Here is a 72,089-nt window from a genome sequence, read left to right on the forward strand (position 1 = left end):
ACATCTATACATGATCAAGGCAGTCAATTAATAGGCTTAATTAGCTAGCAATGTCAATGACATGTAAATGCTTCAAGACATACATAAAGTTGGTTTTTATGCACAATAATATCAAAACATAAAGTCAATTAAATAACAAAGTATAGTCGACTCTTGATACACCAATCCATATTTTTGTTACAGCTTTTACACGATTTGTTAGCTATCAGAACATCAAGGACAGGAATAAGCATGATAAGCATATCTCAAAATTGGATATATTTCTTTAATTGGAAATGTTCAATGGCGTAGCCACAATTTCCGTAAAGGTTGTTCAGCCTTCAAAAGAAAAACTAAAATATTGATGAATGAATGCAATCGAAATTAAATCAAACTACACACTCGTATTTAACTAAATCATAAAAATAATTATTATAGAACTAACAATTGTATAAACCAAACTAGGGTATAAGTTGACAAGAAATTATTCTAGCAAAGCATAATTTGAATATGTTATTCCAACCATGCGTGAGAAGGTTTCAAATATTTAAATATTTTAATAATTTTCTTAGTTAGAAATGATATTAGATATGTCTTATTTTACAAAATATACTATGAAATAAAATTTATCATTCATTATCAGATTAATATAAAACTAAAATTATCCAATATTTAAGAAAAATATTTCTCTATTGAAATTTCAAGATACTGTAGTTAGAAAAATATTTACAAGACATAATAGATTACAAAAATATAAAATATAGAGAGACCGATGTGTAATTATCACCAATACCAAAAATTTACAAATAATAAAAAGACACTTTTTAGTTTGCACCTAATTTTGTTATGTCTATAAAATAATATTTTTATGGAAAAGTTAAATAGCAATAGTATGGTTCTCTTAACTTAAATTTTAGAGTCCTTGCTACTATAACTCAATGAGCCTTTAATAAGAATAATGATGTATGAAAAAGTTATTCTATTAAGGAAAATAAAAAAAATGTAAAGGAGGAGAAGATATTTTAATGATAAAATTATTCAATAATTTGATATATTGGCCTTAGGATGTGATAGAATGTTTGTCATTGGTCTGTTGAGCAAGATGGGGTTTATCTTTTTAGTGCTCATCAATGTGTTGTACATTACAATTAGGCATGGGAAATAACTCATTTGTGTTGTCTAAATTAGTGTTATTGTAACAACACTTTCTTCTCTGTATTTAATTGCTTATCAAATTATTCTTTTTTAAACGGAACAGAGCATGAAAGAACTTGGCGGAGCAGGTGGAGAAGGGGAAATTCTTTAAATAATGCTAAATAGGGTAAAGCAAGACGAGTCAAAACTTACTAGGTCAAGACCTGCACCATCCTAACTCGTTCTATTGTCATCCCTAAGCTCAACCTTAGAGTTAATGATTTCCATGGGAACCGAATTCCCGTGCTTTGGAAGCTTTAACGTCTTTAGATCGTTGAGCTAACTCTCTCTATAATGTCAAGGTGTGCAAAATCAATTATTTATCTAACATAAATAATATTTGACCTATATTTACAATATAATTTATGGCGAGGAGTGTTTTACTGACCTTGGCCACATACAAAAGCTTCTTATATTTGTTTTCAAGTATTCTCTTCAACCAATGTGATGGTTGAAGGGCATGAGTTCCATCATGATGTGGTTAAACCATGTGATGTTAATTTCCTTATATCCCACTTTATATTCTAAGGCTCTCTATTAGGATTGATGCAAGTATTGGAGTGGTTGAAAGTATTCTTGTTTCTACAAAGCTAAATATGTCAAAGACCAAAACTTATTCAGAAAAAAGATGCATTACAGATAATTCTAAAACTTTTCTACCAATTATTTGTTGAAAGAAAAATCAAATCGAAAAATAATACAACATATGCACTATACCTAGTTATTATCATCCTAAAACAGCAATTGGACAGAGTAAATCCAATGTATTGGTTCGCATTTGCTAACTTGTATGGTTTCAAAGCCTCTGATAAAAAATTGTATCAACAATCAATAGTATTGCTTAAGGTTCAAGTGACGTGAGTTCATGCTTCTGCATATTTCAACCACTCAGCACTTGTATTTAAAAATGGCTATAGACTAATTGACAGAGTATAATTTGAATAATCTGCTCGTGCAGAGACTAAATGTGTATTGGAAACGTTGAGACTGACAATGACACTAATTTTCCACTTTATGTGGCACTATGTTCATAAGCAACTTCCAATATTTGCAACAATCTAACTTTCAACTTTCTATTTTACCCACTAATGACATGCTTTTATGGCTACGGAAATCTCACTGCATGGTAAAAACGACAAGTTTCTAAAGTTTTCCTTCTTAATCAAACGCCACCACATGAATTGAAAGGGAGAGGAGGGGGTGTATTTCTGAACCAAAATATGCTAACAAGAGATTAGCAGTGCCTCTGTTGACAGAATGTTTCTATTTTTCTAACGAATTTATAACAGCATGAAGAGAGGTGTGTAATCTGATACTAACTGAAATTTGAATCCTGATATCCCTGCTGGTTCTTTTAAATGAAGGCGTCTAAAGCATCAAACTAAACACGCCTTGGAAAGATATAAACTACAGTACAAACCATGTAATTTAGACAGCCAAAAGAAAATAGGGCAGATAGAAAAATAAATGTTATAGGTATAAACAAATTCTATACAATGAGCTCATCTTCAAGAAAATTGTACTCAAATGTGAACTCCTGCTTGATCCTCTGGCACCTGAGCACAAGTACAACGATGAACTCAAAGTCATGAAATCAGTTGAAACCACATTCACGTATGCATTTTACATAAATAGAGGAAATATCAAGTAAACCAAATCGCCTGGTCCCATAAGTATTCTCCTAATCTTTAGGTCATTTTTTTTCCTTCACCAAGGTGCAAGGGAGCGCGGAGCTGGGGGTGAGGGGGTAAATACTCGGATTTTGAGCAAAATGAGTGACCAGCTTCCTTGCGAGTCATGCCGAACTCCTAAATTACTGTGTTGAACTTCCCAAACCAAGCTTGAGGAGTCTGTTTCAAACCATGTTTCAAACCATAGAGTGACCGATGCAATCGACATACCGGGCTACTAGATTCATCTCGAGCAACAAAACCAAGCGATTGCTCTCTATAAACATCCTTCTCAAGGCTAAGTTGCACAAACTCTTCACTTTCGATGCTGCATACGTGTTGGATTCTCCAAAAATACACTACTTTTGGAGAATCCGACAAGCACCCGTTGACATTTTGGAAGAGTCCGAGCAACATAGTCTCAAGGTCACCATGGAGAAAAACATTTGTAACGTCCAATTCATAAAGAGGTCAATGGTCAACAGTAGTCATGGATAGAGAAAGATGGACAACTGTTATTTTAGCCAAGAGAGATAAGGTATCACAGTAATCACACCCAAATATCTTAGAATACCCATTAGCAACAAGGGGAGCCTTAAGCCGTAGCATAGCCTTGTTATATTTCCTTAGTAAATCAAATGGAAAATTTAACACATCTTACCTCCATTAAAACAAACAAACCAAAGATAGACAGTAGCATAGGCTTGTTATTTTTAATTCCCATAAAAGTAGGTCAATTGAATATCAAAACAGAAGCATTTTGGAATACAGTAATCAAATCAAACAAAGTATTATATAGTGGCGTACCATCCATGTTGTTCATCATTGGCAATGTGGAAATCAAAGTAGACATATGTTCCCTGTTCAAAGTCATCAGTGGCAACAGTTGGCTCCTCATGCCGCTGAAACCATGTGTTATACTTTCTGTGATACCTCCAAGACTGTTTCTTCAACTCCTTAGCAGCCAGGTACTGCTGATAAGTATTCTGCAAAGGGTAATCAAAGAACAAGATAAATATGATCTCTAAGATTGAAAAAGGCCATCAAAAACCAACGCCAATTACAGTTGCACCTGTTGGTAGTAAAATGCAAAGAACAGAGTGTCAGTGCCATAGTTATCAGCTCCAAGTCTTTCCCAGAAGCCAGGATTATTGACAATGGGAGCCTGTACTTGGGGATAGCTTGAAGGGGTAACTGCAGGGTGCCTCTGAAGCAACGGCAAAAGATAAGTTCATATTAATTTATTTACCAAGTAGCACAGTGGATGAAGTATTGAAGTTTACCGGTGTATAGCTCTTTGCTCGTTCAGAATCTTTGGCCAGAGGAAGTTTGTGAAAGGCAGATTCAAGCATCTGCAAGTTATATAATTGGTCATGCATTCCTGAAGAATTTGCAGAGGACGCACTCAGGCTATCACCAATTGCTCCAAGGTCAGCAACACTCCTTCGACCAATAACCCCAAGACTTCCAGATGACTGACTGGATTGCAAAGGTTGCCCAGGAGATAGATCTGTATCCCTTGGCCTAGGGGATGCTTCAGCAACAGAGCCAGTGACTCCTCCCTGCATCTAAGAATCTTTTACATGTGACTAACAGACTACTAATTTGGCCTACAGAAAGAAGAAAAAAGTAAAAAAATAAACAAGACGGAAATGGGTGCATCAATGTAATTTAAATAAAGATCAGTTGAGTCGGCGCTCTTTAAAACAACCTAATTAGCATCAAATCCAAGACATACTTCATCCTAGCAATCCTAATTACTTGTCAATCTCATGTCATTAACCATATCCTTTACCATGCCCCCATTGCTTGTCTAATCTCAAGCCAAACACATTGAGGAGAAAAAGGAGAGAGCGAGAGAGAGAGATCAGAATCCTCAACTTCCTATCAATCACTTGAACTCCCTATTCTAAATCCTCAATCATATTCCTCCTTTCATTCCCTCATCCACCCTGAGGAAAGAAGCTTATCTATCTGTTAGGGAACACTCAACCACCTAAATTATACTTTTGGCTTCTAACAATGACCTTTTCACCATGAATTATCCTTTCACAACCATCCAATTAAAAGACGATGGACCCATGGAGCCAAACCAGTTCTACTAGATGTCAATTGAGAGTTCTTGCTGAAAATCCTTAAAAGACATGGGTTCTGGTAACAAATGGGTAAACTGGATAAGATTTTGCATTTCTAATGTTAAATTCTCAGTACTGATTAATGGTGGGCCTAAAGGTATTTTTCAATCTCAAAGGGGGCTTAGACAAGGTGATCCTTTGTCACCTTTTCATTCTTGATAGTCATGGAAGGAATTAATCATATGATTAAGGTCGCACAGTTGAATGGTTGGATCAAAGGCTTTGGATCTCAACCAAGTGCCATTGAAGGAATGGAAATATCTCATATTTTGTATGGCCAATGACTCTAGTATTTTGTGAAGCTGATGTGGTACATATCAGACATCTCAGAGCCATCCTAACTATTTTTGAAGTTTTGACAGGTTTACATGTTAACTGGCAAAAAAGCCTTCTTTATTTGATCAATGATGTTCCAAATTTTCTATCTCTGGCAGGTACCATTGGCTGTCAGGTGGGAGCTCTTCCTACAATTTATTTGGGGATGCCTTTGGGGGCTAAAAACTGTTCTATCGAAATCTGGAATGAGGTTATAGAAAGGTGTGACAAAAAATTGTCAAGGTGGAAATCCCAGTATCCTTCTCTAGGTTGGGGGATTAACTCTCATTAATTCAGTTTTAGATGTTCTTCCTACTTACATAATTCTATCTTTCCATTACTCAAAGGGGTCAAGAAAAATGACAGATTGAGAAGAGACTTTCTTTGGCAAGGCAACAAAGAGAAGAAAAGCAATAATCTAGTTAAATGGGAGGCGATAACCTTGACCAAGAAACATGGTGTTTAGGCATAAAGAACCTGAGTCTGCATAATAGAAGTCTGCTACAAAAATGGCATTGAAGGTTCAATAATGAGGACAGTGCACTGTGGAGGAAATTCATATCCCAGAAATATGGAATGTTGAACCTGTGGACCACAAATGATGTTAATAGTCCCTATGGTAGTAGTGTGTGGAGAACCATCATCAACCAAGGGCAAAATTACTGGAAAATGTGTAGATTATTGTGGGACATGGAAGAAAAACTGATTTTGAGCTGATCACTGGATTGGGTGGAGTAATCTGAAGTCTATGTTTCCAATTTTTTATCCTAGAACTCTCCAACAGCATGTAATGAACAACCAAATGTGGACTCAACTAGGGTGGAATATAATCTTTAGAAGAGCTCTTAATGACTGGGAAGTAGAGAGTTTCGTCACACTACGTCAAATATTGGGAATTTCCGGTGGATGCACTGAATCTACAGACAAACTCAGATGGAAACTAAACAGTAAAGGGGCCTTCTCAGTAAAGTCAGTGTATTGGCAGTTGAAGCAAAGAGGTCCTGTAAAGGAGAAATGGCCTTGGAAACAAGTCTGGAAAGTAAATCCCTATGAAGGTATCATTCTTTGTCTGGTTGGCAATTAGGAAAGCTTGCCTAACTCTAGATAAGCTTCAAAGAAGAGGTCTTCAGATTTGTTCAAGGTGTCTTTTGTGTGAACAAGAGGGTGAAAACAATGAAGACTTAATCCTACACTGCAGGACAGCTATCAATCTGTGGCACATGCTCTTTCGTATTTTGGGAATAACTTGGGTAACCTAGTTCTATTTTGGCACTGCTGAACAATTGGTGCAGTATTGGAAATAGAGGTGGGGAGGACTGGTGGAAGATCATTCCTACTTGCATTTGGTGGACAGTGTGGAAATAAAGAAATGGTAGACATTTTAAAGCCCCAGCAGTTTTATCTAGAAACTTAGAATGAATTATCTTAGCTTGTCCTTTTTTGGTTTAAACAAACTATGTGTATAGGGTTCTGGGCAGGGGGCATTAAGCACTCTTTCGATGCTTGTAAAGTTTCCAACTTAGCACCTTTTTCTGGGGTGGCTAAGCTTCTTCTTCTTTTGGAATTGGTAACTTCATATACTTCCCACAAACAGTACATAGGTTGTACTGAAAACTATATTTACAAAGTTACTTCAAAATCCTGCTAACTCCTACCCAAATTGAATCTAGAACATCAATTATGGATATAGTGTCATTTGAATATGTTTAGTTACACCAAAAACATAGTAACAAAAGGCAGTGTAGCTTAATCTTTTGCATACTATTCTCTATGCTATCAAAACATCTAGCATTCACCAGATACAAGCACAGACAGTTCTCCATCTATCTCTGTTTTTTGCTTGCACACTAGCTTCCTCCCAGCTCTTGATTTTACTGAATACAACTATTACTTGTCTCAAAAAAAAGTTCTACTAACTCATTCCGCACTAAGCTACTTTTGCCTATTGATTCCAAAACATACCACTTCCAGAACTTAAAATTTTACTCGAGCTGCTCAGTCAAACTTGAGTAGTAGACAATTAATATACAGTAAAGGGTCAAATATATCCCTATACTATCAGATATAGTCTAAATATACCCCTCATTTATACTTTCAATTCAAATATACCTCTTGTGTTCTACTTTAGGTTCAAATCTACCCCTCCCATTATACTTTGGCACAAATTTAACTTTAAGGGAGGGACAAGTGTCAAGATGAAGATCAGAATCAAATGACCCGCCCCCAATTTTAAATACCCAATTTTTAAAAAAAAAACCAATCATTAAACCCGATGCATTCTAGTCTCTTTACTTTTCATCTTCTTTTTCTCTTTTCATTACCCAAAGCTTCAACTTAGACAGGGAGACCCTATGTCACCTTTTTTGTTCCTACTAACTATGGAGGGTCTGAACCACATGTTCAGAACAGCAAAGGTAAATGGCTGGATAAAAGGGTTCAGTGCTCAAATAGGGAGAGGTGATGATCTGGAAATCACACATCTTCTCTATGCAGATGATGCCCTGGTTTTTTGTGAAGCAGAAGTGGCACAAATCAGACACTTGAGAGCAATCCTTACAATATTTGAGGGCATTTCAGGGCTTCATGTTAACTGGTCGAAAAGTTTCCTCTTCCCAATTAATCAGGTAGACAATCTACAAAGTCTAGCTGAGAATCTGGGATGTCAGATAGCCTCTCTGCCCACGAAGTACCTGGGTTTGCCTCTGGGGGCCAAAAACAAGGAGTTGGAGGTATGGAATGAGGTGATGGAGAGATGTGAGAAAAGACTCTCAAGATGGAAAAGTCAGTGATAGACCTATCACTGGGGGGTAGGTTGACTCTCATCAAGTGAGTTTTAGATGGGTAACCTACCTACATGATGAGTCTATTTCCAATACCCAAGAGCATTGTGAAGAAAATCAACAGAATGAGAAGATCCTTCATTTGGCAAGGGAAAAAAGAAAAGAAAGGCTACAACCTTGAAATGGGAGACACTCACTTTGAGCAGAAAACAAGGTGGCCTTGGCATGAGAAATCTTAGCATCCAGAATAATTGCTTGCTACAAAAATGGCTATGGAGATTTTGTACTGAAGATGGAGCCCTATGGAGAAGATTCATAGTAGGGAAATATGGCTTGTTTAGCCAATGGACTACTGAGGAGGTGATGGGGTCGTTTGGATGCTGTGTGTGGAAGACCATCAGAAGGTTGTGGCCATAGTTCAATAACAATATTTATATTAGTGTGGGCAATGGTCTGAAAACAGATTTCTGGAATGAAATCTGGAAAGGGGATGATAGTCTGAGGAACTTATTTCTAAACCTCTACACCTTGAGCTTACAAAGATCTGCTACTGTTGCTCAAGTATGGAGCCAACAAGGGTGGAAATTAGTGTTCAGGAGGGCTTTGAATGACTGGGAAATTGAGGATGTGGCCAGGCTACTAGAGGTGCTAAACACCCCTCCAGCCATATCTCAAAGAAAGGATAAACCAATTTGGAAGTTACATAGCAAAGGAATGTTCACAGTCAAATCCTGCTACTGGAGGATAAGTGTTAATCAGTCAGTGACTAAAAAATGGCCTTGGAAGCTAGTGTGGAAGACAAGAAGCCCATTAAAAGTAGCATGTTTTGTCTGGTTGGTCATAAGAAAAGCTTGCCTTACACATGAGGCATTACAAAAAAGGGGGATGCAGTTTTGCTCAAGATGCTTTATGTGTGAGCAGAAAGCAAAAGTAAATAATCATTTGTTCATTCACTGTAAAGCAGCTTCAAAATTGTGGAATATGTTTTTATGTATACTAGGGGTTAGCTGGGTGATGCCAAAGACAACCATGGAGCTCCTTAATAGCTGGACAAGAATTGGCAACAGAGGGAAAAGTGAAGATTGGTGGAAGACTATTCCAGCCTGTATATGGTAGACTCTATGGAAAGAAAGGAATGCTAGGTGTTTTGAAGGAAAAAATGATAGTTTTCAGAAGATAGAAATGAAATGCTCAAGTCTTTTTTTTTTTTTTTGATAAAGTTAACATTTTATAGACAAGATACACCAATAGTGTATTCTAGTAGTAGTTACATGTATCTGGGATTTACAGTAAACAAAACCAAAGAAATCTACCACCTATATCCCTCCTAAACTATATCTAGAAACTGAGTAATATCCTCCACCTTTTTGGGGAGTACATAGTTACACCAAAAAAAAAAGGTTATAAGACAATTCAACTTCAGACTTCGGAAAGGGATGCTCTTGTTTTCAAAACATCTTTGGTTCCTCTCCCTCCATATTGTCCACCAGATGCAAACAGGGACAATCTTCCATCTCTCTTTGTGGTCGGACAAATTTCCTTCTCAATTCCAGCGTGTTAGAGCTTCGGAGGTATGCCTTGGCATGGACCAACTGATACCCCTTAAGTTAAAAAACACCTGCCACAGTTTCTCTGTCACTCTACAATGGATGAAGAGATGGTTTGTTGTCTCTATTTCTCTTTCACAAAAAAAACATCTGGAACATAATTGTCTTCCCCTTTTCATTAGATTGTCCTGAGTTAGTACTGCTTGTCTGGCTACTAACCAGGTGAAACAAGCCACCTTGTGAGGTACTTTAACTTTCCATATCATCTTCCAAGGCCATGGTAAGAGCATTGTAGCTGGCCTATCAAGGGTAAGCAAGAGTTGGTAGGGGAAAGCATAGAGATGGCCGATTTTAAAGGAAACTTGTAATTCTGTATGGCTTTTTGAGGGTGTGCCCACCACCCTGTCGGATGTAAGTTTCCAATTCATCATCCCTTGGATGATGAATTTTTTGTGAATACAAAGTTACCCTTATCTCAAAAAAAAAAAAAACTTGTTCTTTCATGGGTATTTTGACTTTCCTCTTCAACTTGTTGAACTTGTCATCAATAAATAGAAATACAGTCCCCTTAGATGAATATCATTCTTTAATAGGTTCTATGAGGTCTTCTGTTGTGGCACCCCCCACCCCCTTTGTTCTGAACATGTGAATTATATGTATGTGTACCTTTCTTGTAGGCCAATTAATTTAATTTATATGTAGCTTCTTTGGATGTGGCTCATTTTATATTTTTGGGTTTGCAAATTGCTTTCTTATGGCAAGCTGCAAGCAGCTGATAGCTACGGTTTCAGTTATATTTCTGATGTTTTGTTCATTTATTAGTGCTTGAATGTAAATGCTGCCAAATTTTTTTAAAAAATTGAAGAAAAAACTGAAATCCATCAGGAAAGAACAAAATTTGAAGCTTTGGGTATTGAAAAGAGGAAGAAGATGAAAAGAAAAGAAAATAGGGCGGGTCGGGTTAAACGGGTGGGTTTCTTCAAAAAATTGGAATATAAAATTGGGGACGGATCTTTTGATTCTGAGCTTAACATGTGTCCATTAAAGTTAAGGACAAATTTGTGTCAAAGTATAATGGGAGGGGTATATTTTAACCAGAAGTATGACGAGAAAGGGTATATTTGAACCGAAATAGTGAGGGTATATTTGAATTAGTTCTGATAGTATAGGCGTATATTTGACCCTTTTACAATTAATATATTAGACAACCACATTCTCTCAAGTGAATAATAGGCCTCTAAGATATGTTATTCTGAATCACTAATAACAAATTATTTGAAACGATATTAAAAATACAGTAAGTTGGGAATTAACATGTCCATAAACTAAAATTAAATATCCATCTTCCACTCTATCAACAATCACATGGGATAAAGTTAATCAATTTAATATTGGAAGCCAGATCAGTAAAGGATATTTAACTCACTGGGGTATCTAATCCATATGAAGCCTTCATATCATCCTCATTCAAAAGATTTTTCCCGAGCCCAGCATTTACAGAAGAATCGGCAGAAGAATCCTCAGGCAAAATCTGTTGTTGCTGCAACTCTTCAGCTTTTGAGTGGCCTACATCTGCGACCATTGTATTTATAAAAGCATTTTAAGCGTTCATGAATCATGTATCAAAGAACATTATAGAACTATCTTTGCTTCAAATGCCACAGAAGATACAACTTTTTCTTTGATTCTTTTCAGTTGTCCATTAGGTACAGAATATCACCATTACAAGTTGAGCTATTTCCTTTTATTAGTAACCTCACTCCAACTACAATTTTCAAGAAAATAGACCACTTCGATCATCTCCTCCCTCCACACGGTCCCATTCCTAGGGCTCTGCAACTGTCAATCAGTCAATTGATGGTGAAGAAAATACAGTCCGCCTCTCCTACTTCATCCAAAATTAACAATGATTTTATTCTCCTAATTGGCAAAGCAAAAGAATTGGACAACAAATCTAATACTCCCTCCACTTCAATTTGTTTGGCCTAATTTGACTTGGAAAGTAGTTTAAGAAAATAAAGAAGACTTTTGCATCTTGTGGTCTTAGATTAAATATATGTCAAACGTATCAACATGTCCTTTAATCTTGTGGTCATAAACATGTAAGGTGGAAAGTCGGAATTAAAAAGCTGCTAAAAAAGGAAAGAGTCATTCTTTTTTAAACGGACAAAAACGGAAGTATGTCAAACAAAAAGGGAAAGAGACATTCTTTTCTAAACGGACTAAAAAAGGAAGTATATCAAACAAATTGAAACGGAGGGAGTAGTTAAAGGCAAAAGAAGAGAAGAGCCTACGAAAAAAATTATGATCTTAGTTCATTAAACCATCACAAGCAACTAATATTATCTTATTAAAAGTACCATCTCAAGTAACTAGCAAATGCAAACCCTAGCATCCCCATCTTCAAAGAGACATCAAATATCTTCCTAGAAACGAACACAAGAAGCTAGCAAATGCAAGCCCTAGCATTCCCATCTCTTCAGTGACGATAAATATCGCCCTAGAGACCAGCTTTTCCATCTCCTTTCTCCTACCCAACTTCCCCAGCTGACCAACCACTCCTTCCCCTCCCACCCAGAAACAACAAAAAAACATTGGACTGGGATTTAAGAACCAGAGAAAAAAGGAAAAGAAAATAAGCAAATCAATCATCTCAGAGCAAGAGCTAGTGGCATTGTCACCCAATAGGTAAGGTGGAGGTAACAATCATTCTCAAAAAAAAAAAGGTGGAGGTAACAATGTTATCTAATCCACTACACATCGTGCAAGTTGCTTTGATGATATGAAGATCAACTGGTGTTTATCTTGAGAACTTCATGACTCGATCCAAATAGCAGGTGGAATTTGAATTAACTAGTGTTTATCTAGTGAATCCTAATACTTGATATATACGAAAGGTGGAGTATGCCTAATACGGCTGTTATGGGATTTACTCAAGAAAAAGTGAGTTCAAAGCATCTTGATTCCTCTTACTAGTTCCAAACTCTACTCAGGTGCCAGATCTATTATTTGTCAACAAAATGCCTAGTTCTTCAATTAATACAGCAAATGAGATGAATGGATAATGTCAGTGTGGCTAGCAAGAGGACGAGAGGGGATAGCTCCACCCCAAATGGAGATGTATCAAGAGGGAAAGTCTAGCAAGAGCAATCTCTAATCCCTAACTGCCGAATGAATTTTACAGAATTTTCATAATTCCATTACACAGTTACAGTCTCAGGAATTCTTATAATTTCATTCACAGGTAACTCAGGTACCACCACGTACCTAAATATACAAAAGGAAGTAAAAAGGGAAGAAAAGGACACATGATTTCGTGAAATCAAAGGTTCACATAAGTTTTATTGTTAAGACCAACAAATATTAGAGGTTGGGGAGAAACCTTTGCTTCCAAGTACTATTGTTAAGGTCTGCATGATTGTTTAAGTCGGCATCTCACATAAGTTTTATTGTTAAAACCAACAAATAAATATTGGAGGTTGGGAGAAACCTTTGCTTCCAAGTACTATTGTTAAGGTCTGCATGATTGTTGAAGTCGGCATCTCATACAGATATGTATCATTCTGTCACCTCTCATGTACATATACTTGAGTTGAGGACACACTGATATACCTAAAACAAATAATTTATCCATACTTGAAACAAAATTGTGACGCCCTAAATAATTTCTCATGAAATATGTCATTATAATAAAGATTAAACCCAAAAACTGTCCTCAATCTCCTATTACTACCTGTGGTTGGGCTAAATTGATGTTCCCACTACACTCCATATCCCAAAACTTTTAACTGTTATTGCTTATCTTAAGAAAATAGACTTTAGCCCTAACTCAACCTCAATAGACTTCGGGCATAACTCAACCCCAAAGCTAGCACATGAAGGGAAGACAGTCCAAGACCATATAAGAAAAGAACGACCCAAAGCCAGCCCTCACCATACTGTTGGCATTGCTAATTGTTCTGCCACAGAGTAAGCTTTCCCGAATATGACAGATGTGGAAGTGGCTAAAGAAAGGAAGAAAGCTGTTGGACAAGAGTATAAACGAGGGTATTTAGTATTTTGAGAATTGACAATATTGAAAGAAAGGGTCAAGGGTAGTAAACTTTTTTAGGTGTTGCTCTACTAAAGTAATCGACCTAACCATCAATTCCCATAATCAAGGTTTGGTTATCACTCCTTGTGGACTTCATTATCCATACTTTTTTTACTTTATTTTTCTAGTCATGTAAGTCGGGCAAGCAAATCCTTTGGAATGTCCATTAAAGGTGATTCGGGGAGAGGATTTCCAACATTCATCATCAAGAGGGGCACTAAAAACACTCTGCTCTAGGATGGCAAACCTCCACTCCAGAATGGTAGGTTCCATGCCAACAAAACCTCTTCTCTCAGAATCCGCTCATCTCACTCCAGAAGGGTAGGTTTCATTTTATTTACGATCAAAAAATTATTTCATTATCATCCCTCAACCAATGTGGGACACTTAACACCGCGCCAAAGCTGAGGACTGAACATTTGGATCGTGAACAACATAACACGGTATCCCAGCGTTGGATAAACTAAAAATTGAGTTAAGTCTCACACTGATACTATACCATGATCAAAAAATGGGTCATGGGCCTAACTCAACCCCAAAGGTTAGCTAGCTCATGAGGTGAGAAATTCCCTAAACCATATATGGAAAGATAACAACCTCACACTCTCAAATAAGGGGAGTTAACAACCTGCTGATATCTCTCAAGTTTATATCAGTATCCCCCAAAAAGACATTTCATTCACTTTAAATTAAATTTCAGCAATTTATTCAACGTGAACATTGGCTTTTTAACATACGAATATATGCATCAACTTTGACAGATTTTCTAGTATTGATAGTAAGTAATGACACAGCTATTTATATTCATATATCAACTCTTGGCAACTAACCATATAATGAAAATCCAAAGACATGTCAAACTCTATAAATAAGAACCTTCAGGAAAATCAGACTAAAAGCAATCTTCACATGTATTCTCCACATTACTATCATCGGCTCACTTCCCCTTTCTCCAAGGAACATAATTAAGAGGTTTAAACAAAGAAATATGGTTACTATCCAAAGAAGTGTCAAATCTCTATAAATAAGAACCTTCAGGAAAATCAGACTAAAAGCAATCTTCACATGTATTCTCCACATTACTATCATCGGCTCACTTCCCTTTCTCCAAGGAACATAAATAAGAGGTTTAAACAAAGAAATATGGTTACTTGATAAACTAATACTAGTGTGTTTCTTATTATAAAGAAGGTAGGAAAAGATAACAGCAAATATCAAACTGGAAGAAGAAAAGAACAAAATAAAGAATTCAAAATGGAAGGCAGAGAAAAGAAACAGTAGGTACAAAGATGGACTTCCTGCATGACTTTCATCATCTTTGAGACAACTAAAACAAATACAAGATAAAAGATTACTTATCTAAAACCAATTTAAAGAATAGATCAATTTAAATTTACACATAAAAAAAAGGAAAGCCTCTTGTTTTTTATAAAGAAGCAGGAAACGAATGAAACCAACAAACCGGACAAGCCTCGCAAATTAAATTTTATTACAACTCAGCCCAGACCAAACGGGCTCAATACAGAAGGCAATCATATGACAGAAATTGACGCCAAAAGTTGTGCACTCAAACCTGGTTGTTGCTGCAAAGATGCAGATGAGGCAATGTTGTTAATACCAACTGCTTGGGCCGCAACTCCCAGTCCAAGTTGAGGAGTGACAGAGGAGCTTTGAGAATTGAACTGAAACAATAGAATCAGGTAAGAGCACATAAAAAAACCAAGCATCCAGCATACAAGTGTGAAGGAAACCAATGCAACATGAAATAAAGTGTGATAAGCCCAAAAACAGAAGCAGACTCTCGAGTTCGTACCCAACTCACTATATTCCCTTTAATTCTCAAAAAATAAAAATAAAAACTCACTATATTTCCTCTTTCTGGTTAAATGGATTTTATCATCCTCTTACGGTACCAGACCAAGTGGTATCAAAGGCGCGCTTAAGCCCTGAAGCGAGGCTCAAAACATGTTGAGCGCTTCGCCTCGCTTTATGTGCGCTTCAGTGTTGTCATCAAGGTTCTAAGGCAAACTTTTCCTTGCCAATGAGCCTCTTATGAAGAAGTGACACTAAACAATTGATATTTCACTTTATCATTAAAAAAATTCAATTTCTTTGGTCATAAATGTGTCATTCATGTTTATAATTATTAGTCTTGGACTAAACATATATATTTGTATTTTTTTCTCCCTTTGCGTCTTTTTTCATTAAAGCCCACGCTTTATTTGCACTTTGCACTTAAAGCCCCCACAGACCTTAGAGCTTTTTTGCGCTTTTCGCCTTTGATAACACTGTACCAGACTAGAAAATTCTTACAGTGTTAAACAATGCAATAACATTGATATTCTCAACTTATGTAGAACCTATGGAATGAAATCTAGAAGATACCTTTTTCATGTATACAAGGGGTATGACAGTAACAGTACTTCTGTTTTCAACATCAAAGATTTTTTGTCATATATTAACAAGTCCACTGAATCTAAAAGCAATACTTACGCCCCAATTGTTTTCACATTATGGAGGTCTGAATCAAAACAATTCAGACCTTAAACCAATAAGTGCATTTGTTTTATTTAGATTTAACCACTTTAGGGGTCTGAATGTATCGGAATCATTCAAATTCTGAACGTAGTCTTAATATTATTAAGAGGTCATTTAAAGATTTTTTACAGAGATGAGTATTCACCACAAATCTATCCACAACCACCCTCAGGCAGCCACAGACACTGCCAACCAGCTGCCAGTACCAACCACTTCCACCATCACTGCCAACCACAGCCACCGCCTACCACAACTGATCACTACCATACCAACCAGCTCCACCACAACCACCAATACCATTGTCAACCGCCACCACTCGACCAGACAACTATCACCTTACAACAACATACCCAGTGACAGACTGACAGACAACTATCACCTTGCGGCATAATAAATTAATAATTTTAGATATAATATATAAATTATTTATTTGAATTTTATAATTATTATTGTTTTGACAAAAATAAATTACAAACATGTAGTTATTGAGAAAACAAACAGTCCCACTCATTCCGCATACAAATCCAAACACACATCTTACTAATATGCATTCAGATTCAGACGTCATTATCTTAATTAAAACTAACGACCCTTTAACAAAGGAAAAGTTCACAAAAAAGACAAGGGAGTCGACGACAACAGAGGTGCACAGTGAAAAAGGGTGTGCTAAAAGTTTTAAGGAAAATATGGCATTGAAGTAACAAAAGATCATGTAATGAAGGGAAACAAGGTAATCCAACTAACTCAAGAAACAAATATCATGCACAACCATTAAACAATACCTGTGGCAAAAGTGGATTCTGTTGCTGGGACGAGAACTGCTTAAGGTTTCCACCACTAAATGGAGGTACGCCAAGAAGATTACTCTGACCTTGCTGCTGTACTTGCTGAAATTTTTGCAAAAACTTCTCCCTCTGGTCAGGTGCAATTTCAGTTCTTCCACGGAATTGTCCCTGAAATCCCAAGAAATAAATTGAAATGGAACGATACCTGTTGAAGCAGTTGAATACATAGTAGTCTAGGAAAAAAGGTAGAAACCTTAGGAAAAGATTAAATCACAGTAATAGCACACACACCCCAAAGTATGTTATCAAAACAAAAAGGAAACAAAAACTTTAAACACGCTTGAGATCATGCCATGACATATCCTTCTGAATTCTTAAAGCAGTCCATATATTGAGACAGATTGTCTTCGTGACAGGCTGCCACCACCCCGCATCAATTTAGGCAAAAAGAATTATATTTCAATATGGATGAGGTGCTCATAGTTTTTAAAATATAAGTATATAACACTCTCCAATTGCATAAGAATAAAGATATAGAATGAAAGCATGTTTCAACTAGTAAAGAAGATAGCAAGGTCGAACAGTTTTTAAGGATATGTGAGCATTTAAAAACATATTTGAGAGGCTAATTACTTTTATTTTAAACTTGCAGCATGTGATAGTACATAAACAGGTACACAATTAAGTGGTGATCACAGAGCTCGCATAAATGATAACATGGATAGCATACCGCTTCATTTTGATTCTGAAAGGAACTACCAGGCCTCCATTGCATACCAGGACCAACAGAAGGAGAGAAAACTCTACCAGTAATGACCGTAGCATCACCGAGATTTGCCCCATCAGCAACACCAATTCCATCTGTAGCCTTAGCTGCTTGTGACATCATCATTCTGTTAGCCAGAGGCGATACCAAAGGCTGTCCCATGCCGCTACTTCCAAGCCTCTCCTCTGAAACTAAGATATTTCTCTTTGTAACTTCAGAAGCAGAAGGAATAGCTCCTAGACCTCCATTGCCAGTAACTGAACCAGTAGAACCAAGTGCAATACTAGCCACGGGTTGGTTAGATAGAGCACCTCTACTAACACCCCTTAAAGCAGTTTCACTAAGGGCAGGGGAAGGCTTTCGAGCTGGGAAATTTGTCAAATCGTCTTCTTTTATTGCATTTGACATACTAGTTGGAGATAAAGCAGCAGCAGCAGCACCTGCATGTTCCAAGAAACCACATCCAGAAGTTCAGCAGACAAATAAACAAACTAGTTGATGTATCAGAATCTTTTGAGTAGAAGCATGGTTAGTACCCTGGGTTGCATGACTCCCAGCAGGCGTTGTCGGAGCAGAAGTAGCAACTGCATTACTTTTAGGAGGTGGGGTCCTAACAACTGTTTCGGAGCTATTGTCCTGTGATGCTACTTCATCAGACTGATCCTGAACACTAGCAGCTTGCTGTGCTAAAGATGTTACAGCCACCTGGAAAGAAAACCATCAATTAGTTCTCTACATTGGTAAGCAAAGGAACCCTACAAACTTGGCAAGAATGGGTCTTAAACTTGCTGCCTACTAATTAAACAAGAAAATAAACTGTATTGAGTTAACAACAGAAATGTTGGAAAAGGTGAATAATAGTGTTTTCAAGTAATTCAACAGTTGCGTCAAAGAGCTATGGTGAGCAAGGGAAAGAGGGAAAGAGATCCTAGAGGATAATATTTGTGTTGGTGGTTTAGATGGTCAGTTTGAGGAATTGGCATCATAAGAATCAATATACACATGCTACACCTCCCCGCAAAACTTTGAGAAGTAGAAGACTGAGTTGCTCACACTCTTCACCTTCGGTGCCGCACCCCCATCAACACGACGTGGGTGTGAGTATGGGATCAGAATCGGATCTGGTCAACTGATTATGGGTACTTGGACCGAAATTGACTGAGAAAATCAGGATAAAAGCTAAAGGTGAAATGGAAGAAAATGGAATACCTAGCATATAGAAATTGTGAGAAATATAGGAAAAAAATATTATTGAATTGTTGTTGTGTCTACATTATTACATTGAGACCCTATTTATAGACACTAGAATACAATCCTTTACTAAGTAGGATACTATTTAGTATTCCTATTTCTATTTGTATTCCTATTCCTACTCTAAATAGGATTGTATAAACCTATTTCTATTCTAATAAGATTGTATAAACCAATTCCTATTCTAATAGGATTGTAAAAACATATTCATGTTCTAACACTCCCCCTCAAGCTAGTGCATACAATTCATGTATCTAGCTTGTTACAAATGTAATTAATACGAGGACTGATGAGGGACTTGGTGAGATATCTGCAAGTTGATCACTCGACTTCACAAAATTGACAGTCAATGTGTTTGTCTTCTCATTAAATACTGGATTTGATGCATATTGCCGATAAAACACAGAATGATAAAATTACAGTGTTGAACTTCCCAAACCAAACTTGCAAAGACTGTTTCAGACCATAGAGTGACTCACATAATCGACATGACCATAGAGTGACTCACATAATTGACATGAAAGGCTACTAAACTCCCCCTGAGCAACAAAGCGCTCAAAATCTAGTATAAAGTATATGGATCATGTTGGAATCAATAGATGAGTAGATATTTAACAAGAAAGTCACAGAAATATTGGCCAGAACATACTCATACGCCGAAGTATTAGATTTGATGGCTAAAAGTGGTTACAATCTAAGAAATAAAATTATACGGGTAGGGTCAGAATGGTGGCACGACCCAACTAGAAAAATAGAAATTATATGGGAAAGGTCGGATTGATGGCACGACCCTATTGAAAAAGAGAAATAATATGGGTAGGGTCAGAATGATGGCACAACCCTACGTAAATTAGATTTGAGGAGTCACCGGAAAGACGAATGAAACTATGCAAATCAAATCTGAGGAGTCACCAAAAAGACACGGTGCTATGCAACTCAGATATGAGAAGTAGTTCGGAAAAATCCACGGTACTACACAAATTAAATATGAAAAGTAGTCCGGCTACGCAAATAAGATATGCAAAAAAAAGGTAGTCACTAAAAGGATGGCACGGTGCTACACATATAAGATATTAAAAAGTAGTCACGGGAATGATGGCACGGTGCTACACAAATCAGATATGAGAAAGTAGTCACCGGAATGATGGCACAGTACTACAAAAATTAATTATGAAAAAGTAGTCACTGGAATGATGGCACGGTGCTACACAAATTAATTATGAAAAAATAGTCACCGAAAAGATGGCACAGTGCTACACAAATTAAACATGAAAAATAGTCACCGAAAAGATGACACGGTGCTACAAATTTTGATAGCATAATTGTTGGTCAGACGAGTGACATATATGGGTAATAGCCCCCCGCCGGTAGCGGAAACTCTTTGATTCTCTACCAAGATCGTAGAGACTCTGATACCATGTGAGAAATATAGGAAAAGAATATTATTGAATTGTTGTTGTGTCTACATTATTACATTGAGACCCTATTTATAGACACTAGAGTACAATCCTTTACTAAGTAGGATACTATTTAGTATTCCTATTTCTATATGTATTCCTATTTCTATTCTAAATAGGATTGTATAAACCTATTCATATTCTAATAAGATTGTATAAACCAATTCCTATTCTAATAGGATTGTATAAACCTATTCATGTTCTAACAGAAATATTTATCTCAGTCCTTTTCCTTATATCTCCTTCTGGGATTCTCCTCAGAATACCTTGTTAGTTTTCAAAGATAGGGTTTAGGTCTGTGTACATCCTACTACCCTCCCCTGGGTATGTTGTTGTTGTAATACCTTGTTAGTTTCCACATAATGTCTCATAATTTAAATATAAGCTCAATTTTTAGATGCTTGAATTACTTTTAGTCGAATCCCCGCACTCATATCCCTACCTAAATCCATACCCCGAATCTTAAATTTAGATCATCAAGAATTCGACCTCTAAATTCACACCCTTTTCAGACACCCACCCCTTGTCCGAGTAACCTCGGTAGAAGATGTTACAAACACTAGGAAAGCAAAAAATCAATTAGTTCTCTATATTGATAATGCAGGTAAGCAAAAGGAACCTTATAAATTTGGAAAGAACGGGTCTCGAACTTTACTGCCAAACCAAGAAAATAAAGTGTATTGTGTTAACATGAGAAAGGTGAATAATGGTGTCTTCGAAGACAATTTAACAGTTGCATCAAAGAGCTATTGTGAGAAAGGGAAAGAGGGCTAGAGATCCTAGAGCTAAAATATTTGTGTATTGGGGGTTTTGAATGGTCGGTGAGGAATCGTTAAAACCAGTTTCAACCAAAAAAAAAAGGGTCCATTCAAGGAATCGGCATCATAAGAAGCAACATACACATGCTACACCTTCTCACAAAACATTTGAGAAGTTGATGTTCCTCCCTGGGAAATTGTCTCTTAATACACTCCCATACTTAAAACCATATAAATTTTTCCATCTATACTAGCCTTGGTGGACAGTTACCTGGTACTCGTTGTCAGTGAGAGGTGTCAGGTATTCCGTGGAATTAGTCGAGGTGCGCGGTAGCTTTACCCGAACATCACAGTAATAACTATATCAATTTTCCAAAAAACATAAACTTCTTACATTGGGTTTTAGTGTCTTCAGCAATGAATTGGAGGACACACATCTTCATGATATAAAAAGACAGGCCTTATATTTCCTTGAAACGTTTGTCTATTCTCAAAAGTACAAAAGGGAAAAATATTTGTTGTTAGACTTGAGAGTCACTTCAACCATAAATAGTAAGATGTAGGAGGCATATCATTCTCTTTCATAAGGTAAGTAGGATGCGTATCATTAACTGCAATAGTATAAAACAAGATAAGAGCATATATCTTCTGTACCTACGCGAGAATATTTGTCTTTAGGCTTCAGTTTTTCTTCTAACGTGAATGGTTGGAAGAATATCATCACAATATTATAGATGGATGAACTTTTTAGCAAGCTTTTACTTTAGGTGTAACCACAATGTACCCAAGGATATAGGGGATATTACCCTATTTTTAGATAGTTTATAAGGGACATAGGTGATAGTTTTTGTTTCGGCTGTCCCTTCATACTTTTGATGTAACTACATAGGAGCACACTATTGTTGTACTCCTTTTGTTTATAATACCAGTTAACCTTCTCAAAAAAAAATATTAAACGAACGACAAAGGAGCCACTTCTTTGAAAATATTTGCAACCCTTCTCATGGTACAAAAGTAATAATATTTAAATCACATAATTTAGAAATCATGGAGTTTTATAATAAGCGATAAAAGAAATTGAAACTAAAGAACAACCCAGATGAAGGAGATGAATATCATGTGGAGACGCTCGAGAGAAGACATTCACCATTTCACACTGCATTGTCAAGCTGCTACCCAGTTGTGTAAAGTTTTGAGCTGATTAGGCATACAGGTGCACAATGTGAACAATGTGAATGTCAGGAATATAGATGCTAAACAGTTGGGCTACTAGAAGGAGGAGAGGAAACGCAGGACATGGAATGTAGATATATTTTCTCTCGTATGGGTTCTTTGGAAGGAGAGGAACGGGACCTTCTTTGGTAAGGAATAGAAAAGCTTTTGAAGGGGTGGAAAACATTTCATACATTTGAAGTTAACTTCCTATTTTTAGTTAATTTACCTAAGTTGCTTGAACTCGGGTGCAGGTGTCCAATACATGTGCGGGTCCTGCTGAGCTAGAGGTTGGATCCTTCGTGATTTGAACTACAAAATTCGGGTTTACAAATCAAAGTATGGATTCAGCTAAACATAGAGTTATAAAATATGCCTAAATTATGATGGGCTATTTGAGAGGAAAAGAATGCACGAATCTTTGAGAGCAAGACTAAGTATGTATTTATTATTCAGTACAAATGCATCTCCTAATATTTTTTGGTGTAACATGGCTATGGCAAATGATACAGAGAAGTCATGATAGACTTTTTGAGTTCATTGCACATTCAGCAATGATATAGACATGATAATATCTTTAAAGCAGTATTATCAAAAGCAAAAAGCGCAAAAAAGTTCTAAGGTCTATTGAGGTTTTAAGCGCAAAGCGCAAATAAATTGTGAGCTTTAATGGAAAAAGGCCAAAGGGAGAAAAAAAAGTACAAATATATATGTTTATAGTTGAACACTAATAGTTTATAATCATGAATCGGGGTGGCCCAGTGGTTTGGGCTTGGGACTCCCATGTTGGAGGTCTCAAGTTCGAAACCCCTTGCCAGCAAAAGCAAGGGGTTTTGCCTTCTAGGTCGAGTTCGTCGCACCAGGCTTGTCTAGTGCGGGTTACCTCTCCTATGTGGTTTGCGAGCTATTGCATAGGGGCGGGGGTTTTACCCTGTGCGCACCCAAAGGGTAGCGGCTGCGGGTTTCCCTTGTCATCAAAAAAAAAAAAATTGAAATATAATTAGGATAAAGTGAAATATCAATTGTTTATTGTTGTCTCTTCAGAAAAGGTTCATTGGCAAGGAAAAGTATGTCTTAGAACCTTGATGACGATATTGAAGCACACATAGAACGACGTGAAGAGCTCAACATGTGTTGCGCCTCCCTTCCAAGGCTTAAGTGCACTTTAAGCGCGTCTTTGATAACACTACTTTAAAGCACCTTCTAGTTGCATACTGTTTAGTACAAATATGCTTTGACGATAAAAAAACATGGAAATTATGATTTCACCCTAGCCTTTGTTTTGATTTTAGGAATCATTGTATTTTTCTCGAATTAGTCGATCAATTTTGGTCCAAGTATCCAAAGTTGTTTGACCATATCCGGTACGGATCCCACACCCATGTCGTGTCGACATGGATGCAGCACCAAAAGTGAAGAATCCAGGCAACTTAGTTTTATACTACTTGTACATGGAATTCTAACAATAAAATTATTGCTTTCTCAAAATGATCCTCCCTTTAGATGAAAGAGATCAAACTTTTAAAAACTCTATATAAGTTCTTTGACCAAGAAAGAAAACTCTATAAGAGAAGGTACATCAATTGTTGAGCTTCTGAAAAGTTCAATGCATTAGCAGTATGTACCATCTATTTTCAGTTTTTGAATTGAAATATTTGCTAATATGTTATTGTTATTGAGAATCTGATTATTTACATATGCAATTAAATATTTTAACTTTCTCGTATTAATTGGTATCACATTTCAAAAAGGCGAGAGGCGAGGCCGCTCGCCTCGCCTTGTGGCGAGGCAGACCCTTGTCTCCTTTCGCTGTCCAAAACACCGCATTAACTAAGATTTGTGGTGCCAAAAACAAGCAACAAGTTGTACGAATTGATACATCTAATGTTGTGAGTAACTACTTTTCCAGTAGCTACTCGGTGGAGAAAGAGCCTAGATGATGCAAGAAACTTCCATGAAAAAAAGGACGCCATATCTCTTAACAATGGGAAGTGGTTAAGCAGCTTTTCTTTCACGTTGTATTAACCTGAAATAAGCTCTTCAACAGATGCATCATTTTCTTTCGAACCCTTTTTCATGATAAATAAATGACTCATCATATTTTAATTAAACGAACAGAGACAGATAGAATACGAATTATTTTTTGAAAAATCTGTTCTCCACTTACGATTAAAAGATTAATAGAAGAATTGTGCTCATAATTCACCAATTATATTGGAAAATTTTCCAAAGGACATCCATTGCCCTAAGCATCAAACGAAACAACACTTCCAGGCGGTGAATGACAAAATTGGAACAAATGCAGAAGAGCAATATCAATTCAAAAATACATACAAAAACAAAACAATGAGCACCAAGTACACTGCTGTACACGAAAAAAATTATTGTATCAAGCTTTAAGAAAATAGCAACAAGTCAGAACTATATTTCTATCATTCCAAATAAACACCGGCCAGCCTTAGTAGCATTGGAAGAAAAGATGTGCAACAGACTATGGAAAGAGAAGTGAACCATACCGATGCTTGAGCAGGTGGAGAGGCCAGAGAAGTTTTCACACTCAAAACCGCACTGGGAACAGTGACACCCTGGAAAACCAAAAAGAAGTTACAGCTTCTGCAAAGGCTGTATGGCCCATCCCTACATAGATGGGCAAAGAGTTTCTTTCCTCTACTTGAATACCAAAAGATACTAGTAAAAGGAACTGCTACTTGCATAAACCACAATTACGTCTCCAGCCAAATAACTCGTGGCTGCCAAGGTGAATCACCTATATCTATTTCACTCTATTCGGTCTCAACTCATTCCAGTAGTGGTAAAATATTTGTCTTGAAGGTTATCCAAACCTCACACTTATCTATACTCAGACCTAATAACAACAACTAAGCCAAAATCCCAGGTAGTCGGAATAGCTTATATAGAACCTTTGCTTATATTTTTTTTTTTTATGACAAGGGAAACCCGCAGCCGCTACCCTTTGGGTGCGCACAGGGTAAAACCCCCGCCCCTATGCAATAGCTCGCAAACCACATTGGAAAGGTAACCCGCACTAGGCAAGCCTGGTGCGACGAGCTCGACCCAAAAGGCAAACCTTTGCTTATATTGTGTAATGTTCTTAGTTAAGTTCCTATTTATTTCAAGAGATTTAAGGAGACAACTTCCATCCATGTAATTTAGGCCTACCTCGTCACTTCCCTCATTTTTTTTTATTAAAGGTAAAGTGTCTGAAGAACCTAGTCACTTCCCTTTTTAATAATAGAAAAGGTAAGCTTTAGGGATTTAGAGCTCCGACTTGGTCTTAGAGGGTGTTTGGATTGGCTTAAAAGTTGGTCAAACCTACTTTTAAGTCAGTTTTTTACTACTGGAAGTGTTTGGCAAATATAAAAAATAACTTAAAATAAGTCAAAAATGACTTAAAATTAGTTGTGAAGTGTTTGGCAAGCTAAAAAATGACTTAAAATAAGCCAAAAATGACTTAAAAGAAGTCAGAAACCAAAAGTAGGTCTCCCCCTACTTTTTATTTTTTGACTTAAAAGTCATTTCAGTTTGACTTTTTTATTTTTGACTCAAAAGCTACTTTTTTAAGCCAATCCAAACGGGCTCTTAGAGTTTTGATCTATGTTGCCAAATCCTTCAAAATCTTTTCTGAACTCATGTCATCCAACACAATTTGGGTATGGTGTGGGATCTGCACTGGATTTAGTCAACCTATTTGGGTGCTTTTGACTAAACCCATTCCCAAGAAATATAGAATAATTGTGTATTTGGTTTGAATTTGGTTTATATCATATATAGCACATAAAGTACTAGAACACTTTGCTTTTGTACAAGATACCTTATAAATAAAATATTTAAGTGTTTACACCGAATTTAAAGTTTACCACAAATACTCGATACCTTTTGTGCTCAAGTTAGTAAAAACACAATTATTTCTACCACAAATACTTTTTGCTTTTGAGTCACTTACAAAGCTCAAGAAGCATAAGTAGAGAATGATAACCAATTTTTTAAACAAAAAACAATTATTTTTCTCAATTCAAATTTTTTTCTGAGAAATAATTCAAACTATTATATTAGCAATTGGCAATTACGTAGACATTTTTCACTTAACTCAATTAATAGAAATGGATTTAAACCACCTTTTAATAGGAAAAAAAAGTTGTTTTTCAACATTTTTAAATAATTAATAGTATCTTAGCACTGGTATCCACACTCGAATCCATATCCTCAAATCTCAAAATTCACCCGATGGAGAATCCGAACTTCTGATCCACACTTGTATCAGATACAAAACTTTGGTGTATTGTAATATTTATATTTATAAAAAGTGGACAATTTTATTCCAAATCTATAAATATGATAGAAGATGTTGAAGTCTTGTTAAGCTTGACGAATTGATCACGTGAGAAATAAAAAGCATTATTGTTCCATTGAAATCCTCAGCTTGCTATCAACCACAAAACCCTCAACCCATGTAGATCTACATATCACAAACAAAAACCCAATATGCAAAATCTTCACTTGAGCCAATAGAAATTCCTAATATACGTCCACACAAATAGTAAATTTACATACACAGAAAAGGCATTGGGCCTCATAGTGACAAACGGTGGAAATTGGGCAAATTGGTTAAAATTTGGACAGATCATAATGGGTCAAGGCAATAAACGGGTCAAGACCAAACCCAACGCAAATTTGTTTCGGTCAAAATGGGCCAAGACCCAACTCAACCCAATTTTTACTAAGTTTTAATTATTTTATTTGTTCTTTTAAATATTTTAGTACCTAATAAAAAAATATTTATTATGGCCATATATAACATATCAAATTTTTAAAATGAGTCAATTTGGAATACAAATCAACCCAATTTTTAATGGGTTGAAACGGGTTGAGCTAATAAACGGCTTGATTTTGCCACCCTTAGGACCAACCAATGACTAATTCAATTGGGAACTGCCAATAAAAAAGACAGAAAAAATCTTCAGGTTAACAGATTCAAAGCAATTCATGAGTAGGATCACATCATATCCGCTTCTTATACCTATCAATTCACATTCCATGTTTCCCAGAATTTAGCAGATTGGGAATCTCATGCTCACCCTAGAAGTAAACACCCAATCTTCAAAACAAAAATCCAGCAAATCAAGAAAACTCACACGAACAGTATATGCACAGCTGATCAACGTCTTTGATAACCAAGCACAACAATGGTAAATCACCCGACTTTGGACTGATTAAGGGGCTAAAATGCTAGCAATGATACAGAGTTCTCTGTTTCTCACTTCTCTCTATCAGTCTAATTTGAGTGCTTCTTACATTTGTTTTGCTTTTTTTTACCATAACAGGTAACATCTCTTTTGTGGTTTCCTTTAGTTTTAGGGTTTTGGCCTAAATATTAAGAAGAATTGTGTTCAGGAATGGTATGCATTAAAGATCAAAAGGTTCCTACACCCATACATTAGAATTAAGAAAATGACCACAAATTTATTTTGGTATAGCGAAAGAGACAAATATATCAGTCAAAACATAAAAGATGAACAATAAATGAATAATTTAAGTAGAAAAAGAAACTAGAAGAAATGATGATTTGGATGTATATTACCTTGACAAGAGCAGGTGGAACGACGGTAACCAGATCTTCAAGAGACTCCACCTTATCTAGTGGTAAAGTGCTGTAGAGCTCATCAACATCACTGAATTCATCAAAATCCTCCTGCAAAAATACAGCAGTCCAAGCAAATGGTAATATTACATGCCAAAAAGATATCATTACTTCAAGAGCACTCCTAAGAACACATCAGAAGTGAATAAACAGAAACAAGTGAAGAGAAAGAGATAGCAACCTAGCAGCTTCAGAATTCCATTTAAATTAAGAGGTTAGAGTGATAATTATATTTAATTTCTTCACAATAACCTACACAAGACACATGAGGAATAAATTGCACAGAATAGTATACCTGATTTCTTTCCACGTAATCGTCGAGGAAATCCTTGACATCGTTAACTTGCTCAGGACTCAATTCATCATTATCCAGTAATCTTAAAATTAACTCTAACTTCATTATATGAGCCTTGTGCCGAGCAATGGATGTTTCCAAATGTACCTAGAGAAAACATAAAAGAAGTGACCTTTAATCAATCACGACAAGCCAAATGCACAATACACACTTAATTTTACATCCTCTTACCAATCTTGGGGGCCTCTGCTTCCCTTTTTTAACTGAGAGTCCTTCCAATTCAGCCTCGAAATTGTCAATTTGACTTTCAAGCTCCCCAACCTGCCCCAAAACAATTTTGAAAGTTATTAGAGCACCAAGAAAAAACTATCAGAATTCCAAGAAACTAGGAGTTCGAGAAAAGTGCTGGAGGATAGTTAAATGTTAGTTGATGGAGACCATTGAGAAATTCCAAGAAATAAGAGTTCAAGTGCAAGACAAAAAATATGCTCCCAGGCACAGCTCCCAAGGGGAACCTGTCCTAGGTTCTCTCTCTTACTTTGTTTGATCCTTTTCCGGCAACTCCTACCGGAATTAGTTCTTTTATACCATGGGGGACAAAATTATTTACTTTGCGGTGGAATTTTAATCATACGATCTCTTAGTATGGGTGACAGGGTGTGCTTTTTCATTTCCAGTGATAAGTCTTTTGAAATAAATGATATCAGTGAAGGTTCTTTTAGGTGGTTCTTGTTCAAGGAGTTCAGTAGTCGGTTTGTCAGTAAGATTAAGATCGACGAAGTCATTTTAAGATGGGTATGCAGTGTTATGAGATTAGCTTCCAAAGGTGTTGGGGACCTTTATAGAAGATGGGGCGGGCTCAATGAGGGGGTTCTGTTCAGAGTTTATCAGAACTTCAACTCTTATGGGAGATTTCTTCGAGTAGAAACATTGAGGGGCCAAAGAAAATCAGCTATTATCATCCCGGAGATGGATTACAATGTAGGGTGGAGTGATTTAGCTGACAAAATTATCAGATCTTTGGGTGAGCCAGTTAACCCAGCTCTCCGGAAGTTTGTCACCCCAGGGAAATCTTTCATGGATGCTGCAAATATCCAGAAATGGCCAGTTATGAGCTCTCAGTCTCATTCTGAATTGGAGAATCTACAGGAATACTTGCAGTGTTGCTTAGTTGGAACCTTCAATGACCCTTTCAGCTCGAGTCCAAATCCAACAGTCATCCATCAGTGGTTCCTGAAAAGGTGGAAGATGACGGCAGGGTTGCGCGTCTTACAGCTCACACATAACCAGATGATGTTCGAGTTTCCATCTAGGCAAGAAGCGGAGAGGATAATAATGGGGGAATGGTTTTGGAATGGGAGAAGATTATCACTTGAGTGGTGGTCTCCAGAATCAGGGACAGATAACTCTAAAGAAGAATTAGTAGCAAATCAGAGGTGGATTAGGGCTTTTGGCATCCCGCTTCACGCATGGTCGGAAAAGTCTCTGAAATTTATTGGGGACTGTTGTGGTGGTTATATCGGTGCAGATGAGGACACAAAGAAGAGAAATCATATTCTCTGGGCTCGGATTTGTATTCCAGCAGTAGCACGAGAACCTCCACACAAAATTGATTTGAGAGTAGGCGGCAAAATTTATGAAATATCCATTATTGCTGATGCCTTCTCGAAAATCTCAGTTGCCGGTGATTCTGATGAACAGGGTTTTAACCAGCGGTCCAAACAAGTTTGTGTCTCGAAAACTGAGCAGTCTATCAATTCAAATTTGAAATCTGCTGATGTCCCTAGGGTTGGGCCCAAAAATCCTAAGACAACCTTGGGCCAACTTAAAGCAAAGGCCCAATTGCAGCAGAAGACTCCAGACCAAGTTTATGTTTTTCAGAATGAGCAGCCTATTGATTCAAATCTCAAATCAGCTGAGGACCCTAGGGTTGGGCCTAAAAATTCTAAGACAACTTTGGGCCAACTTAAGTCAAAGGCCCAGTTGCAGCAAAAGACTTCAGACCATCTTTATTATTCAAGGAGGAAAAAGGGGAACTTGCATCTCAATAAAAAGAAGGAGATATTAAAGGAGTGGAAGGCTATTAGGCCAGCCCAAGCCCAATCTATAGTGGCAGAGACACAAAAGCTTTCGGAACGACAGTCGAATGCTATGTTGTCTCAAAAGCCATTGTTGGCTCCCCTAACACAAACTGATTCTCTTGATGAGTGGGAGGGAGACGCAGACGACGAAGCCGAATGCATGCGACCTCTATCTCTTCTCTCTCTTCCTCCTATCCACTCTGCTTTCTCTATTGGGTATTCTCAAGATTCAGGTTTCTCTTCCCCAATTAGTAGCGACACTTTGTCACTACCCTGGTCTGGTGACAGCTTGGAGGAACAGGTTATTTCACACCCGACAGTTATTGAAACCTCCCATTGGACCAAGATGGTGATGACTAAAGCTTGTAAAGCCTTTGGGGTCAATTCAGTGGGGTTTGAGCACGAAATCTTCGATACGATAATGCGAATGGAACAAAAGAGGAAGTTACAGTTGCAGAAATCAAAGGGGAAAGAGCAACAGAAGAAAAGATCAAAGGAAAAGGGTGAGATTGTGGCCAAGAAGTTGCAGTGCACAATTAATTATGAGAAAGGAGAAGGGTCAAGTAGGGGCAGGTTCCACAAGGCTTTCTCGGAATGAAAGCAAAAATTATCAGTTGGAATATAAGGAGGCTTAATGATATAAGCAAAAGAAGCACCATCAAGCTATTTATTCAAAAATGGAAGCCTGACATCTTGTGTTTACAGGAAACAAAAACAGAGTGTTGTTCTGTGGCAATAGCAAGACATATTTGGGGATCAAGATGGGTCGAATGGGTTGAATTGAAAGCAAGTGGTACCAGGGGTGGCATTATTATTTTGTGGGACAAAAGACAATGGAAATGCTTAGACTCTTACCAAGGGCAGCATACTCTTTCGGCCATGTGGGAGGGTTTGCAGGTGGACTTCAGATTCTGTTTCTCTGGGGTGTATGGACCTCACTCAACTCCAGAAAGGTTTGACCTATGGGATGAGTCGGCTGCTGTTAGAGGCATTTGGGATGGATGTTGGGTCATAGGTGGTGACTTTAATGTATGTAGATATGAACATGAGAGGCACAATTGTATAAGGAGATCCCAGGACATGAAGGACTTCTCTGAATTTATTCAAGACATGGGTCTTATTGATCTCCCCTTGCATGGTGCAACTTATACATGGACAAGGGGAGAGGACTTTCTGCAGGCTTCCAGAATTGATAGGTTCTTAATTTCCGCTAAATGGAATGAATTCTTTGGAGTTGTGAAGCAGGTGGCCCTACCAAGGGTTCTCTCCGACCACAGTCCCTTAGCCCTAGAGAGTGGCGATTGGACTTCTGATCCTTCCTACTTCAAATTCGAGAACATGTGGCTGCAGCATGAAGGTTTTCATGATATGGTCAAAAAATGGTGGCAAGGTTATATAGTAAATGGCTCTCCAGACTTTATACTCTCCCAGAAATTAAAATTTTTGAAGAAAGACCTTGTTACCTGGAACAAGGAGGTCTTTGGTAAGCTAAATTCCAGAATCAGTAAAGCCATGGATGATCTTCTGCTGACAGAACAAGCAACTGAAGGAAGGGTCCGGTCTCAAGTTGAAAAGAACAAAATATTGCAATTACAACTAGAGATTCAACAATTAGCAAAGGCAGAGGAAACCTCTTGGAGACAAAAATCGCGGTGTCTATGGTTAAAAGAGGGGGATAGGAATACAAAATACTTTCAAAGAATAGCCAACTCCCACAGGAGATACAACCACATTGACAGATTGCAGGTAGGAGATGACCTCATTGAAGGAAAAGAGCAGGTGAAAGAGGTAATTCTTGACTTCTACCAAGAGTTATACTCTGAAAACGAATCATGGAGGCCTACTGCTTCTTTTGAGGGCCTGGGCAGTTTGAGTTCTGAAGAGAAGAATGCTTTGGAGCAGGCCTTTGAAGAAGAAGAAATATTGAATGCAATCAACTCATGTGCCCCAGACAAAAGTCCAGGGCCAGATGGCTTCTCTATGGGGTTTTATCAGAAGTGCTGGGGAATTATCAAGCAAGATATTTTGGGTGCGCTCAATCACTTTCACAACAATTGCCACATGGTGAAATCTTTTAATGCCTCTTTTATTGCACTTGTCCCTAAAAAGAAAGGTGCGATAGAACTTAAGGATTTTAGGCCTATCAGTCTTATTGGTAGTGTGTACAAAATTTTGGCCAAAGTGCTCTCAGAAAGGCTAAAGAAGGTGATTGGGAATCTAGTCTCTGGTTTTCAGAATGCTTTTGTTCAGGGAAGGCAAATCACTGATGCAACACTTATTGCCAATGAAGTTCTAGATTGGAAGCAGAAAAGTGGTACTCCAGGACTGCTTTTTAAACTTGATGTTGAGAAGGCGTTTGATAAATTGAGTTGGTCCTTCCTTATTTCAATCCTAAGGCAAATGGGATTTGGAGAGAGATGGATTCGGTGGATCAAGTATAGCTTTTCCACCATAAAGTATTCTGTACTAGTGAATAGAAGTCCTGTGGGTTTTTTCTCTCCCGGTAGAGGCATCAGACAAGGGGATCCCTTATCACCCTTCCTTTTTATTCTGGCTATGGAGGGTTTGAGTAGGATGTTGGAGAAGGCTAAACAACTTCAATGGATAGAAGGCTTTGAGGTGGGCAATGGTTATGGTCCACCAGTCTCGATCTCACATCTTTTATTTGCTGATGACACCTTGGTTTTCTGTGGAGCTAAGAAATCTCAAGTGCAATATCTTAGCCTCACCCTTATGATCTTTGAAGCATTGTCAGGTCTCCACATCAACATGTCCAAGAGCATTATATACCCTGTAAATGAGGTCCCTGATCTGGAAGATATGGCAGCTATCATGTGTTGCGCTACTGGCTCCTTTCCCACCACTTACTTGGGTATGCCTTTGGGTGCTATGAATAGATCATCTCAAGTCTGGAATGTGATTGTGGAAAAGTTTGAGAGAAGGTTAGCCTCCTGGCAACAACAATACCTCTCTCTAGGGGGGAGATTAACACTCATCAATAGTGTATTGGACAGCATTCCCACCTATTTTATGTCCTTACTCCTTATGCCAGCTAAGGTGAAACAGCGACTTGACAAAATCAGGAGAGACTTTCTCTGGGAAGGCAACAACAAGGACCACAAAATTCACCTTGTTAAATGGGCCAAAGTCACTTTGCCAAAACAATATGGAGGATTGGGGATAAAAAACTTGGCCTTACATAACAAGTGTTTGCTATTGAAGTGGCACTGGAGATACAATCAAGAGGCGGCTGGCTTGTGGAAGGAAGTGATCCAAGCAAAGTATGGTAGTGATAGTCATTGGTGCTCTAATAAAGTCAGTACCTCTTATGGCACGGGGGTCTGGAGAGATATAAGGAAATTGTGGGAAAAATTCTTCAGTGATGCCTCACTTATGGTGGGAAACGGGGAACATATTCAGTTTTGGAAAGATATTTGGCAAGGAGACACTCCTCTAATGAATGTTTTTCCAAGCATTTTCCAGATTGCATCTCATCCAGACTCAACCATCTCGCAGTACAGGGAAGACAATGTGTGGAATCTGATCCCAAGGAGAAATCTTAATGACTGGGAGTTGGAAGAGGTTTTTAGGCTTATGGCCACCATTCAGACTAGTGCAATCAACAGTCAACGCAGGGTCAAACTTATCTGGAGACATAGCAGGGATGGATCCTACACAGTTAAAGCATGCTACCTTCAACAAAGCTCCAAGAAGACCGTAATTGATCAATGGCCATGGAAATTAATCTGGAGAACTAAGTTGCCACCTAAAGTTATTTGTTTCAGCTGGATTACTCTAAAAGACCTCTTGCTTGACTCAGAATAATCTCATGAGGAGGAAATTCCAAATAGTCAACAGATGCTACATGTGCTTGTGCAACTCAGAATCTATTAATCACTTGTTCCTTCATTGCACAGTTGCAACAGGCCTATGGAACATGTTCTTCTCACTTTTTGGACTCACTTGGGTCATGCCAAGATCATTGAGAGAGGCTTTTGTGTGTTAGAGTTCTTGGAAAGTTGGGAAGTCCGTCAAGCAGATCTGGTCTTTGGTTCCAGCCTGTATTTTGTGGTGCTTATGGACGGAGAGGAACAAAAGATGTTTTGATGGCACCCCAACTCCCATCTCTACCTTTAAAGCAAGATGTTTGATTACTCTTTTTGGTTGGGTTAATCTCTCTCCTGTACTTAGTGTCGATTCTTTCCTAGAATTTATCAGCTCCATAGATCTCTGCTGTTAGCTGTTTAGATAGCTTTTTTTGCCTTTTTTGGGAGTTGATATTTCTTTCTTTTGTAATCTGTGGATCTGCTTGATGCTTTGTTAATGACATTCTTCTTACTTCATCAAAAAAAAAGAAAAAAAAGTCATAATGCCTCGTTATGACTGCTATGCAAATGAAGGAAGGAGCAACGAATATAAAGAATTTTAGACCTATTAGTCTGGTAGGAAACATTTTCAAGATTATCTCTAAGCAACATATGATCACATGAATTGAGAATTCTTAGTCATGGAATGTCTTAATAGGATGGTTCAGACTTCGCAACTGGATTGGGTAAAGGGCTTCAATGTAGATGTTAGAGGACAAGGAGCAATGATGATCTATCTCTTGCTTTATGCCACTCTCATTATGGTTGCGGTGTTGGACAAATACTACATTTTTTTTATTTTTACTTTATTTTTTTGGTGAAGTAATTTAATTGTATTAGAAAGGCATCAAAGAGATGCAATGGTTACAACTAAAAACAATCTTATTGCTCTTTGAGGCAATATCAAGTCTAAACATAAATTATGGACTTAGATTTTTTGCAAATGAGGCGTACAACATTCAATAGTTTTCAGATTCACCAGGATGGAAGTAGGCCAATCGCCAACTAAATATTCACCTTAGGTGTCTATCACCATGAATACAGTATTTGGGAAGGGGTAACAGATATGTGTGAAAAGAGACGGGCATATTGGAAATTACTTGCTTTTGGGAGGAAGGCAGGTTCTAAACAATATGTCATGCCTAAATTATGTATCAGTTAACTATACCAAACAAAGTGGTCTAACCAAGGATGGTTCATTCCCTTTAGGAGAAATCTCAGTGATTGTGAAATTGGAGATATCTTGAGCCTGTTGGGTCTTCTTAACTCTCTATCGTCATTGAACTCTCTTCAAGATTCCCTATCTTGGAAACACAAAAATAGTGGAATCTTTTATGTGAAAAATTATTCTACAATCCTGAGAACCAGTACTCCCGCTCTTATCTTTTGGCCATGGAAGTCAATTTAGAAGAATAAAGCTCCTTACAAAGTTAAATATTTTCCTGGATAGTGGCACATAGAAAATGGCTCTCTGGATAATCTTAAAAAGAGAGGCATTACTCTTTGCAACAGATGTGCTCTATGTGAAGAGGAGGCAGAAGATGTCAACCATTTATTTCTCCAATGCAGCTTCTCTCAACAGATTTGGCATTTCTGTTTTAATGTTCTGGGTATCCAATGGTGCATGCCTAAAGATAGAGTGGAATTTTTGCTGTCCTGGCATAGATTGGACCTTACAAAATCTTCCAAAGATGTCTGCAAAATCATTCCTAGGGTGGTAATGGTGGGTCGTATGGAGAGAAAGAAATGTGAAGAGTTTTTGAAAACTACAAGGACAAGTTACTAATCTAAAGATCAAGTGTATAGTTTGCCTAGCCTCTGGTGCAACAATACTACAGCATATGTTTTAGAGCCGGAAGTTATTATTGACTTTCTTAGTTCTTTACACATTGTAAAGTTCTCCTAGAGATGTACTTTTGCCCCAGCATTTCCTTAATGCTGGCTTGCTTCACATCAATATAATTCTTTACGGAGAAGAGAACTGATAAACTAAGGAGGGATCTTTTGTAACAAGGAACAATGATAAGGTTGTTCAAACAGGTTAAGTGGGAAATGGCGATTACCAGTAAGAAGGAAGATGGATTGGGAGTCTGAAATCTAAGGGCACACAGCACCAGTTTCCTTATGATGTAATTATGAAGATTTTGCAAGGAAAAGGCACTACGAGGCAAGTGATTGAGGGAAGTACAGATAGAAGGCATTCAATGTTTTGAAGTAGCAACCCAAGGCAGCTGTACAGAGTTGGCAATTGGAAATAAACCAGAAACTTATGAATTTATGTTAGGAGAACACATTTACACCAAAATAGGTGATACTAAAACTTTATTTTTTTTAAATAAAGATGCTTAGTGCATACACCCCTTAAAGATCAGTTCCATACCATTTTCAGCACAGTAAATAATCATGATGCCTCAGTGAAAGATTATTCGTCGACTCAAGGATGGAACATTCCCCTTACAAGAAGATGTAATGATCCGGAATGGAGGAAATGAGGAGTTTCCTAAAGATGACAGATAGCTTCCAAAGATACCAATTAGAACCAAATAGGATAGTACGAAAGGTACGTAAGGATGGTCTTATCCCAGTTAAGTATGAGTATCAAGTTTTGTCTCAAAGTAGACAACGTGAACAAATATGGCCATGAAAATTGTATGGAGAAACAAAGCACCTTATAAAGTAAAAGTGTTTCTATGGCTAGTGGGCAAGAAAAGCTTGCTTGATCCATCACAGTTTATAAAGAAGAGGTACGACTTTTTGCAACAGAAGTGTAATGTGTGAAGATTATGAAGATGTGAAATTCAACCCAGATCTGGTACATTTTTTATTTTGCTTGAAGTCAAATAGTGCATGCCAGAATCTCCAAAAGGCCTATCACAATGTTGGAATAGAGAAGGGCTTCAAAAAGGTGACAAAATGTTGTGGAACACTTTACTAGCGCCTATATGGTTGACTGTGTGGAAGAAAGAAATCAGAGATACTTGGAAGGCAAAAGAGATATTATTTGTACCTCACAGCATAGATGGTTAACTCTCCTAGACAGTTAGCCTTTTGGCATCAAATAAAAACGTACGGAAGTAGATAGGATGGTTAATTTCCTCAATTCTTTTGACATGTAGCTACTATACGAAGATGCATATTGTTGGGGTTGTACTCACTACTACTCACCCATTGCACCCTGGTGCTATTTTTTAATAAAAAATCTTACTTATTAAATTATGAGTCTTTACCCTTGGAAGACAAACAGGTGAAAAGAGAAGTTGCTCTACGTCTACCCTTGGAAGATAAACACATGGAAAGAGACCCAATTAGGTGTAAATATCTCACAATGATACATGTAAGGGAAAATTTTGACCAATAGAATCTTTGGAAAAAAAATGATTACTCATACCACATTATTCAACCAATCTCTTGTCTCTGACTTAGCCTTCTCCTTTGGATCCTGATAAATTTGGAACAACAAATTGAAACAAAAAGTCAGAACAATACATTTACAACCAAAATGGTCCAATGCCATCAAATGAGAAGCTGACAGCCTGACACTGGACCCATACATGGACTAAAATATATTGGAACAAAGCATATGGTAGAACTAAAATTGCAAGAAGAAGCATCAGTTTGACCTCCGTTTCACTAAGCTCTCATTAATGGATGATAAAAGACATCATTGATGTTAGATGGAAAAATTGATTAACTGTTCTTGAGAATAATAGAAAAATTGATGAACTATTGTGAGAATTGTACAAGCCTAGTCCAGTAAAAGCAGTAATGTTAGGTGGAAGTATTTTTTTTTGACAATAGTACTGTTTATCTTAGGTGGAAGTATTAGGCCTCATTTGTTCTTTGAATCTAAATATCAAGATGTACAGTAAGATTTAGATGTTTGAATCAGAATACTTTAGATGTTTGAATCAGAATACAGATCTGAAAATTAAGATTTGAACACTAAATAATTAAGATTGTTTGTTTTCTCAATATCTAAATATATAATTCAAACAAATTACTAAATTAATTTAATACTATATCAATAAAATATTTTTAAAAAAAATTATATGGCAGTTGGAGGTGGTTATGGCTATGGGTGTTAATTTTTTTTTTGAAACTGGTAAGATTGTATTCTTCAGCATTAAGGGCATGCTGGTCACCACCAAAAAGTGTCAGTTACAAGCTTCCTATCAAATCTACAACCTGGTCTGTATCTACTATACACAACTGTTTACACCAAAAAAGTAAGGATACTATACAATTCCATTTGACCTTGTGAATGGAATTGGATCTATTTTCAAAACATCTACCATTCCTTTCCTTGTGAATGGCTGTGGGTGTTAATTGGGGATTGTGTTAGGTGATGACGATGGTTGTGGGTGGTAGCTAGTGGTGATGGTGGCTGACATTAGTGATTAACAATGGTAGTTGGTGGTGGCAACTAATAATTAAAGTGAATGATAGTGATAGCTAATGGTGGTGGTGAATGATGACGGTGGTTGGCGACACATAGTGGTTGTTGATGGTGATGACTCTTGGTAGTGATTGGTGGTTGTAATGGTGGTTAATTGTGATGATTTTAAACAGTGGCTAATGGTAGTGAAGGACGACTATGGTAATTGGGTTGCGGTGATGGTTGTGACTAAGGATGGTAGTTGTGGGTGGTGGGAAGTGGTAGTTGAAAATGGAGGTCAGCGGTGACAGTTAGTTCTGATAGTGAATAGAGTTGAATTGTCATCTTTGTAGAAATTCTTGAATAAACATCTTAATGATATTAAACTTTGTAATAGATCTTAATTATTTGGATCTTCAGACTGGTTAGCGGTTGTAAAAAAAATTTAAAAAAACTTATCAACTGAGGCCTGAATGATTAACATTCGGACTTTCATTGTGTTCCAAAAATGAGGCCTTAGTCCTCAAATTTCCTCTTTAATGATTAATCCTTTCACTGAGAAAATACCATTTCTATAGATCTTTCTCTAAGAAAAAATTAGTATTAGGCTTTTTTTTTTTGATTTGCACCGGGTGTCCGAGTCTCTTTGAGCCCCGACTAATCCCGGGGGTGCACAGGCCCTCGGCAAGGAGTTTCCCGCAAGTGCACCACGGTTAATTCAGGTTTTACCCAGTCCGATGGCCCTCAGAAATTGTTTGCACCTAGTGGGTTTCGAACTTGAGACCTTGAAAGGGAGCAAACCCCAAGGCTCAAGTCAATTGCCAGCAGGCCAACCCCTGAGGGTTAGTATTAGGCTTTAAAATGTGCATATCTAGGAATGTGGATAATACTCTAAATAGTTAGCCACTTCCTAAGAATTTCTTTCAGATGGTAACTATTAACTTCTAGCAAGGAAACAAAAAAACACAAACCAAAATAAAATATCCAGATCTAGAAACTGGTGACCTCAAAATTGCAGAGCAACGCTTACCGTCTTAGGCTGTTGGCCCAAGCCTTCTTTTGAAAATGCTTTGGTCTTAGTTTCTTTCTCACAGATTTTGAATCGTTCCATTTCACGCTCAATAAGCTTACGAGCATCCATCAATGCTTGCTCATATGAGGCACTTACCTATGTCAATAAGTAAAATCAGAAGAGGTCAAATAAATTTCCATGGTTTTGTTGACGAAAAACAAAAAGAAAAATCTATGATCACACAAAAGGCAAATGAATGCATTGATGCAAAAAGGGTAGCCACCAACTCAAAAGTCAGAACTAAGAAAATTCAACCACTTTCTATTGCCTGGCGGAAAGCCATTACTTTATTCAAACAAATGCCAATAAGTCATTACTAACCTACAAAAAAAAAAGGCATAGCTATATACTATAGTCTATACGATAGTGTATCAGTAGAAGTTCATATCATCAAATAAAACTTTGTTCAAAATATGAATCCATCTTCATCATATATAACTTCAACAGCTCAACTCTAATCTTAAGATCCATACTCAATCATTTAAGGCATCTAATATGGAGAGGAAGTACAACTTGAAAAATAAACACACAGCTAAAACCTCTCTAAGAGTTATTCACATACTAATTATGCCAACATGTCCCAGAAAATTAGTAATAGTTCCATTTCAATTGTCTATACAGAACATTTTCACTTTTGGTAAAAAAAAAAAGAGAGAGGGGAATCTACGAGGGTCTGTGGCCCATGATTCGGAACTAGGCAGTTAATGGGGCTGCCCCTCTACCTTCTCCACTTAAATACCATGCTTTTGTCTGCAACAAGAATGAAACATTTTTACTTTCTTGCTTTCTCCTAAGTCAATCTAGTTCCCTTCAGTGGTAGCATTTTCTCTTCTTGTCCTTCCCCTTTCTCCATCAATTCTCCCTACTATTGTACTACACACCTCTTGCCACTTCCTTCCCACCCAGACAACTGCACCACTCCCCCTATCCTTCTAAAGAGGCAGCATCTAATAGGTTGATTTAATTTGCCCATGAATTTGATTAAACAAACGCCTGTAGAACAATCAACAATTACATGCGACGTGCTCTCTCTAAAACCATCTCTACCAACATAAAAAACTCATGTATCGCTCAAATATGGTAATAAACCAGAAATAAACACCTAATGTCTAACAGGGGCCTCAATTAAATGGGAAGCAATTCCAGTTGGTAGGAAAGAGTAGTGGGCCAGAAGATCCCATGCCAAGGTAGAAACTAAAGGTTGACCCTGTGATGCAGTCCTTGAAATTTTCAAGTAAAAGCAAGTTTAAAGATCACCTAAACTTGGAAACTATAAAGAGGATCACTCAAACTTCAGAGGCTGACAAATAGGATCATAATCGAAACTATTTCTAGAACAGCTGACACGATATACAGTAGTAGGCTATGACCAAGCTTTTCATACAGGCCAGCCTGTGGACAGTATCTTCTCACATGCAGTCAGGCCTTATTCTTTTACTAAGATCAAGAACAGCAAAACTGAATGATCACAACAGTCTAGGTTTCTCAAGTAGCTTATACTTGCTGAACGTTTTAGCTTTAACTTGGTTCTCCTAGACTTTTGTAATCTTATCTGGAGACTTCTATACATTTTTTTCTTTCATTATAGTTCATGTATATCTTTTCCGTAGAACAATAAATAAGTCCGGATCATTCTATTATTTAATTTTTTTTATGACAAGGGAGACCCACAGCCGCTACCCTTTGGGTGCGCACAAGATAAAACCCCCGCTCCTATGCAATAGCTCGCAAACCACATAGGAGAGGTAACCCGCACTACGGGTCATTCTATTATTTTGATGTCAATCAACTTAAATTAAGAAATTTGTAGACACTTGCAGATCTCGATTGGTTGTGACTAAGTTATCATTTTTCTATAACCATGGAGCGCGGTCCATCTTATGCGCACCTCCACTAATTCAATGAGGTACCTCCACTAGCACAGGTAGCCGTAATTCTCTCCACCAAAACTTGGACAGATTCAAAAGAATCACCTAATATTTTTTCTCCGTTCTGGATTTGAACCTGAAGAGCTCATGGTACTCACCTTACTTCAGTGAATTGGATGTGTTGTTACTAAGTACTCTTATCAATGACGAGCTAAATGCTTGACACCATACATGCAGAGAATTGGTTTTTTAACGAGTAAAAGTAATCCAAACATTTCTAGACGAAACACTTTGTTGATCTGGAACTGCACACGTTATAATGCCATGCTATGTGAAAATTGAGAGAACATGAATCACTGACTGGCGATTCTATTAATATGATAGTAAGTCTTACAACCCGGTGTCATGCAATAAGAAATGAATACAGAACATTCTAGTATAGTGTACTACAAGAAAAAAATTGAATTGTCACCAAAACAGCATAATTTAAAACAAGTAAAATTTTACCTTTTTATCTTTGATTTCGCTCGATTGAATCCATGTTTTGATTTGGTCTCTATACCTCTGAAGCTTTTTTATCTCCTTTTTCAAATCCGCTTCAAATTTTTCCTTCTGGTTGGCATTATCCGTATCATAAACCTGAAGAAACAGGGAAACGAATAGTCAATAAAAGAAAAATCCTTCAAATGTAGGCTACAGAAACGGAAAAAGGAACCTTGTTCCATATGCTATCGAAGACATCAACGCCTTCCTGAACTTTCTTCAGAACTCGATCTATTTCACCCTGTAGCTTTCGACTCGCTCCCATTGCAACTCAGTGAAGAAGACACCGATGATTGATCAGATAAAACCCAGTAGGGTTTTCGTTTTATCAAGCACTAGAGATGAGTAAAGTAATTCGATTAGTTATATCTCGTTTTTGGTTTTTAGGGCTTTAGATTTGGGGATTCATGCTCATTGCAGAAATAAAATTCCTTTTTTCACTTATATATTTCTCATTTTAAATAGGCAAGTATAATTTCAGATACCTCCTTATTTAGGCTAGTGTTGTTTGTGATATCATTTTTACCTTTTTAATTTTGATTTTTTTTAACAAAACTTTTAATTTATTTATTGTTTTAATTAATTTATCCTTGCTAATGTATTTTTTAATTAATTTTATAAACCAGGACATTAAAGTTAATACTTAAATTGATAAAATTATGAAAAACATTTTCAATTCTTCACTATATTAAACAAAAAGTAATTATAGGGTAAAATATTTTAAATTGATACAGACCGTTAATATAGAGACTTTGGGAAAGGCGGAATAACTGGGATGACTTTATGAGAAATTGAGACCGGGCACATTCTATAGACCCGTTTAGCAACAATCAAATCACCAATAGGTGTAGAGACTGAGAAAGGTTCTAAAGAATTTCGAGACTGACATCAAACTTTATAGCCACATAAGGAGTCACAAAAGACAATGTTTATCAAGCACCTGGATCAAGCAATGCATAAACATCAAATTGAAAGACGCATAACATACCAATGACCACATCTGGAGAACCTTCATGATCCTGACGAGTCTGAATAGCATAAAACTTGTCCTGACGCTGAATAACACCAGAACCAGAAGAAGCAGCTTGTTGAGTCGGGCGACTAGAAGAAGCACTAGGTTGAGCCTGACGACCATATCCACCATTTCTAGCAAGCGAAGGGCAGTCCCTCAATTTGCTAGTCTTACCACAAACATAACAACCATCGGTACTGGCTAAGCATCTCCCAGATGACTCTTGCCATATTTTTTACAAGTGGAGAATATAGATCCACTAGAACCACCTCATTCAGGCTTAGGGTTAGACACCCTATCCTTGTTGAACCTCTGAACCGGAGCACTAGATGAAGTTGGATCAGAGAACTTCTGTCGAAACTAAGAATAACCACTTCCATCGGACCTCGAGTCAAAGAAATCACAACTATTTATTCTTACCCTCTTGGTCTCTCTAGCCCTCTCCTTAAATTTTTCCATCTCGATTTGTTGAGCATGACTCATCAACCTTGAGATGTCCATCGGTACCGGCTAAGCATCTCCCGGATGACTCTTGCCACACTTTTGACAAGTGGAGAATGTAGATCCATTAGAAACACCTCCTTAAGGCTTAGGGTTAGACACCCTATCCTTGTTGAACCTCTGAACCGGAGCACTAGATGAATTTGGATCAGAGAACTTATGTCAAAACTGAGAATGATCACTTCCATCGGACCTCAAGTGTGAGAGAAATCACAACTATCTATTCTTACCCTCTTTGTCTCTCTAGCTCTCTCCTTAAATATTTCCTCCTCGATTTGTTGAGCATGAGTCATCAACCTTGAGATGTCCATCTCCTTTATCAACATATTGGTTTTACACTTCTTGACCACCATTTTGGAAATATCCAAAACAAACTTACTCATACGAGCTCTATAATTAGCAACCATTGCCGGAGCATACTTGGATAATTAAGTAAACTTCAAAGAGTACTCTTTCACGCTCATATTACCTTGCCTTAGGTTTATAAATTCTTGCACTTTAGCCTCCCTCATCTGAAGGGGAAAGAACCGATTAAGAAATGCCTCTTTGAACTTGTCTTAATCCAATGGACCTGCATCAATAGCGTTTTTATCCTTCCACTAAGTAAATCACACTTGAGAAACCCCTTTCAATTGATAACCAACCAAGTCACCTTTTCCACCGAAGTCACTTCTATAATGTCCACAATCTTTTTGGATCCCCTCAACAAACTCTTATGGATCCTCACCCACTTTCAAACCATAAAATATATTTCAAAGGATTCATCCTTATGAAGTCTTGAAACCTTGTTGTCGGCGTACCCATATTTAGGTTCATGGGAGCTACCACCTCTCTATTAGTTTGTGCGGTCATGACTTAGGCCAACACTTGGAAGTTGTTCTATGCTCGTAATTTTGAACCCTGCCCATCTGAACGTTGGAATTAACTCGTAATTTTGAAATAAAACTAAGACTTCCTAACATATTAGGAATGGTTTTTATGAGATATTTTAATTGCACATAGTTCATATGTTAAGTGTTAAAGTTAAGAAAGTTATGAAATAAATGTCGGCAAAAGATATTGTAAATGTCGTTAAGGAATTCTCTAAACTTTTAGGTTAAATATCTAAGAAACTTTTTCCTAATATATAAGGAGTTGGAATTACCATGACCTATCAAATCTAAGGTCCACGGGTCTAGTTTTCAACGAACTAAACAATTTGTTCACATGACTTCATATAAGAGAGATATGCAGGTTTTTATGAGACTGCATAAGCATGCACCTTGAAGTAAGTCCCCCCTAGCTCTAAGTCAGTGGTCTTTATAAATGATCACCTGTTTTGTATTTTATTCATTAAGAACGGATGAAAACCTAGAAAACTCATAAACCCACCTTCCAAATACACTTTGGGTGCTTAGATTCTCAACTCGAAAGTTCAACGGAAGTTGCTCTACATCGCGAGCTCATTCTTATGGTATAATTTTCTTACCGATTTAGGCTTCATTTGTTTCTTCTGCAAGGAGGCTGATTATTAGTTCTTTTTTTCAAACATTTTGGTTGAGGTAATCTTATTTTATAACCCTCCTTCATTATTCCATGTCCTAAGTGTTGATTTTATAGAATATTCGAGCCATGTGGTGGTGTGTTTGATATTGTGGTTGTGGGAAACTCATTTTATCTTATTTAGTTTGGATATTATTGTTTCTCTTGATGGTTTTAAGGTATTGGGGGGGGGGGGGGTTGGTGTGATTCTTATTGGAGTCACGTACAATGATTGTTGGATTGAACAGTGAGAGTACGCCTAGTTATGTTTCCTCAGAACTCGTCACTCCTTATAGATGTTATTGGAATATCTTCAATGGATTTAGCTGTTATTTATTGTTTTTATTGGCCTCATTTTATCCTTTGAACTTGGATGGTCAAGAGTGCTACATTAACATCTTATCGATTAGTCATGGCTCGTTCTTGCAACCTTGTCGATTTTCATGTAGTTGCATTAATTTTGGTTGGCCAAGCTTCATAAAGACATCTTTTGGACTTTGGTTGAAAGGTATGTTAAGCCGATTATTACAATTCTGGCATGATCTTGATGGCCTAAGCTTGTTATGGCCTATATATAGCTATTGTATGACTTATTGCCTTATCCTATTGAGTTAGCTACCACCATATGATTAATGTCTATCAAGAACACTCTACTCCTTGCTTAATGTCATAGAAAAGCATGTTATAATTGTGTTCTGATCAATTATAATTACATGTTATTGTTGTGATGTTATATCACCTGGTTGTCGCCTATGAGTTTGTTTTAGCCATAGTAAACACTGTCAGAACAAGGTTCTTGAGCAAACAAATTTATTATTATACTGTACCTACGGGTCAGGTAGACTGTGCCTTCAAGCCTGGTAGATCGTACCTATGAGACGAGCATATTGTACCTATGCGGAAATATATATGTATTGTACTATAGAGCCTCATATTTGCATTGATTCATGACACATATATATTTAGACAATTCAAATATAATTATCATTAAGATCCAGGTAAGGGGATAATACGGGTATTTAGTGATTATTTGTGCTCATTAAAACTTATAGTGATTGTGTGATATTTGTACCTGTCGGGCTTATGGGGACAGGCCAGGTTATTGTTTGTAATGTGTTTATATTATCTTATTGTAGGGAGATAAGGTTTTGTACTTATGCTTCACCTCTTCCCCTTTTGTTTAGTACTTATACTTCAGTTTCATATTTCAGTTTGCCTTGCATGCTAGGTACATCATTTTTATATTAACACCCCTTGCTTGGGGGCCACTGTATTCATGCCTACAGATTCTGAGTGATGACCACACAAACCTGTCAAGTAGCACATTTGCCTATCCAAGTGATTAGTTGACTTCTTTTGTCTAGGGGTTGCCAAATTCCTTGAGTTTTGCTTGTTTGGATACTTATAGATTTTGGGTAAGTCAGGGCCCTATCCCATCCAAGTATTGTATTTATAGTCTTGAAAACTAGTGTGTCGGTTTTTTTAGCCACGTTGTTAGTGTTGTTTGCTGGTTTCCTAATGTTTGATAGTTGTTGAGATATTAGTTAGATATATACTTGTTTTTAGATTTTGTATAAAGATCATAGTTGTTTTGATGTCCCAAATAGCGTTTATGCTTTCCTAGATACCATGATGGCCTCGAAGGACCAAACAGGCTATGTGCGAGTTAGTTATTGTTGGGTGTAGTTGTTTTCTTTGTAGAGCTATTGACAGGATTCCTACCGATCAAGGGCGTATTTTTAAGCCAAGATATACTTGTTTGTTTTCTTGACTTTGTGTGTCTTTCATGCGCCATTAACAAGTGGTCAAGGAGGATTGGCTCAGGCCTAAGTTTTGGCATTAGGTGTTAGTTGCACCCCTTAAGTTTGGCATGTGACAAACTTTACTTTTTTTATTCCTATATTATTTATTTTGAGATTTCTCTTATTAGGATGTTTCGAACTCAATTATGCTTAGATTGTGCCCATTTCTTGGGGTACAAGTTCCTTGAGCTTGTTGTAATCTTTTGAATTTTGTAATTCCACGCGCAATTCTCAAGGTCTTAGTTTGACTCGATTTTTATGTCTAAATCTTTTTTATAGCAATTTGGGTATCAATTTGCTTATGTTGATGTCTACATCACTAATTTGTTAGTGTTGCATCGTTTTGAGGTTGCTCGGAAGGTGAAACCTCCCGAATAGTGATTTGAATGTGATTTCGACCTTAAGATGGGTTACTATTTTTTCTTTAAACTTGGCTTAGTTAGACTCTATATAAAATAAGTTGTATGATCGTTAGAAAGGTTGTAGCATTTGAAAGTCATATGCTACAAACCAATTTGATCATTCTGGTAAAGTCAACACCGGAGCGAAGGTAAGTCTATTTTTCAATTCTTGGAAACACTTCTCACACGCTTCAGACCATACACAATTAACTTTCTCTTGGGTCAATGCTATCAATGGATAGGGAATCAAAGACAACCCTTCAACGAACCTTCTATAGTAACAGGCCAAACCTTAGAAACTTTGAATATCCAAAGGGGACAGAGGTCTAAGCCAACTCTTAACTACATCTGTTTTTCTAGGATCTACCTCAATACCCTTAACGGAAATAATGTGACCAAGAAAAGCCACATATCTTAACCAAAATTCACATTTACTAAACTTTGCAGAGAGTTGTTGGTCCTTGAGGGATTGCAACACAAGCCTTAAATGATCGGCATGCTCATCTTCGCTCCTAGAGTAAATCAAGATGTCATCTATAAACACAATCACAAATATGTCAAGGTATTGTCAAAATACCCTATTCAGCAAATTCATAAATGTGGTCAGAGCATTAGTCAAGTAAAACGACATTATCGAAAATTCATAATGACCATACCGAGTTTGAAAATTCGTCTTCGGAATGTCATCTTTCTTCACCTTCAATTGGTGATAACCCGATCGGAGGTCGATCTTAGAAAATTAACTTGCTCCTTGTAGTTAATCAAACAAATCACCTATCCTTAGAAGAGGACATTTTTTCTTAATGGTAACCGTTTTCAATTGCCGGTAGTCAATACACATACGAAGTGAACCATTTTTCTTTCGAAGAAACAAAACTGAAGCACCCCATGGAGAGATACTCGGTTGGATGAAACCTTTTTACAACAAATATTTCTATTTCTCTATAGGTTACATATTTGTGAAGAGGTCATTACCGATCTATTTCCCTTTCGGGAGGAGCACTGGGTAAATCATCGGGAAACACTTTCGAAAACTTATTAACAACGGGGACCAACTTAAGGGTAAGGGTTTCAGAATCCATATCCCTAACCCAAACAAGATAATATATGCAACCCTTAGAAATATTTTCTAGCTTTAAGACAAGAAACAAACTGACCCTTAGGCATATAATTCCCCCTTTTCACTCTACGACTTACTCATTAGGGAATTGGAACTTGACCACTCAGGTCCTAAAATCAACAGAAGCATAACAAAATTAGAGTCAATCCATGCTAAGAATAACATCGAAGTCTAACATATCAAACTCTACAAGATCAACCTGAGTGACTCTATGGGGTAAGGAGGCGGGAAAATCTATGTAGACTCTCTTAGACACAATAGATTCACCAATAGGTGTAGAGAAGGAAAATGGGTTTATTAACACATCCAGAAGAACATCAAACCTCATATCCACATACGGCGTCACAAAAGACAAAGTAGCACAGGGATCAAACAAAGCATAAACATCAATATAAAAGACTTTCAACATACCCATAACCACATCGGGAGAACCCTTTTTCTTATGTCGAGTTTGAAGTGCATAAAATCAGTTTTGATTTTGGGAAATTGAAGCCGAACCACTAGGCAGAGCTTGCCTACCTTCTCTTCCCTTATCAGTAAGTGATGGATAGTCCCTTATCTTGTGAACACTCTTACCGCAACCAAAACAACTATCCATACCGGCTAAGCATTTACCTTCATACTTCCTTTCATATCTAGCACAAACAGTCAATAAAGATCCACCACTGTTTCCTTCTATAGGCTTAGGGTTGGGCACCCTATTTTTGTTGAACTTTGGAGGTGGAGCATTAGAGGAACCTTGACCGGAGAACATTTGTCAGAACATAGAACAACAATGTCCATAGACACTGAATGTGAAAAGTCACCATCACCGGTGTTTGCTCTCTTTGCCTCGCTAGAATTTTCCTTAAGTTTCTCCTTTTCAATTTGTTGAGCATAAATCATTAGACGAGAAATATCCATTTCCTTAGTGATCATGGAGGTACGATATTTCTTAACCACTATTTCAGACTTACCCAAAATGAACTTGGTCATCCTTACCCTAAAGTCGGCAACCATAGTAGGAGCACACTTAGACAATTGTGTGAACTTCAAGGCATACTCCTTCACACTCATATTCCTTTATAAAGATTAATGAATTCAAGTATCTTTGCCTTCCTGATCTCAAGGGGAAATAACTTATCGAGGAAAGCAACCTTGAACTTTTTCCATTCTTAAGTTGATAAGCAGCCAATTCCTCTTTTTCCACCAGCGTCACTCCCATGATCATCAAAACCTCATCAATAAACTCTTGAGGATTTTTCTCAACCTTCGAACCTTGAAACTTCGAGGGATTCATACTAGTGAAGTCTCTTACTCTAGTTGCCATCGTACCTAAATTTTGGTTCACGGGGACCACAAACTCCCTATTGTCTTGGGTCATCATGGCTTGAGCCAATACTTGAAAAGCAGCCCTAAACTCCAAATTAGTCACTTTATCGACCAAAGGGTCGGCCTGAACTTGTCGAGCTTCTTGAGGAGCGTGAGGAGCTTCTTGTTCCACATTCTCATTCAAATTCTTCCTAATGTATGCTTTTTGAGGGGCCATATCCTGAAAAGCATCGAATAAGGATTAGGAGAAAAATATGTAGAGTTAAACTCTATCGCACGAGTTTAGAATAATGACTGAAGTGGAGTTTTCTGAACATTTTATAGCCTCTTATTCATAAATGTGGCGCGCTTCACACTCGTGAACAAGATCTACTGTATGTGGCTTATGAGACATTCTAGGACCTTTCTAAACCTTGTGCTCTGATATCATATTTGTGACGACCCAAAGTAGACCTCAGGAGTAACATGATGTATAAAACCCCGAGAGGCCCTACACAAGTCACTTAGCATACATCATACAAGATAATAGAAGTAAAGAGTTCAAAATATAGCATTTCATACAAAATAGTTTGACAAAATTGGAAGACTAAACATAAGTCTCAAGCCATCTATTACATTACAAGGAAAGTGATTGGGACGTAACCCATACATCACATATAAAGTATGAAAATGGAAATGACTTAAAAGCAATAAAAGGCTCTTGGACCTCGGATCACGAGGACTCACCAATCTTCAAAAGCTCAAAAGGATCAACTAGCCACGAGTATGGGAAACAGGAGCATCAAACCCTACTTTAGTGAAACATCATAGGCACAAGTATGCATTAGTACATGGAATGTACCAAGTATGATAATAATGCATAAGAGTTATGAAATCATGCTAAAATGACTATACATGACATTTAATGACAAAGATAAATCATAATATAACATGTTAGAAATCATAAGTCATAAATGTGGTCAATGCAAGCTAAACATCTTATAAAACACTTGTGAGACACTTTACAGAGTAACCTTAGTTCATTACTGTGGGAAGTTTACCTTTAACAGACATAGATCATGTGAGCTATAACATGGAATTCGGTGTTTATCCCGTACTGAAAAGAGATGTCCTTACTTTCCAAGGTAAGAACTATAAAATTGAGCTAAAGTGGATCCACTAGCTAATGTCTAAGACAAACTATGATGGCACATAGTTATGTGACTGAGAGATTGTTACTAGAAACCCGACCTCAACTAACGAGAGAGCTTCTATCTCAATATCCTCTCGGTGCTAACTGTCAAGTATAAATCCCACGGAATAGTCATTAATCATAGTTTGTCTCATTATCCATAGAAAGACACATTTAGTAACCAATCCAAGCTAGAGTTCATTTAAAGTAACTCCTTAATCCTGATTCAACTTAGGTGAGAAAACCTTTTAACCTTATGAATCCTTTTGTGAGAAAACCCTTTCACAATCATGTTTTAAGTAGTATGTGAGAAATCCTTTCATATAAAAAACAACATCATCGATGCTTTACTCCCAAAGCAACCTTAAATCATTTATATCAATATTATAAAGAAACATGCATGTCTTCATAAATTCATCTTTCATAGGTTATAAGCTTCATCATATGATCATAGTCTAGAAATCATGTATCATGCACGGGTTCATGTGAATTTAACTTAAAAATATGTAATTACTTCAATTCATGCATAAGAAGATAGAAAATAATCAATTGGATCATAATTGAAAAGAACTCATGCAGATTGAATGAAACCCTAACTTTGATTGAATAAATCTAACTTGTAAAATTGTAGAATTTAGGAACCCAATAGAGGAAAGGATTTCATAGATGAATATTATCATACCTTAGCAATCAATGCCCACAATCAATGGTGAATTGTAGCTTTTCAACCCAAACCCTAGATTTCTCCTTCCTTAGTTCTTGAGGGGATTTAGGGATTTTAGAAAAATGTTTTAGAATGGTTAGATTTTAGTCTTAGGGGACTCATATAGGGATTAGACTTAGGATCAAAATGAACCTAGTTTAGGCATTAATCAATTAGGGAAAAAACTTAAAATCCCTTAAAAATAATTGCCGACTCGACCTACGGTTCATACCTACAGACCGTAGAACTTTTGGTCAACCGTAGACAGATTACCGGGACCTTAAAAATCACCTATCTTTGATGGAACCCATGTAAGATTCATATGTCATTCTACGGTCCGTCCATGCCAACCGTAGAACCTAACTTTAAGCTTTAAATTTCACCAAGTCTGGGAGTTACCTACGAGGCCTATCTACGACTCATACATATAATGACAGACCATCTCGGTGAACCGTAAAAAAGGTTCTTGAACTTGTTTTTGAAAACTTTAGTTTCTCCATTCCTACGGTTGCCACCTATGGTCCGTAGATCGGAACCATAGACACAACCTGCAACCCCAAAAATTCATTTTCTCCACTTTCCAAATTCTGAGGTGTTACATTTTGAAGGATGCCTAATATCTTCTCCTCAAAATCACTTGAACCCTCACCTAGAATCTATTGGTTTAGTATAATTTTTTATTAATTAATTAGTTTCTAGTTTTTCCCTTAAATTAGGTGGCGGCTCCCTTAAAATTGTTTCATTTTTAAAATTATTTTAAGAATTGAATTAGTTGAATATTTTTTTGAGTCACAATGACGAAGCACCTTTAGGGATGTCAACACTTGGTTCCTATGATCAATACTTACTGAATATTCTATATTTTGGTACTCATACTTCACTTCAACATATTTTTCTGTTGCAGCTCCTAGTATGAGCCACCCTCGCTGATTCCAGACCTTCCAAGGCCATTGTTGTTGGATCTTGGTGAGCTTTTGGCGTTTAGAGATTTACTGTTTTCCCTCTGTTGTATTGTCTATGTATTTTGTGTATTGATTAGGAAGAACAATTGTATATCATCCTTCTATACTTAGATTCTCTTATAGCGGTGATACTGGGTATGGGGTTAGATTCTTATGTATTGTTTTGTTTTTCTTTATCACTTTCGAGCCTTTCAGTATATTTTGCATCTCTATATACATATCTATGCTATAGGCTCCACTCGTTTATTTTGCTTCCATGTAGTCTTACTTTAAGTTATTTAACTTATCGCTTGTAGTTTGGTTTTTGACTTGCCTATTGGGGGTTTATGGTAGGCACCATCATGGCTTGATTTCAAATCGTGACACCATTTTAATTTAGGGTAGATCAATAATACAGATGAATACATGTGTTTCCCTTGCTCATTCTATTACGATAATATGGATGTGTACTGGTGTTTCCCTTGCTCACTCTATTCTTTTTCCACCTTCCTTTTGCAAATTTTATTCTCAATACTCGCATTTGGTGAGGTATCTTTGAACATTAAGGCAATTAGTTGGAGTTATTGGGATGAGCTACTTGGTTGATCCATATCAACAGATATTACCTTGTTATTTGTGGTTCACACAATGAGGTTAAATATTATAGTTATAAAATAACATTAGCCTAAATATAATTTTTTATCCGACCCCCTCCCAAATAATTCTCTAATACTTATCCACTATATCAGTTAAATTTCAACATAAAAAACAATCATGTTTACTGAAAAGCACCCTTGCCTCTTCACCTCTCATTAGTGTCAGTCCTCCTTTTTCCACCATCGTTAGTCCTCTTTCATAAAAAAAAAATATCCTAGAATCCAATCTATAAATATCTGAAAACAACTAAAAACAGAAAAAATTGGAAAAGAGAAGATCATGAATACATTGATTATACGATGAATTCAAAACTTATGTTCAAACTATAATCGAATATATACTTTGTATAATCAATATATTATAAGTGTGTGTGTCTATATATATATATATATATATTATACATCAAAGATAGACTAGCTGTTGACACCCAATTTTGGTATAATATTTTCAAAATTTGTAACTTTTAAGTTTTATTTATTCAATAGTTCAAAATACATTTTTTATAAGTTTAAATAAGTTTATTGATATTTATCTTTATTTGTCAAAATTTTTAAAAAATTATCAGTTAATTTTAATTACATTATTTTTTGTCACAGCCGATTGACTACGTTCAAATATTTGTTCATTTTGATTAAATAATTATTTCTATTAAATTGCATTTTTTTACATTCCATTGGTTACGTTCATTATATTTTTTTTGTTATTCATTTTATTCATTACATCTGCTAATATTCATTTTGATATTTTGCCAGTCTAGAAATTCAGTTAAAGACGGATAAGATTTAATACATAGATATTTTATTAACCAGTGGTTTTAACCCACAGTTTTAAGATAGTGACATTGACTAAGGCGGTTTTCATTTTTCTATTTAAAGAATTTCTTGATCATTAAGTTAGGGGTGGTGAAATATTTTTAGATTAGGATTGGGAATTTTCAGATTTTATTCACCAAGGGTTTCACTATTTATTGATTTTCCGGTCACCATCACCCTAGATTTCGGCCAAGCTCCGCAAACCCAACCCCCATTTTTGTCTTCCTTTTCCGGTGACAATGTCACTTCACTAGACCCCCCTTTGTCTACTCTCACTTTGCCATTTCGGGCGAACCTCCGGTGAAATCTTACACCACATAAAAGACCGAAACCCAGCTGCCACATGACCCCAAACTTCGACCAAAACAACTCCCATTTGATATCGTTCTTCCAGCCAAATAACATACCCCCACACACATTTTCTTCTTTTCCTTTTGCCATTTCCGGCAAGCTCTACTGTAATAACAAACAAATAGCACCAAGCCACCGCCACTAAAAAAAGCAACCACCGTCGACCACTAATATCACCTGAAACAACTTTGAAATCATCGGAAAATAAGACCCCAACTTCCTCATCCTTTTTTCAGCAGCGAGAGCCACACTCAAATTAGACCCGTTGGAGCATCACCCGAACCCCCCTTTTGTTTTTCTATTCTTTTTCGACAGTAGCTCCGGCGAGGAGCACAAAGCTCTGATGAACCAGAGCTAAATAGTGAAACCAAACCCCTCCCCCTTTATCCTTTTTTTTTTTTAAATTTTCGTTTGTTTAGCAGCGATTTCGGTAACAACAATGCCAACTCCGATGAATAACAGTTCAAATCAGCCTCCAGCGAGCTCCAAAGTTCCGAACAACTGGAGAGCAACTCAGACCCAACAACCGCTCCAAACTCCGGTGAACGACAACCATGAACTCTAGTGAGGTTATGCAAATCGGCAAACCCATTTCTTGATCCAGCGAATGCCATTAAAAAAACAAGCTTCACCTTCTATGTTAGTAAAAATCTAGATCTAACCCATTAGCTTCATTCTTAATTTGGATTATTACTTATAATTTTTTTATTCTTAATCTTAGTTACGGTTGTAATTTCTATAATTTGGTCTTTGCACATGTTAGTCTTTTGCTTATATTGATTTAGTTAGTTTTGTTAACTGTTATAGTATTTTTTGTTCTCTATCGTATCTTGGCTCCAATTAGCCATGTTGTTGCTTTTGATTTTGCTCACTTATAGCTTTTTAAGTTAATTGCGGTGCTACATCGTTATCATTTGGACATTGTTACCATTTTGTTGTTATCATTTGGATGTTATTTGAAACAAATTTGACCATGGTTGTCTTCAATAAATTCTATAATGCTCTTTAATTAGTGTTATCAATTTATTATTGTTGTTAAGTTTTAATTCTTTCCTAGCATGTTAGACTTTAATTGTCATAGTTGTTTTGGTTGAATTTTGAATTTTTTTTCATTAATATTCATATTGATTTATGTACCGTACGTTGTCTCCTAATTGAGAAAATTGGCAAGGTCACTGTTTAGATTATTTTGATTCATTTATAATTATTTTTATTTGATTATTAATTATGGTTGCTCTTAATGTTATTATCTTATTATTTTTATTATTCATTAGGATTGTAGAATATTTTTGTGTTGACTTACATTTTTCCAGTAAACTTTAGTTATTTTGTTTGTTATTAATGTTCATTTTTGGTTGTTTGTTCTTTCAGTAGCCAATTAACATTTGTTGTTGTTGTTTGTCCACTAAAAAAATCTCCCCGTCGATTTTCGAGGCCTCCCCAGTGTTGAAAGACAAAAATTTAGTCTAAGTATATATTTTTATATGTTAAAATGGCCGATGAAGAAATTATTGTTGATTTTTGTATGTACCGTACGTTGCTATTGCATTTTTTCATTTGCCAAGAGGGCCATTGCATTTTTTCATTTGCCAAGAGGGCTATTACCTTTTTCATTTGGCGAGAGGGCCATTGCATTTTTTTTATTTGACGAGAAGGCCATTGCATTTTTAATTTGCCAAGAAGGCCTTTGCACTTTTTCATTTGCTGAGAGGGCCATTGCACTTTTTCATTTCCCAAGAGGGCTATTGTATTTTTTCATTTGCCGAGATGGCCATTGCATTTTTCATTTGCCAAGAGGGTCATTGCACTTTTTCATTGTACCAAGAGGGCTATTACATTTTTTCATTTATCGAGAGGGATATTGCATTTTTTTATTTGCCAAGAGGGTTATTACACTTTTCATTGCTGAGAGGGTCATTGCATTTTTTTATTTGCCGAGAGGGCCATTATTGCCGAGAGGGCTATTACACTTTTTCATTTTCCGAGAGGACCATTGCCCTTTTTCATTTCCCAAGTGGGCTATTGCATTTTTTCATTTACCGAGAGGATCATTGCATTTTTCATTTGCCAAGAGGGTCATTGCTTTTTTCATTTCCCGAGAGGACCATCACATTTTTATTCGCTGAAAAGGCCATTACATTTAATTCGCATCTATACGGAGGTGAAGGATGTGCACCTATCTATTCCACATCGAAGTCAGAGGAGGCTGACATTGAAAGATATTTGCATTTAAGTTGCATCTATTCAGATGTGAAGGATGTACACTCTATCTATTCCACATCGAAGTCGGAGGAGGCTTGCGTTGAATGATATTTGTATTTAAGTCACATTTATTCATAGGTGAATGATGTGCACACTATCTATTCCACGTTAAAGCCGAAGGAAACTTGCATTGAAAAATACTTTTAAGCTGCATCTATTGCACCCTATCTATTCCACTTTGAAGTCAGAGGAGACTTGAGTTGAAAGATATTTTTAAGCCGCATCTATTCGTAGGAGAAGGATGTGCATCATATGTATTCCACGTCAACATTGGAGGAGGCTGGTTGAAAGATATTTGTATTTAAGTTGCATCTATTCAGAGGTGAAGGAGGTGCACCCTATCTATTCCACGTTGAAGTCGGAGGAGACTTTCATTGAAGGATACTTTTAAGCCGCATCTATTTGGAGGTGAAGGATGTGCACCCTATCTATTCCACATTGAAGTCGGAAGCGACTTGCGTTGAAAGATATTTTTAAGCCGTATCTATTCAGAGGTGAAGGATATGCACCATATCTATTCCATATTGAAGTCGAATGAGGCTTGGTTGAAATATATTTTTAAGAGGCTTTTATTCGGAGGTGAAGGATGTGCATCATATCAGTTCCACGTTAAAGTCGGAGGAGACTTACGTTGAAAGATATTTGCATTTTAGTCGCATCTATTTGGAGGTGAAAGATGTGCACCCTATCTATTCCACATTAAAGTAAGAAGAGGTTGATGTTAAAAGATGTTTGCATTTAAGTCGCATCTATTCGGAGGTGAAGGATGTGCACCCTATCTATTCCACATTGAAGTAGGAGAAGACTGACGTTGAAGGATACTCATATTCTATTATCGTCAGTGGTAGTGTTCACATATATCCTACCGATGGACATATATTTATTTTGCCCAAAGATCCTACCGACGGATCATCTTCATTTGTCTTTATTTTGCCCAAAGATCCTACCGACGGATCATCTTCATTTGTCGTACTGATGGACATGCATTCAGATCCTTCCGATGGATCATTCTTATTCGTCCTACTGATGAACATACATTCAGATCCTACCAATGGATCATCCTCATTCATCCTACCGATGGACATTCATTTATATCGTATCGATGGATTATCTTCATTTGTCCTACCAATGGACATGTATTTATATCCTACCGATGAATCATCTTCATTCGTCATATCGTAAGGGATGCTACCTTTTCTTTAATTTTGTCTCTACTAATGAGTTTTATCTTTGTCTTTTCGAGAAAATCAATGTAGATGCATTCTCAATTAGGTCACAGGTGCGGACTACATAAACATTCTGGAAGCAAGTTGAGGATCAACACATTCCAAGCACACTTTTATACGATCAACACATTCTAACCACACTTTTATACGAAGGGCATGTGTTCGGCCAAAATTGGGTTTATCAATTTTCTTTGTCCATGATTTCTTTCATCAATCATATCCAACGAAAGGGACATCTGTTGACAACCAATTTTGGCCTAACATTTTCAAAATTCGTAACTTTTATGTTTTATTTATTCAATAATTCAAAATACATTTTTTTATAATTTTAAATAAGTTTGTCGATATTTATCCTTATTTTTCAAAAGTTCAGGATTTTTTATCAGTACATTATTTTTTGTCACAGCCGATTGACTACGTTCAAATATTTGTTAATTTGATTAAATCATTATTTCTGTTAAATTGTAAATTTTTACATGCCATTGGTTACGTTCATTATATTTATTTATTTGTTACATCTGTTAATATTCATTTTGATATTTTGCCCAGTCTAGAAATTCAGTTAAATACGGGTAAGATTTCATACACGGATATTTTATTAACCAATGGTTTTAGCCCACGGTGTTAAGATAGTGGTATTGTACTAAGGCGGTTTTCATTTTTCTCTTTAAAGAATCTCTTGGTCATTAAGTTAGGGGTGGTGAAATATTTTTAGATTAGGGTTGAGAATTTTAAGATTTTATTCACCAAAGGTTTTGTAACATCTCGCAATTTGAAATAACTAGGAAGAAGCTAATAATTGGAAATAGTCATTTTTGGAAAGAATGAAAATCTGGAAATTTTGTTAAGTTAGAATAAGTTGAGTTTTGGCCAACTTCAAACGGCTATAACTTCTAGCTCAGGATGATTTAGAGGTGCTTCCAAATATGGTAGGTAATTTCTTGGAATGATCTTTCCAACGGCGCTGAGTTTGCGGGATTCCGTGTTCGTATGTATGAGTTATCCCCTTTGGAAGTTGGGTTGTTGGAATAAGAAAAGTTCAATCCGGATTTTTGAAAGGGTAGTTTGGTCTTTTCCTTGCCCAATTATTTTATTTCATTTTTGGTAATTAAGTTAGGATCTAATCAGAATTAGATCAGTTTACAGTTTTACCAAGATATGCTAGGGCTTGGAGAAAAGAGAAAAGAACAGGAGAAAGGAGAAGAGAAGCAAGATTCGTCAAGATCGTCGAGTTTAGCTTGTGGATTTCGTCGGGGGTNGTAGTTTGGTCTTTTCCTTGCCCAATTATTTTATTTCATTTTTGGTAATTAAGTTAGGATCTAATCAGAATTAGATCAGTTTACAGTTTTACCAAGATATGCTAGGGCTTGGAGAAAAGAGAAAAGAACAGGAGAAAGGAGAAGAGAAGCAAGATTCGTCAAGATCGTCGAGTTTAGCTTGTGGATTTCGTCGGGGGTGATCCCTATAAGGTATGTGATATCACATAGAGTTGGGTTAGTTCACCCACGCGCCAATCATGATTCAATTTCAGCGAAGTTATTAGATTTGAAAGTAAATCCTTGAGTTCTTGATGAAATTCGTTGAATTCTTGCGGGTTGTGTTGATTGGAGTTTTTTTGAAGTTGATTCATGTTATTAGTTGTGTTTTTTTAGAGTAGAATCTGATGTATATTGAGGGTATTGATGATTCTAAGTGTTTGGGGAAATAACCAATTGAGTTTAGAGGGTTTAGAGTTGAAAAACGAAGGAGGAAATCCGTAAAAATCTGGGTAAGGGGGTTGGGGCACCACGCCTCTAGCTCCCCCAAAAATAGTCTCTGAAGTTTGAGTCTTGGGGGGCCGCGCCAGCCAGAGAGCCCCACCCAGCTCTTTGAAGTTTCAAGGCTGGCGCCACGCGCCTCTCAGAGCGCCAGGGACACCAGTTCTTCCCATTCGTCCCCCACTTTTTCGTACTAGTTCCTTAGCAATGTACCAATGTTTTCTAGTTGATTCCAACACTCTAAGGTACATTTAAACATCAGTAAATCATCCATAAAATGAGATCATGAACCTTGAATCTATAATCCAATTCAAGGAAAGTTAAGATCGAAGTCAAGAGAAGTAAGAGCCAAGTCAAGAGAAGTTGTTAGAGTTTCCCAAAAGTCTTTTCCAAATGTTTTAACTTTGTTTTAAGACTTAAAGTTCAAGTTGACTAAAGACTAAAGAGTAAAGTTTGAAGTTCATTTCTTCAAAAGTATATGAGGACTATGTATTTCCAAAGGGTTTAAAGTGTTTTCACATTTAAAGAAGAAAGGAAACCTCGATTTCCAAAGAGCCTTCAGGCAAGTTTTCAGAAAAGAGTAATCTCTTTCTAAATGAAGCAAGCGAGGAAACTTTGATTTCCAAGATAGCCTTTGAGTTAAGTTTTTGAGCACTAATCTCAAATCATAGAAAGAAGTATGTTTTAAACATAAGAGCTAATATCATATTTTTCAGAGTAGTATTGAGCACCGATATGAGGGAGAGTTCAGACAACTCATAACCCCCATAAACCATTAGCCATCATGGGTAGAAAAGGGTCATACTTTTTAGATGATTCCTTTAGTGCTTTTTAGCATAGACTAGTGGATTCACTTAGTAGTTCAGGTTCTATACCCTCGACAAGGTATAAGATGGCCCTGGCAGCGTGAGGTAAATGCTGTATCATCACAATAGTTCTTATGTGATGGTTGTCGGTTAGAGAAACTCCCACAGAAGTAATTGTATTCTTAAATACACAGAAGTAATTATATTCTTAAATATATAGTTTCTTGTATTTTTACATACATTTCAGAGTTATATGTATCTTTGTGTACACACAGAGTTCACATTATATTTTAAACAACTTTTCTTTATATTGCACTTGTTTTAAACTACTTTATATTGAAATGAGTTCAATTATGTTGAGTTGAGTAAAGCCAGGTAAGTTCTACAGATTCTTTTCAAGTCTATGTTGTGTTTAGCATTCCAACTCGCATACTCTTACATTCAATGTACAACCAGTTGGCCTGTATCTTATTATTCTGCAGACACAGGTAACTAAGATCGGTATCCAACGCATTGTTGATCCAGTGAGCACTCCGGAGTCAATTGGTGAGCCTCTCTGCATTTCGGAGGACTCATTTTTATTTCTTTCATTTATTTTATTAGTTCATTAGGATGTCATGGTGTTTGTCTCGACATCCATCTCAGTTGTTTTAGAGGTTTCATAGACAGTCATATGTTAGTTCTTTAGTCTTTTCATTGTCATTATCTTATGTTAAGACTTGAGTTGCCATTTTGGCCAAGTTGAATGTTTGACTTTTAAGCATTTTCAGTATTTTACTATTTAAATGAGTATAGTCCTTTTGATCATTATAAATATGCATTGAGTCTTCCGCTGAGTTAAGTAAGCCAGTCCAAGGGTTCCTTTGGGGCCATCAATGGTTCTCGAGTGCCAGCCACGTCCGGGGTGTAGGCTCAGGGCGTGACAAACTTGGTATCAGAGCACAGAGTTCAAGAGTCCTAGGGAGTCTATGAAGCCGTGTCTGTGGAGTTCTAGTTATTGGTGTGAAGCGTGCCACATCTATAATTAGGAGGTTGCAACATTTAGGAAATTCCTTCACTTCTTTCACACTCATTTCGTGCGTTAAAGTTTGATCTCTAAAAAGTTTCCTTCTAATTCGTGCTTGCGCTTGTTTTTAGATAATCATGCCTCTACGAAAAGCTGTCAGGGGTTGTCCTGCTAGACGTAATGTTGAGGAATAAGAGTTACCAAATGCACCTGAAGTGCAACCTCAAGGAAAAGTTACCAATGTTGAGTTTAGGGAAGCAATTAGGATGCTAAGTGAAGTTGTGACCAACCAAGCTGGGAAACAAAGAAGAGCTACACAGGAAGTGGCTGATATTTCTAGGATTCGAGAGTTCTTGAGGATGAATCCTCCATGTTTCAGGGTTCGAGCACTATTGAGGATCCGGAGAATTTTATTGAGGAACTGAAGAAGGTATTTGAGGTCAAGCATGTTGTCGATACTGAGCGAGTTGAACTAGTTGCATATCAACTGAAGAATGTTGCTAGCACTTGGTTTGATTAGTGGAAAGAGGGTAGAGTTGAAGATGCATGACCTGCGAGTTGGGCTTGTTTTGAGGAGGCTTTCTTGGGCGTTTCTTTCCTCGAGAATTAAAAGAGTCTAAGGTACGAGAGTTCCTCACACTAAAGCAAGATTCTTTGAGTGTTCATGACTTTGGGTTGAAGTTCACCCAACTGTCCCGTTATGCTTTGGAAATGGTTGTGGACATGAGGAGTAGAATGAGCTTATTTGTTGCTGTGTTGGCTCGTCTGTTAAGTAAGGAAGGTAGGGCTGCAATGCTGATAGGTGACATGGATATCTCAAGGTTAATGGTATATGTGCAGCAGGTTGAGGAAGAGAAGCTAAGGGATAGAGAAAAGTTTGAGAACAAGAGAGCTAAGATAAGGAACGAGTCCGTACAACAGGAGAGTAATGCCAACCGGTCATCCTTCCAATAAAAACAGAAGCGACATGCTCCATCATCTACTAGTGCACCTGCACCTAAGAACAAAGGTGAGTACAATAGTCCGAATTTCAGAGCTAAACCTGCTTATTCTCAAGGTAGCATGGCAGAAGGGGGTAGTAAGCCTCCTGCATGCGCCAAGTGTGGTAGGAACCACTCAGGTAGTTATCGTGAGGGCTCCACTAGTTGTTTCAAGTGTGGTCAGAATGGTCATTTCATGCGAGAATGTCCAAAGAACAAGTAGGGTAATGGTAATGGGGGCAATAAAGCCCAGTCTTCTTCAGTTGCTCCACCGGACAGAGCTACACCTAAAGGGGATACTTCTGGTACTGGCAGAGGAACAAACCGCTTGCATGCTATCAATAGTCACCATGAGCAAGAAGATTCTCCAGATGTTGTCACTGGTATGATCCACGTCTTTCACTTTACTGTTTATGATTTGCTTGACCCAAGAGCGAGTTTATCTTTTGTAACTCCATATATTGCTATGAATTTTGATGTTATTCCTGAGCAAGTTAGTGAACCATTCAGTGTTTCTACACCTGTTGGTGAATCCATTCTAGTAGAGAGAGTATCGTGATTATCCCATTTTCGTAAATCACAAGAGTACCATGGCTGATCTAGTTGAGTTAGACATGGTAGATTTTGATGTCATTCTTGGTATGGACTGGCTTCATGCCTGTTATTCCTCAGTTGATTGTAAAACTCGAGTTGTCAAGTTTTAGTGTCCAAATAAGCCAGTCTTAGAGTGGAAAAGTAGTTCAACAGTGCCTAAGGGTCGTTTCATTTCATGTCTTAAGGAAAGGAATTTAGTTTCTAAGGGGTGTGTCTATCACTTAGTCCAAGTTAATGACTCGAGTGTTGAGATACCTCCTATTCAGTCAGTTTCAGTAGTACAAGAGTTTCCAGAAGTCTTTCCAGATGTTCTGCCCGGAGTCCCTCCTGAGAGAGAGATAGACTTCGGTATAGATACTCTCCCAGATACTTGTCCTATATCTATTCCGCCATATAGGATGGCACCAACAGAAATGAAAGAGTTAAAAGAGCAGTTGAAAGATCTTTTAGAGAAAGGGTTTATTCAACCAAGTGTCTCTCCTTGGGGCGCTCCGGTCTTATTTGTTGGGAAGAAGGTTGGTTCCCTTAGAATGCGTATAGATTATCGCTAGTTAAACAAGGTTACCATATCCTCTTCTGAGAATTAATGATCTTTTCGATCAGCTTTAGCGTGCTTCTTGTTTTTCAAAAATAGACCTTAGATCTGGCTACCATAAGTTGAAAGTAAGAGAATGTTATATTCCAATGACAGCTTTCAGAACCCGTTATGGTCATTATGAGTTTTTTGTCATGTCCTTTGGTTTGACCAATGCACCTGCAACCTTCATGGACCTTATGAATAGAGTTTTCAAACTTTATTTAGATATGTTTGTTATAGTCTTCATTGATGACATACTAATATTTTCAAGGAATGAAGAAGATCATGCTAGCCATCTCAGAATAGTTTTTCAGACTTTGAAAGATAAAGAGTTATATGCTAAGTTTTCTAAATGTGAGTTTTGGGTTGAGTCTGTGGCGTTCTTGGGCCACATAGTTTTCGGTGATGGAATTAGAGTTGATACCCAAAAGATTGAGGCAGTGTAGAATTGGCCTAGACCCACATCTCCAACTGATATTAGGAGTTTCTTAGGTTTGGATGGCTATTATAGAAGGTTTGTAGAGGGGTTCTCATCCATTTCGTCTCCTTTAACCAAGTTGACTCAGAAAACAGTGAAGTTTCAAGGTCTGAAGCTTGTGAGAAAAGCTTTCAAGAATTGAAAAAAAGAGAGGTTGACTATTGCCCCAGTATTGACCTTACCAGAAGGTACTCAAGGATTTGTGGTGTATTACGATGCATCTAGAGTTGGTTTGGGTTGCGTGCTAAATGCAGAATATCAAAGTTATAGCTTGTGCCTCTAGACAGTTGAAAGTTCATGAGAAGAATTACCCAACCCATGACTTAGAGTTGGCTGCCGTAGTATTTGGTTTAAAAATATGGCACCATCATCTTTATGGTGTTTATGTGGATGTGTTCACTGATCACAAGAGCCTTCAGTATATGTTTACTCATAAAGAGCTTAATCTCAGACAAAGGAGGTTTAGAATTAATCAATGATTATGACATGAGTATTCTTTATCACCCCAGGTAAGGTTAATTTGTTGCTGATGCCTTGAGCAGGTTGTTTATGGGTAGTACTGCCCATTTTGAGGAAGATAAGAAAGAGTCGACAAAAGAGGTGCATAGACTTGTAAGGCTAGGAGTTCGACTAATAAATTCCACAAAAGGAGGAGTAGTGGTGATGAATGGGGCTGAATCATCATTAGTGTCAGAAGTAAAAGATAAGCAAGACCAAGATCCTTTATTGCTTGAATTAAAGACAAGTGTTCATAAGCAAAAAGTGATGGATTTTGAACAAGGGGAGATAGTGTTTTGAGGTATCAAGGTGGATTATGTGACTGATTTCAAGGGTAATTGGTATGATCACCTACCTCTCATTGAGTTGCTTACAACAATAGTTACCATTCTAGCATCCAGATGGCTCTTTACGAAGCTTTTTATGGGAAAAGATGCAGATCTCCTATTGGATGGTTTGAAGTTGGTGAAGCAAGGTTGATAGGACCAGATTTGGTTTATCAAGTTATGGAGAAGGTGAAAGTGATTCAAGAGAGGTTGAAAATGACGTAGAGTCGTCAGAAATCCTACACTGATGTTAGGAGAAGGGAGTTAGAGTTTGAAGTAGATGATTGGGTATATCTTAAAGTTTCACCCATGAAAGGTGTTATGAGGTTCGGTAAGAAGGGGAAGCTTAGTCCCCGATATATTGGACCTTATCGAATATCCTAGAGGACTGACTATGTAACTTATGAGTTGGAGCTACCCCAAGAGTTAGCAGAGGTTCATCCGGTATTTCACGTTTCCATGTTGAAGAGGTTCATGGGCGATCCTTCATTTATCATACCAACTGATTATATTGGAATCAAAGATAGTTTATCTTATGAGGAGATTCCTGTTCAGATTCTAGATCGCTAATGTTGCATGTTACACGCTTAGCCTAGTAAGAGTAATCTCATTCGAGATCAAATGTTTCCAAGGGGGAGATATTGTAACATCTCACAATTTAAATAACTAGGAAAAAGCTAATAATTTAAAATAGTCATTTTTGGAAAGAATGAAAATCTGGAAATTTTGTTAAGTTAGAATAAGTTGAGTTTTGGCCAACTTCAAATGGCCATAAATTCTATCTCAGGATGAGTTAAAGATACTTCCAGAAATGGTAGGAAATCTCTTGGAATGAACTTTCCAACGCCGCTGAGTTTGTGGGATTTCGAGTTCGTATGAGTGAGTTATGCCCTTTGGAAGTTGGGCTGTTGGAATAAGAAAAGTCCAATCCGGATTTTTGAAAGGGTAGTTTGGTCTTTTCCTTGCCAATTATGTTATTTCATTTTTGGTAATTAAGTGGGTGTAATCAGAATTAGATCAGTTTACGCTTTTACCAGGATACGCTACGGTTTGGAGAAAAGAGAAAGAAGAAGAGACAGGAGAAGAGAAGCAAGATTCGTCAAGATCATCGAGTTTAGCTTGTGAATTTAGTCGGGGGTGATCCCTACAAGGTATGTGAGATCACATAGAGTTGGGTTAGCTCACCCACGCGCCAATCATGATTCAATTTTAGCGAAGTTATTAGATTTGAAAGTAAATCCTTGAGTTCTTGATGAAATTCGTTAAATTTTTGTGGGTTGTGTTGATTGGAGTTTTCTTGAGGTTGATTCATGTTATTGGTTTTTTTTTCGAGTAGAATCTATTGTATATTGAGAGTATTGATGATTCTAAGTGTTTGGGGAAAGAACCAATCAAGTTTAGAGGGTTTAGAGTTGAAAAACGAAGGAGGAAATTCGTAAAAATCTAGGTAAGGGGTTGGGGCACCGTGCCTCTCAGTGCCCCCCAAAACAGTCGCTGAAGTTTGGGTCTTGGGGGGCCACGCCAACCAGAGCACCTAACCCAGCTCTCTAAAGTTTCAAGGCTGGCACCCTGCGCCTCTCAGAGCACCAGGGACGCCAGTTCTTCCCATTCTTCCCCCACCTTTTCGTACTAGTTCCTTAGCAATGTACCTATGTTTTCTAGTTGATTCCAACACTCTAGGGTACATTTAAACATCATGAAATAATCCATAAACATGAGATCATGAAACTTGAATCCATAATCCAATTCAAGGAAAGTTAAGATCAAAGTCAAGAGAAGTAAGAGTCAAGTCAAGAGAAGTTCTTAGAGTTTTCCAAAACTCTTTTCCAAATGTTTTAACTTTGTTTTAAGACTTAAAGTTCAAGTTGAGTAAAGATTAAAGAGTAAAGTTTGAAATTCATTTCTTAAAAGTATACGGGGACTATGTATTCCCAAAGGGTTTAAAATGTATTCACATTTAAATAAGAAAGGAAACCTCGATTTCCAAAGAGCCTTCAGGCAAGTTTTCAGAAAAGAGTAATCTCTTTCTAAATGAAGCAAGAGAAGAAACTTTGATTTCCTAGATAGCCTTTGAGCTAACTTTTTGAGAACTAATCTCAAATCACAGAAAGAAGTATCTTTTAAACATAAGAGCTACTATCATATTTTTGGGAGTAGTATTGAGCACCGATATGGGGGAGAGTTCAGACAACTCACAGCCCTCATAAACCATGTAGCCATCATGGGCAGAAAAGGGTCATACTTTTTATATGATTCCTTTAGTGTTTTTTAGCATAGAATAGTGGATCAACTTAGTAGTTCAGGTTCTTTCCCCTTGGCAAGATATATGAAGGCCCTGGCAGCGAGAGGCAAAATGTTGTAACATCACAATAGCTCTTACGTGATGGTTGTCGGTTAGAGAAACTCCCACACAAGTAATTGTATTCTTAAATACACAGTTTATTGTATATTTACATACATTTCAGAGTTATATGTGTCTTTGCATACACACAGAGTTGACATCATGTTTTAAACAACTTTTCTTTATATTGCACTTATTTAAACTACTTTATATTGAAATGAGTTCAGTTATGTTGAGTTGAGTTGAGCATGTAAGTTCTTCAAATTCTTTTCAAGCCTATGTTGTGTTTAGTATTCCAACTTGCATACTCGTACATTCAATGTACTGATGCCAGTTGGCCTGCATCTTATTATTATGTAGACATAGGTAACTAAGATCGGCATCCAGTGTATCGTTGATCCAGTGAGCACTCCAGAGTTAGTTGGTGAGCCTCCTTGCATTCCGTAGGACTCCTTTTTATTTCTTTTAGTTATTTTATTAGTTCATTAGGATGTCGTGGGGGTTGTCCCGACATCCATCTCAGCTGGTTTATAGGCTTCATAGACAGTCAGATGTTAGTTCTTTAGTCTTTTCATTGTCATTATCTTATGTTAAGACTTGAGTTTCCATTTTGACCAAGTTGAATGTTTGACTTTTAAGCATTCTCAGTATTTTACTATTCAAGTGAATATAGTGCTTTTGATCATTATAAATATGCATAGAGTCTTTCGCTGAGTTAAGTAAGGCAGTCCAACGGTTCACTTGGGGCCAACAATAGTTCTTGAGTGCCAGCCACGTTCGGGGTGTAGGCTCGGGGCGTGACAAGTTTCACTTTTCATTGATTTTCTGGTCACCACCACCCTGGATTCCGGCCAAGCTCCGGCAAACCCAACCCCCATTTTTGTCCTCCTTTTCCGGTGACAAGGTCACTCAAAGAGACCCCCCCCCCCTTGTCCACTCTCACTTCACCATTTTTGGTGAACCTCCGGTAAGAGCTCACACACCTAAAAAGACCGAAACCCATCCGCCACATGACCCCAAACTCTGACCAAAACAACTTCGATTCAAGTCATTTGTCCAATCAAACAACGTACCCCACACCCATTTCTCATTTTCCTTTTGTCATTTCTGGAAAGCTCTACTGTAACAAAATACAAATAGCACCAAGCCACCACCATTAAACAAAGCAGCCACCGTCGATCCCTAATCTCACCGAGAACAACTCTGAAATCATCGGAAAATAAGCCCCCATCTCCCTCATCCTTTTTTCGGCAGCGAGAACCACACTTACACCAGACCGTCGAACCATCACCTGAAACCCTCTTTTGTTTTCCCATTTTCTCGACAGCATCTCCGGCATGAAGCTCAAAGCTCCGATGAACCAGAGTCAAATAGCGAAACCAGACTCCTTCCCCTTTCTCCCTTTTTTAATTTTCATTTGTTTAGCAGCGATTCCAGCAACAACAACACCAATTCCTGTGAATAGCAGTTCAAATCATCCTTCAGCGAGCTCCAAAGCTCCGAACAGCTAGAGAACAACTTAGACCCAACAACTGCTCCAAAGTCCAATGAATGAAAACCATGAACTCCGGTGAGGTTATGCAAATCAGTAAACCCATTTCTTGAACCAGCAAATACCAGGAAAAAACGAGCTTCACTTTCAATGTTGGTAAAAATCTAGATCTGACCCATTAGCTTCATTCTTAATTTGTATTATTACTTATAGTTGTTTTATTCTTAATCTTAATTACAGTTGTCATTTCTATAATTTTTTCTTTGCACATGTTAGTCTTTACTTAAATTGATTTAGTTAGTTTTGTTTACTACTATTATAGTATTTTTTGTTCTCTATCGTATCTTGGCTCCAATTAGCCATGTTGTTGCTTTTGATTTTGTTCACATATAGCTTTTTAATTAATTGCGGTGCTACGTCGTTATCATTTGGACACGGTTACTACTTTGTTATTATCATTTGGATGTTATTTGAAACAACTTTGACCATGGTTGTCTTCAATAAATTCTATATTGCTCTTTAATTAGTGTTATCAATTTATTATTGTTGTTAAGCTTTAATTCTTTCCTAGCATGCTAGATAGTAATTGTCATTGTTGTTTCGGTTGAATTTTGATTTTTTTTCCATTAATTTTCATAATGATTTGTGTACCGTACGTGTTCTCCTAATTGAGAAATATTGGCAAGGTCACTGTTTAGATTATTTTGATTCATTTATAATTGTTTTTATTTGATTGTTTGTTATGGTTGCTCTTAATGTTATTATCTTATTATTTTTATTATTTATTAGGATTGTAGAATATTTTTTGTTGACTTACATTTTTCCAGTAAACTTTAGTTATTTTTTTTGTTATTAATGTTCATTTTTGTTTGTTTGTTCTTTCAGTAGCCAATTAGCATTTGTTGCTGTTGTTGTGTCAATGAAAAAATCTCTCCGTCGGTTTTCGAGGCCTATCGGAAATTTAGTTTAAGTTCATATTTATGTTAAAATGGCTGATGAAGAAGTTTCCGTCGATTTTCAAGGCCTCCCATGTTAATAAGATTGGTTTTTATTTTTAAGTTATTATGTAATTCATTTATTTTTATTCATATTTATTTATTACTAACACTTTTACTAAGTGTCTTTACAGGTACCAGGAGTTGCTTTTATTGAAGCTATTCGAATGAAGTTCTAACTATATTCTTTATTCATTATTTTGTATATATCGATGTTAGGAAAATCTTTGGCCGTGTGTTATATTACTATTTTATTTTATTACTTGTGTATATTTCATGTTTATTATACTTGTAATCCTCACATCCATAGCCCTCATCATCACAATCATAATCTCTCATATCATAGTCATATGGGTCAGAGGCTATGGAGGACATGCTTCCTTAACTCTATGTACCTACAAAGTGACAACTCACAAAAACAACAAACAACGTTAGCGTTAATAAAATGAACTCACAATCGCTCATGTTTACAAACCTTTGATTGCCTATCAAATTGGAGTAGCTAATGTTGAAGATTGCTTATACTCAGTTGATCACAAGGTCTCAATTTCTACTCTTGGTCAGAATAGATTTTTATTTCAAGAAGAACGGATTACTCGATTTAAGCAAATGGACTTGAATCGAGAAGCTAACTATGGAGTAAAAACGAATAAAAGCCCAGAGAAAAGGCACTAACAAAGAAGTGAATTCAATAACCAATAGTCAACAAGTAGAGTAGTTACGAGTTGAAAATCTTGGGAACTTTAAACAAGACACAAATCAACAAACCCATTTCAGAAATTTTCACAACAACGATTTTGAACTTTTTTTTTTTGTAACAAACACAAGACTAGAATCGTAGGAACGAATCTAATCCAAGCTCTGATACTAAACAATGTAATTCTCACAAGAAGAATCACAATAAACAGCGAAAAACAAGAAAGATAGAAGAAGACACAAGATAAGAAACAATTGGCAACTAAAGGATGTATTAAATCTAATAACCTCCAATCTAGATCCTAACAAGCACCTAATCCGGATAAATAGATTGACACAAGAAAAGGAAATCAGAAGCAACCTAAAGGTATATTAAACCTAAACACCTCAATCGATTAATCCACAATCAAGCACCGAATCTCTTACGAAGACCTAAAGGAAATTGAATCTCCAAGCTACCCCCGTTTATAAACAAGGTTCAACAAAAGCTTTACCAAGCTCTCAAGTCTCTCAAAGGAGATCCAATTCATCATTCATCNACGAAGACCTCAAGGAAATTGAATCTCCAAGCTAGCCCCGTTTATAAACAAGGTTCAACAAAAGCTTTACCAAGCTCTCAAGTCTCTCAAAGGAGATCCAATTCATCATTCATCAATATTCAAAATAGTCTAACCTAAAATGAACCCCTAAAGGCCTATTTATAGTTTTAGGCATTATTACATAGATAGGCCCAAAAGTGTCCTAAAATGGGCCAATGAGCGAGCTAAGTCGGGCTCCCCCAATCCTCTTGGTGAGTCGCCGACTGGTCGGAGATATGCCTCATCCCTTGGCTTTTCCCATTTGGGCAGTCTTGGGGGTCAAAGGGCAATGCGCCGAATGATCTCCTTCCTCGCCGAATGAGCAGCCTTGCTCTGCAGCTTCTAGGGCCATTAGACGATCTTGGACCCCTCGCCCAAGGGCTTTGGCGAATCACCAAAGTGGTCTCCAGCTCGCCAAATAGAGCACTCCTTCATTGGCTCCTCCTTGCTTTGTTAGGCCTCCCACACTCCAAGCTATCATCCAAGCATGTTGTTGCCCAACTAGGAGCTCCTTCAAGGTGCGTATGTGATCATGTAAGGCATGGAACCCCCTCATCGACACCAATATAAGCCTACGAACCTCCATCCTTGTGAACAATCCATCAATACATTGAAGTTCGTGAATCTTCCCTTCAGAATAACTTGAACCCTTACCTAGAATCTATTGGTTTCATAAATCATTTAATTGGTTTCCTAATTTTTCCTAAAATTAGGTGGTAAATCTTTCAAAATTGCTTTTTTTCTTATAATTCTTTTAATATTATTAATTGATTAATTTTTTTGAGTCACCACGACGTTTCGCCTTATTTGAATAAAGTATGAATGTTAACACTAATAATATATCAACTATTCATTGATTATGCATTAAACACTTGTGACAAAATCTATGATTCCACAATTGAACAAATCAAATTCAACAAGTAACTAACAATTTT

The 72,089-nt window shown here is 37.1% G+C and overlaps 2 protein-coding genes across 4 annotated transcripts; both read right to left on the reverse strand.

Moving 5' to 3' along the window:
- Nucleotides 1–2,422: 2,422 nt before the first annotated feature.
- LOC125861768 (uncharacterized) lies at nt 2,423–42,560 on the reverse strand. 3 transcript variants are annotated; one of them, XM_049541630.1, is made up of 17 exons: nt 42,412–42,560; nt 42,204–42,335; nt 39,787–39,924; nt 37,770–37,820; nt 28,666–28,755; nt 28,435–28,581; nt 28,080–28,190; nt 24,997–25,065; nt 18,339–18,507; nt 17,767–18,242; nt 17,034–17,204; nt 15,287–15,395; nt 11,047–11,192; nt 4,127–4,405; nt 3,916–4,050; nt 3,651–3,829; nt 2,423–2,729 (listed from the first exon to the last, which is right to left on the reverse strand). In XM_049541630.1, exons 1-17 carry the CDS (start codon nt 42,502–42,504, stop codon nt 2,663–2,665), a joined length of 2,562 nt encoding a protein of 853 aa, XP_049397587.1. In that variant the 5' UTR covers nt 42,505–42,560; the 3' UTR covers nt 2,423–2,662. The 3 variants fall into 3 exon arrangements, with proteins under 3 accessions (XP_049397587.1, XP_049397586.1, XP_049397588.1); XM_049541629.1 differs by having other exon boundaries at nt 4,127–4,411; XM_049541631.1 differs by having other exon boundaries at nt 4,127–4,411; nt 17,767–18,234; nt 18,337–18,507.
- Nucleotides 42,561–43,171: 611 nt separating this feature from the next.
- Nucleotides 43,172–44,159, reverse strand: LOC125861566 (uncharacterized). Its single transcript, XM_049541431.1, has 2 exons — nt 43,983–44,159; nt 43,172–43,420 (listed from the first exon to the last, which is right to left on the reverse strand). The coding sequence occupies exons 1-2, from the start codon at nt 44,157–44,159 to the stop codon at nt 43,172–43,174; spliced, it is 426 nt and encodes a 141-aa protein (XP_049397388.1).
- Nucleotides 44,160–72,089: the final 27,930 nt, after the last annotated feature.

The sequence above is a fragment of the Solanum stenotomum genome, chromosome 4 (genome assembly GCF_019186545.1).
Source record: "Solanum stenotomum isolate F172 chromosome 4, ASM1918654v1, whole genome shotgun sequence".
Taxonomy (NCBI): Eukaryota; Viridiplantae; Streptophyta; class Magnoliopsida; order Solanales; family Solanaceae; genus Solanum; species Solanum stenotomum.

Coding starts and splice junctions, on each gene's coding strand:
- LOC125861566 (XM_049541431.1), bottom strand. CDS start 44,159: ATGGTTGCTAATTATAGAGCTCGTATGAGTAAGTTTGTTTTGGATATT. Junction 43,421..43,982: donor GAGCTAGAGAGACAAAGAGG/GTAAGAATAGAT, acceptor GTTTGTGGTAAG/ACTAGCAAATTGAGGGACTG.
- LOC125861768 (XM_049541629.1), bottom strand. CDS start 42,504: ATGGGAGCGAGTCGAAAGCTACAGGGTGAAATAGATCGAGTTCTGAAG. Junction 18,243..18,338: donor TGGGAGTCATGCAACCCAGG/GTACTAACCATG, acceptor TGGAACATGCAG/GTGCTGCTGCTGCTGCTTTA. Junction 2,730..3,650: donor AATGATGAACAACATGGATG/GTACGCCACTAT, acceptor ACTTGTGCTCAG/GTGCCAGAGGATCAAGCAGG.